We start from the raw sequence: 72,089 nt of genomic DNA, 5'->3' as shown, positions 1-72,089 counted from the left end.
TTTTATAATTTTCTTCCTCAAATTCAGGAAATTTAGTCTGTTCCGATTAAATTTCCGCCCTTAAGCTTTTCTAATTTTTCACTTAATTCTCTGTTATTTCAAAACCATTTTTTTGGGGCACTGCAAACAATTTCCTTATGCTTAGTTAAAAAAATTAAAAAAAAATTTTTTTTCAGTTCTTCTTTAGGTGATAAAGCATTTCACTCCATTCTCTGTTATGGAATGGAGTGAAATGCTTTATCACCTCATTTTCTCCATTCTCTGTAACTTTTCATAAACATTTTTTCTTATTGTATCCCACTAATAATTGAAATTTAAAAATTTCTATTCCCTAAAGTTAGTAATAAATTAAAGTTAGTTTCATGTGAACATACACACACGTGTAATTTTTATGTCTGTTCGTCAAAATCAAAAGATGAATAAATTAATTTCGAAAATCTCAATTCACTTGAGTGGTAATTCGAATGAAATATTTATGGAATAAAGAAGCTTTTCTCATTTGAGTATTGAGAAATTTTCCCATCAGAAGTCTTTAATGTTTTTAATTTTTATACAAGAATGTGTAAGTGTGTATGAGTATGTATATATAAAGAGTAAAATTACACAACTCCTAATCCTAAACATTTTTTTTTTATAAAATGGGTATTTTAACCTTTCATGTTTCAATGTATGTGTGTATAATAATTACCCTCTAAATAGGTAGTGGTGGTGCTGACTAATTATAAAATATTTTCACGTTTACTACCTTTTCTTTTTTTTCCTTTTTTATTTTAATTCTTATTTTTTTCTCGTTCATTCATATCATTTCAAGTGTGGTGTATTAACCCACAAATATAAAAAGGAAGGTAAACCAAAAAGGAAAAACTTAAAACAGAAGAGATGGGAAAATGAGAGAAGGAAAACTTTGGCTTTTAATTTCTTTTCAAGCTTATAAAATTTTCCACAATTTTTTTCATTTACTTTTCAACTTTCTATTCTTTTTTTTTACAGTGACCATATTTTTTTCTGTGTTAGTTTTGCTTTTTCTTTTTTGTTCTATTTTAAATCCATATTCATCCTTTCATTCCTTTATTAAATATAAAGTTACGTTTATTTATAAATAAAGTGCAATATTCAAAAACGTAGGGTATTTAAAAAAGAAGCAGGTTTTGTTGTTTTTGTATAAGGATTATTATATTATCCTTTAACCGCACCTTCATTTGTTTTAATTTATAAATGAATTTTTTTTTTACAATAATTAAAAAGGAAACTGTTGTCATTATTGTATATTTCAACTTCTTTATTTTCTTCTGCTGTTGCTGCTCCTGCTAATTCTTCCTTTAAGGGTTTCTTCTTTTATTTTATTATTTTTTTTTCGAAAAATTTAACCTCTTGAGAGGTTAAAGTTCAATGAAAGCTTAACTTTGTTTATAATAATAATAATCCTGTATAGTAGGTATAGTAATACTAAAAAGTAGAAAAGAAAGGATGTTTGTAGAAAAGGAGAAAATTTTAAAATGAGAAACGATATGTGTTTAATACTTGTGCATGGTAATTAAAAAGTTTCTAAACTAAAAAAATTTTTTTAACGTAAACTATCAGTAAACTACTCACTAAATGAGTTAACAAGATAGTTTTCGGTTAATTAGAAAAATTCAACAATTCATCTGCAATTCACTTGAATTTAAAATGAAATTCATGACTTTAAATAATTTTTAAATAAAATATTCTTAAATTCGTCATTCATCTAAATATTTAATCGAATAAAATTAAATAACGTTTTGAATATACGCCTAAAAATTTCTAATCAAAATAATTAAGATGAAGAATATTGTGGACATTGTGGAGCCATGATAAAATATTTCTTACGAATGACCTTTGCAAATTACAATAAAAATTACAAGGCTCTTGTTTACTATTTATTATTGTTTATTTTTGTTATTTAATATTAATTATTGTTAAAATGGTTGTATTCGGGGTATATCCCCTATTCCAATGAAATTTTATCTTCTCTTTTCATTCTAAAAGCAATTATATTAACTTAGTATTTTGAATTTCAACTATTGGGCTAATATTTATATTAAATTTTTAGGGTACTTTTATTTTAAAAATATATCCGATGGAACAAGTACTTATGTTTTGTAAGAAGAATTGAATTATAATAAGGCCTTATACATTTTGAGTAAAGAAAATTTGAATAATTTTGATATTTAAGTTTTGATCACTTTTAAAACTAATTTAGTTAGCATGGAATGAAATTGAATAGTTTGGTTCTCGCCTGTAATTTTATTCACTTTCATCAATAATTCTTTTTATCATAATGGAAATTGTTAATATAATTAAGACTGGCACAACCCCATTATTTTTGTTTCAAACCAAAATATTTATAAATATTGAATAAATGAAGGCTTGTATATATATTGTTAATATGGAACTTCGAAAATTTTTTTTAAAATCCAATACTTATCTTTTTAAAACCGAAAATTTAAAAATAATTTTAAGGTATTAAAATTTTAGGTGTTTTTTTTTATGTCTGAAATTATTGAATTTTTGATAATATCTTTGATAATTAAAATATTATCAAACCAAGTGATAAAAACTATTTATTCGTAAATAAAATTTATTGTTTTTAACCGCATGACTCAAGTTAATTTAGAAATAATTTTTTTTTTTTTGTTGATTTTATTTCATTTCTTGAAATAGTTGTATCATAATAATTGCTTTAATTATTAATTAAAAAACTTTCAAATAATTATTCATTTATTTTTTCTGCCATAAAAACAAAATTTTGTAATAATGATTGTAAAATAAATAAATGCTATTGTAGTGTCACATAAAAGAGAATGTCATTATTGCAATAAATGTCGAGACAGTATAAATGATAATGTAATGTTACTAGTTACTTGTTTGTGGACGTATTACTCGTGTATGAAAAATTTTGTGTCTATAGGTAAAAACTCAACATAAGGTATAAAAAATTTTTGAAATTGTTATAAATTTTAGTGAATATAGAACAAATGCTTCATTATTTGTATGGACAAAATAAAATAATATTTAAAAATTTTTATAAACTGAGCCGATTTTCATACAAAAATTTAAGTACGAAAATCTTAACATAGCTTCAATACTTTTTTACTACATCATATGTTAAGACTATTTTTTTAATGTATGAAAGTTTTTTAAATTATTTCATATAAATTGTTTATACGTTCATTGCAACTCTCAATAATAATGAACAGTGAACATGTTGACAAACACTGTTCTGCTACAAAAACAAAATTATTAAAGTTTTGTTTATTTATTTTTTATTTTTTGTTTGTTCAAATGATTCACAATATTTTAAGCTGCGCCCATATTTAATGGTACTTCTGTACATACATACATCGAGCATACTTGTTATTATTTTCACTTGAAATATACGTACATACATATATACATACCCACTATAATAATTGATTAGTTTTTCCTACCTACTTTTTAACCTACCCGTTTTGAATATTTGCATTTTTATCACTGTTCTGTCTATATTTTTTCGAGGTACTTAAAATTCTGAAATTAATTTTTTTCTTACAATTCTTACGCTCTTGTAAAATGGGAATTAAATATGTTTTTTATATTGTTTTGTTTTATCAATAACTTACAAGAATTTTGTTCCCAATTCGAAATTCTTATTAACTTATTAATTTTCATTGGAATGATAAATTGGAATGAATCTTAAAATAAAAAAGTTTTAACGTATTTCTGAATTCTAGTTAAGAATGCAAGAAAATTAAAGGTTGTCAGTACAATTGTTCTAATAAAACTGCAATTCAATTTTAAAGGGAAGAAATTGGAAACGTGAAAAATGGAAAAAAAGTTCAAGTAAAATTTAAATTAAAAAGTAAAAACGATATTCTTTAATCAAAAAAAAGAAAATTACGATATTGCGAATCCAATTTTAAAAATTTTTCTCGCTACATAATTTTTATGACAAATTAATAGACTCGTAGACTCGATTTTTTAAGTCTTTGTAGATTTGTTGATTTTTTATAACGGAGGCAACGCGCGGGTCACGATCTACAACACACGCTCTATACCCACCCTCTTGATGAACTCAAGCAACTTGTTAGGACCGGAAGACCGTAACTCCATTAGAGCAAAGCCCCCCAGCACCTCTCCCCTCCTATGAGCAAGAGCATCACACTCCTACAGAAGGTGCATCGAGATCTCCCCATCCGCCCACAGAATCTGTAAGTATCCTCACTTTCCAGACCTAGCTGACTGAGGTGCCCCCTAAGTCTGCCGTGACCCCCTAAGTCTTTTTAAGCCTTACTATTTGTTTTAAAAAATCGCAGAAAAGAAAAAACTTGAAATTAATAATTTTTTTTTTTGCAAAAATTTTCTGTTCTTTTTGTAACCTAGAGGAAATAAAAGTGTCAATTTTTGTAAATAATTTTAAAAATTAATAAAATTAAAAACATTTATTTTCTAGTTCTTTCCAAAACTAGGAAGGGGTTAAAAATTAATAAAACTTTTATAAATATTTGTTTAAATTATTCAATTCTTATACTTGTAGTAATTTCCATACAACACCAAAAATAGATTCATGATACTTTCGAAGCAGTTTGGGTCACAGTACAGATATTTTGAGGAAACAAATTTAGTAATATACTCTAAAAAATTGAGGCAAAACTCTTTCAGTTTTGTTATAATTGATCATACTTTCATTAGCAATTAAATAATGATTTAGAAAATGTCGAAGGAACAGAGTTCCAATTTAAAATGAACTATGTAAACAAGGTCTCTTCTTCGAAAAACTAGATTCATAAATTTATACTTAAACAAATTGGGGGAAAAGTGCCTTTCTAATATTTAATAATTCATTTGAATTTTATGAAAGTGTGTTGCCAATCTACCTTTATTTGTTTAAATTCTCTAACAAGGAAAACATAAATTTGAAAATTAAGGTTTAATAAACATGATTTTTTTAATTTTTTTGGTAATGTGATATTTTATAGTTCTTTCTAATTAAATCTTAAACTTTAAAAAAATTTTCACAACATTCACAAGTATAATGGCAATTTGGTTTTTTATTTGCCCATTGCGTTAACCGCTATTGCCTTAAGTACGCTCCAATCTGTTTAACCATTTTATTCTGCAATTCAGATTTTTTTTTATTATTCATTATTGAAGTTTGTTTCAAATTTACGTAAAAAAATGTTATTGGGAATATTAAAAAAAAAATATATTACCTCTTCTAAAACCAAATATGAACCATGTACGTGATTAATAAACAAAGGTCATTTGAAGGAATTTTTTTCAAAGAATTATTAACGCCACATAATGACATAAATTTTTTTTGTATTAATTTTCTTTGTGTTTTTAACCCTGAAATCTTATGTGCATAATCAAATGATAGCAAGTAATTAATTACAGGTGCACAACGTATTGCAATTGCCTATATATTAACAATAATTTACGAATTAAATTGTGGTTAAGGAAAAATTGCCCGAGATTAATATTAAAAACCACTAACATCAATATGAACAGGTGTCACCTTTGTCCATAAACGTTTATGTTAAGTTCATTATTTATCAATCACGATTCAAATACGAGTACTCAATATAGAAAATTGTCAAACTTTATTGTCAGGTTTTCTTTTATTATATTATAGTTATATTATATTTTATTATTTATTATATATATTATATTATTTTATTATAGTACCAAGAACTTTTAAAAGACGTAAGATTAATGCCACTCAGGTTTTACTTTGTAGAACGTATTCGGTTCCCGATTTCTCTTATCAACTTAATAAAACTGAGAAAAATTTCACTTAAATAATACAGGGCCCGACATACTGCTTGAACTTAAATTATAGAAAATTCTGAAATTTTAAATTTAATAACAATTTTGTTATCAATTAAATCGCCTCTAACATTTGCTTTAAGGTTCGTATGTTTTCTATATGTTCGTATGTATTTTGAAAAAATTTACGCTTTATTGTAGCACAGTAATCTTTTGAGTCACACCTTTTGTTATTTTAGTTCATTAATAACTATGATACGTGTAGTAAAATTTTTAAAATAAATATTCGCATGCACATGAAAATAAGTATGTATGTATGTACAATGCTTTTGCTTGTACACATTGCTCTTGCAAGTTATTCGAAATATGAAACTTTTATTCAATAAGATGAAAAATTCAATTTGATATTTATTCAAAATTTGAAATTTATGTTATGTTAATAAAAAAAAAATCTGATGTGGTCAGCACATAACCTACCGCATTGTATATTGTCTAGTTAAGTGAAAGTGTTACGGAATATTATAAAAATTGTCTGTTAAATACTTCTTCCAATTTTTTGGACATTAGTAAGCTTATAGTCAACACACCTAGAAAAATGTAAATTTGGCTCTTAGTAGAGTTTCGGTTTGTGCTACCCGAATTCCCAGAAATGCTCGCCAGTTAACCAGAACTCAAATATTAAATTTCAAGAAATTCTATCAATTCGTTCCGTAGATATGGTGAAAAATGTAAAATCGGCCCGCAAATCAGATTTCTAGCCCTGATCTTCCCAAAAAATTTACACGTTCATTGTTTTAATACGAGGAATTCAAATATTAAATTTCAATGAAATCGGCCAATTATTTCCCTTTATATACGCAAAAATGTATATTTGGCCCGTAATAAACGTCCAGTTGCTGATGCCTGATTTCTTTCAAAAGTTACAATTTTCGCGGACGGTCGAGAAAAGCTTATATATGAAATTTCAAGTAAATCGGTTGAATACTTTCATCAAAATGTTCAAAAATGTAAAACAGACCCGATAAAAAGTGCAGTTCCCTGCAGAAGTGCAGTACCTATTGTTTACACAATACGGTCGGTAATAAATTCACTTGTATTTCATTTACAACATGTACAGACGCTTATAATTCAAAAACGCATTTGTACATAGAAGTGCGGATTAAGAAAAATATAAACAAATGGAATAGAAAAATTTTTACATGATGACTGTGGAAATGAAATGGTAATAATTTCTTTTGTGCAAAGTTATAAGTTTATGTTTTGAAATTTTAATAAACATATATGTAGAAGTCGAACGTGTTCCTTTACTCAGTTGTTATTAAATTATACGTATGGAATAATGACAATAAAAAAAATTTAGAATATTACTGAGACCGACCAGCTGAAGAATAAATGCAAGTACCGGAGCATGACTTTAACGCGGTTATGAATATTCATTTATTTTACATATTTTTAATTCTTTTGCTATTCCTATGACAAATTATTTCACATGAGTTCATTTTACATTAAAACCATAGATTATAAATGTAGATAAAGAAATACTTATGTCTGTACAAATGTGTACTAGTATAGAAGTGTGCGTATTTAAAACGTTCATATAATATTATTATTAAATTATTAATTTTACTCTGTACAAGTATCATAAAATTTAATGAATTCATAATACTAAATACATAGTCGTATTGTTTAATTCAATATACGTTTGAAATATATTAAAAATTATAATTTTGGAATATTAATCCTTGTGTTCGGGTAAGCGCAATTAACGTCAATCGCGTGCTACTTAGCTAGAGCATCTGTTTAAAGTAATAGCAAAATAATATGGCCGGCGGTATTGTTCAAATTTTTAAGAAATTTCGTGCAAATGTGCAACATTTTCATTCATGTTTTTCATTTTTACGTGAATTGTACATAGAAATTAGCTTTATTTATTCGCTGATAGGCAATTAGTAATTTGATTTTCTAATACCTTTTAGTTTTTATCTCCTTTTAGTTATTTCCTTACAATGAAATAGTCAAAAGGTCGAAATATCAAGCACGCTATGCGGTTTAGTCAGACGCATAAATCAATTGATCAGAACTACATACAAAAAATTTACCATTTACCAGCACTGTTTAAATATGATCTGCGTATAAGGAAAAGCGCGCATATTAGGCCATCTTTTTGTAAATAAAGTAGTATTATTTGAAACTGAATTAGGGTTACTTAATTTTTCTTTTAAATCTATTCTTAAAACACTCTTTTATTACACTTGCATAAATACTTCTAAAAATTAGTTTAAGAGGAACAAATACTTAAATCTGAAATAAGTTGTTACTATCACAAAATTTTAATTCATCTATTTACATATATTGACAAAGTCTATAGCCCTAGTTATAAATTTTGCTCAAATTTCAAAAATTATAAATTTTGTTTATTTAAATAAAACTTACGAGTTGAATTTGAGTCTTGGTTTACGATTATTTAACCATCATAAAAGCACGTATTTAATTTTAGACTTTGTAGAAATTTTTCCTTTAATCTATTTTTATTTTTCTTAAATCACTTAAAGCAAAGTAAAAATAGTCTTTTTTTCTGTGCACATGGCATTATTATGAATTGTATGTGTTAATTTTAAATAAAAGAAGAAAATATTTACATATAGAATGCACAAATATAATAAAGAAAGCAAGTCATTAGTATAAACATAAGTTTGTGCTTTATTTAAGATTGCTTTCGAAAAAGAAGAATTATAACACTGAAGATGTGTTAAAAAAAACAAGTTGTAACCACAATTAATCAAGCAAAGAAAAATATGTTTCTAGTATTCTTTTTCTTATTTACAATATATGTGAACATGTACATGTATATGTGTATATAAGTATTGTATAAGACAATGTGCGGTTTGGGTAATAAATTTTTAACTCATTTGCAATGTTAATTTTTGAAAAAATTAAAAAAAAATTTAACAAAAAAAGAGAATGAAATTTACTCTAATTACTTTCGTAGTAAAAAAAAATCTAATTTTCAATTAGGAAAATCTATGTTAATATTTATTAGTAAATAGCGTTTTGAAAAAAAAAAAACAAGAATGATTACCTTTACAAATAACAATACTACAAACAAGTTTTAAATTAATCTTACGTTCTTACATTACACAAATTTCTAAATTTGATTTGTGCTTGTTTGAGAATTCTTGCAGTATGATCTTTCGATTTTTTCCTTACTTTTCCTATAATGTTATCATAGTGTTAGGAATTTTACTTGCTCAATAAAATTTAATTGATTTTAGATATGCATTTCCCTAGACGCTCCGAATATGCTTCCCTAGACCGTGTTTTTAACACTTAATTTCGAATTATACTTGAAAATCAGTTTATAATTAATGAAAATGTTTAAATATGTACAAATGAAAAAAATTACGTTAATTCTCAAAATTTTACCATTACTAAGTAATTGAACTCTTAGTTTTTATATTAATCTCTCAATTATAAAAATTTTGAATTACAATTCGATTTTGATTGAATTTGATTGTGCTTAAAACCAATAAATTCGAAATAAAGTAAGATATTATGAATGTTTCTCCGAAAATCCAAAATGTATAAGTATCAAAACTAAGATTCTCAATGTTTTTAATATTCTATTAAAAATTATACGTGAATAATTTTATTATACAATTGACGAAAGAATTCTTTCATTAAAAACCTGAAAATTAATTGAGTTGCTATCAAATATCTTATGTTTACCAAAATATAAAATTTTCTGAAAGTTTCATAATTTTACACTCACAATAATTAGGAACATTATAAATTTAAATAAGAAATTAAAAAAAAAATAAATTAAAAATTTAAAATTCCAACTAAGTATTCAACTAATTAAATTAAAAATACTTTAACCAATTGAAACTCAAATTTTGATGTAACAAGCCTATTAACAAGCATTTTAAAAATTCTTGCATGTTAAAATTTCGTGTAATGAACGACAAACAAAAACATTTCTATATTGTATATACAAACATACTTGAATATTTCACAAAAAAATTTTATATAGTTCTATGACCCAGATTAATGGCAATTATTCAATGGATTAGTAAAAAAAAAACACAGAAAAGAAAAAATTACAATTATGTAAATAAATTTATTAAAAATTAAAAATATTAAATAATAGTTACATACACACATTATATAAGCTGAAGCAAACAATCAATTAATTATTGACTTACATAATATAATGTAAGTAGTCCCAGAACACTGGTTATATGATAGTGATAATTAGTTTTAATTATTTGAACATTTAATAAAAATATTAAGTAATTTTAAATAGTAGTGTATATACATATATGTACATATATGTATATATACGAAATTTTAATAATTATAACTATGATCAAATTATTACAATACAATTAATTTTTTCTTCTTTTGCTCTGTGTAGCACAACTCTGATTGAAAATGATTGAAAAATACAACATTATAATTTTAAAAATTTCTGCTCTACTTAAAATGAATGCAAAAACACATTCATTTGATTCCATTGTACGGAAATAATTATCTTACAAAATTATATACAAAATTCGTTTATACTTGCAATTTAAAATATAAAAAGTTTATAATAGGAAATTTCGACAAGTTTTTCATATATGAAATGATAAAAACATAAAATACAATTACTTTTTGGCCAAACATCTCATTATTATTCTCTTGAAACCGTAATTAAGTATATAGACAGTAAACTATGTATATATGTAGTAAAATAATTGAAATTCTTTTATTACTACTATTGGAAATCATTGAATATTGGCACATTTAAGATTGGCATGTGCATTATATAATATCAATTGGTTAATTGAGATCATTAATGGCTTATTGGATATTTTGTAGGAAAATATTAAATTTTAAATGTACGATTTTGCATGTATCTTTATGCATTTAAACAATTTGAGTGGCAATAATTGGCTTTCAATTTTTATTTTTAAGAAAAGTTTTCATTTTAATTTGAATTTTTTTGAAAATTTTCAATTAATTTCATAAGTTGTTTTCAATTCGGTACATTCTGTTTTTAAATAAATTTTCATAAATGAAATGGAATTAATTTCGTGTTGGTAAGGAAGTTTGGAATTTATTTCCTGATAAATCTCATAATTTTATTAATGATATAAAATAGATTTGTCCATTTGTTGCAGATTTTTAAAAAAACATTGATTAAATTTTTTATTTTACTATTCAAAAAATAAAAATAAAATTAAATAGAGTGTAAGATAAGATTAAATAAAACCAGAAAATTTGACATTCTATACTCATGATTTCAGTTCTCTTCACTTTTGAATCTGGCAAAATTTAATATGAATCTGGTACTGTCTTATGCAAAGTAACAGATTCATATTAGCAACATTTATAATCGCTTGATTTTGATAGTATTTGGATGAAATTTAAATTTTACAAATCTCCTTTCTTTTTGATGTAAAATAGAATTTTCTGTATCCGTATAATTATGTGGTCAAGCAATACTTTTGGGGTACTTTTAAAGTAGTACTTCGCCTACCTAAGCGAGAATTCGTCAAATAGACACTGCATTATCCGATATTCAGTAGCTGGATATTTTGAAATTCGTTTTCCGTAAAATTTAATTTTTTGTTTCTTTGTGCAAGTATGCGTTGCGGTATAAGTACAACAACATTTTACTCTTTTCTTAGTTTTACGAATAAACAAAATTAAAGTATTAATTTTATTTTTGTATTTTATAATTTTAAAAATCAAGTTCTCTTAAACAAATTAGAAAAAGCCTCGTGAAAGAACTTCATTTCGAAAACAATCTAAAAATACTTGAATGTAATATTTAAAATTTCATATGAATTGATGACACAATAGTCGTAATATTTTTGCTCTTATAAATTTCCAATTTTTATTCATAATAATTATTTCAATTTGTATTCGATTAACCGTATACATTTATATATTTGTGTATTAATGGGCCAAAAATAAAATTGGTGGGTTTTCCCACGCTATCATACTTTTTTATTTGATTCTAAAAATAGTCAATCTAAACAAAATATTATGCGATGTGGTGGGAGGAATTTTTTAACATTTTTTTGATATTTTGTAAAACTTCTACATAATAGAAAAAAATATTGCATATTAAAGAATTTTCATTTTCTTCTTTTCTAAAACTAGTAAAATACATTCATTCTTCGGAAAAAATAAAAACGCTGCTGGTGTTTCAAAAATCAGTGCGAAATCGTGCATTTGCGCGGGTTACTTTGTTTAATTACTAGTTGCAGGGCTTTTTTTTTAGCAAGTATTGAGAATTATAAAAGAACGTTCAAATTAAATTGTCGAATGAGCTTTTAGTCACATCAAATTTGAACATCTTTTTTGCTTATGTCAACTTCCTTTTTGCAAACTTAAACAAACCAAATTTAAATTAAAAAGATTAAATGAAGCCGATTAATTTTTTGCAACTGCAAATTTATTTTGCTAATAATGAGTATTGCTTATTTGCAGGTCTAAATGGATTTTGGTTAATAACAAGCCCATTTACATTTTCTCATTCGACCTCTTCTGTAAATAAACTTTACCCACCAACACATAATTTTTTTATTGTAACAAATTATTGTAAAATTTGTAACAAAAACAGAAAAAAAATACAAAAAGTTCATCGATACTAAAACAGAAAGACGGCTATCATAATTAATTATTTATTGTGAAAATTAAAATTTTTTTAAAAAAAATTTAGGATAATTACGTAACTTAAAAATGTGAATAAAATTATGTCAAAAATTTTGTTATTTTGTTGTGATTAGCCATTCGTTAAACGAAAAAAGAAGAGTGGAAAACAAAAAATTTTTGTAACAAAAAAAATTTTGTTAATTTAAAAACCAAAGAAAAAATTTTTTTTTAAATAATTGGGAACAAAGAAGTTGTTGGCATGTGAAAGGTGCGATTTAAATTTTTTTTGTGGCTTGTTTCCACTGTCATTGGAAGAACTAAATGCAATGCTTTAGCAATATTGGTCTTACATATCCATTGTAATTTTGTTCGGGTATTGTTTTGGCATATCTTTAAAGCAAATATTTTATATTTGAAATAAATCTATAAATACAACAAGCTTAAATTTTGAAATTTGAATCGAATTTTGTACCAATAGTTCCATTTTTTAACTGAATTAACTTGCATTTGTATAAATCTATTAGATTATGGAACTTGTATGCAAAAAATTCAATGTAAATCTGAGTGTTTCATATAAAACTGCCTAAGCGATTTTAAAGCAAAATCACCATATTACAATGTTCGAATTTCCCATAGCCAAATATTTTAATCCAGTAATTATTGGCTCGATTCTAATGCGAAGCAACTCAGGAAGTTTGAACTAGTTTTACTAAATACAAGAGCTCTAAAAAAATATTTGTTTGTACAAAGTTTCAATACTGCAGGTTCTACAATTGTACCAGAACCACTTCTGCAATCACGTTCAATTTAAACAAACGAGTTCCGGCATTTACTAAAATAAATCATTTATGAAAATTTGGTGAGGTTAGCTCAATTAGTTTTCAAGTTATTGGTGGAACGGACGAACAAGCGGACAAACATGGGCAAATCGGCTGATCAAAACATAAACATATGTCTATATCTCAGACCATTATATCTTAGCGTTACAAATGGTAAAGCATTACGTACGTTCATGTGGGTAAAGGTATATTCTACCAATCCAATTTTAGATAGGCTTTATGAACTTCTCTAAAAAAAGCCTTAAAATTTCAAAACTATAAAATAAAAATTCATTTATTATGAAAATTTTTAATTAATTTCTTATACATATATCTTTAATACTAGATTTTGCGCCTTGAATAGCCAAAATGGAAAAAAATTCCACATCATTGTCTAGACTTAAATCCTTCCCCTTAAATACGGTATAGTTTTTCTTTTTTATGTGCCATCACATATATGGTATTCTTTTGAACAAAAACTTTTCGCCAAAAAAAAAGAGGAAAAGTTCATTAATCTTTGAAATTTTTTTTTTAAATCTAATGAAAAACGCTCATATATAAGAACGATACGTGTGTAATAAGGAAAAATATTTAGGATATTTTTTGTTTTATTATGTTTGAAATAATTTTATCCTCAATATGTCTTTAATGTTTTAATAGCGTGTTAATCAACAATGAAATTGAACCCTTAACTATATTATGTCCATCGTATATTTTTAAAAAATTTATTAATATTGGTAATTGACCCCAAAAAAGAAAATAATGAATTCTCATCCCTGCTGTAAAATTTTGACCATATATAATTTTTTTTTGTTGTTATTTTATACATAATGTGAAAATCCATAAGGACACCAACGAACTACACTATCTGTTTTTATATATTTACGCAAAGTAAGCATTAAAAACACAAAATTTTATTTTAATTTTACCGAACATCATTAAAAATAATATAAAAGTGGTAATGTTTTGATGGCAGGCGAGTCCTTAAAAATAATTTTTTTTTTATATTAATTTATTCCTTAAATCATAATACTGAGGAGTTGTATTGGAAAAATAAAAATTTTAATGTTTTTTTTCAGTACTTGTTTTTCGTACTTAAATTTTAATAAATCCGATAAAAAGAAATTTAATGTCCTTAAAGGAAATTGAAAAGAATATGCTCTATACATCGACTCTGTGTCCCAAATACGAGAGAGAGTTATCATAAAACTGTACTAAAATATTAAATTTAAAATTTTTATTTTAATTTTTTTTATTAAAATTTATGAAGGTTCAAAGGATTATTTCAGATTTTAGAGAAAATCAATTCAAGTTACCATAATTTTGAAGACTTAACAAATAGTTTGTGCTGTTATATGTCTTCAAAATTAAGTCGGTGACGTTCTTTAAAAAAAATTTCAATATGAACTTTCGAATTTGAAATTTGTATTTGTCTTAGCCTCACTAATGTCTGCAATTCCTATTCTGAAAAAATTTTATGTATGAACTAATGAACTAAATTAGAATGACAAGTGACATTTTTATAAAAATTTAAATTAATCTAACAGTTGGCTAATAGGTGTCTGAGTAAATAATGAAAGCAATCTTAGTTATGAAATTGAATTAATATAATGAAAGTAATTAATTTAGGATTCTAATCGGCTTAATATTTTAGTACTGTGCAAAAGAACCACGGAATAGATTTTAATTAATAATATTTATTATTGAATATTTTGTAAATTTTTCGAAATTTCTAATTGCATATTCATTTAAAAAATTGTACTGATGAACTCATATCACCCTTTTGTAAATAGAAAATTTGATATTTTGATCTTAAATTTTGTATTTGTAAATTTATTTCGAAATTGATTTTGAACCAAAATCAATATGATAACAAATCAGTAGCATAAAATGAACATATGCTAAATCTAATAATCTTTAATGATGTCACGTGTTTTATACCATTAAATTCTTTATTTAATTGTGGTCACAATTTATTTGACATAAAATTTATTACCAATAATTTGTAAAGAATTTATCCATGTTTTTAGAGAATTCCTTTTAAAAATATTTTGTGAGTGAAGAAAGCATTAAGCATTGCTCTTTCAAAACAATAAAAATAAAATGTGTTTTTTTTTTTTTTTTACAAAATAACAAGGGAACAATAAAAGATTGACCAGGAAAAAATAAAAATGAAATTTTATTGAAAAATTTTACAACATTTCAATAACTTTTGTTTAAAACACACAGAAATGAATTTTTTTTTATGTTCCCACTACAGGGAAATATTTGGAAATTTAGGCAATTCATGTCCGAGAAGGTACAAAATAAATTTTTATATAACAAACTAAAGTAAAAATTTTTAAATTTTTTTGTTAAAGAATTCTAAGTAAATCGGCCAACAAATATTTTCAAGGAATAATGAAAAATTTGACAAAAATTATTATTTAACACGATAATTCAAGCACCAATTTCGCCAATCAATTGTGCGTACTAAGGTTCGATTATAGTACTAAAATTCAATAAAATTTTCTCTACTACACGTTTTTTTACACAATTTTATTGCTGGTATCCGCAAAATACTGACAAAAGTGTTGAGATTTACACAACTGAATTGAAATGTTGAATTTTTTGCAATGGGGGACGCTTGTTATGTTGAAGAATAACCGCAATAACCTTTTGCCTCAAAATCTCTTCCCTCAGTGTACGTTCTAGCTTTAAAAAAATTTCAAATTTAAAAAGATTAAAAATACAAAATAAAAATTAAATTATTTTTAAATATTTTCTTTAGAAATTTTTGTTAGAAAATCAAACGCCTCTAGAAAATCATGAGTCGCTTTAATAGATCGGTTTTTCATCAAATTGTGTTGTCTTAAGTGGATTTTTACTATACATTCATTTATTATAAATTTTAAAATTAAAATACATTAAAAATCTTTAAATATAAAATTAATTTCGAAAATATTAAACGAAAATTCTATTTTTATCAAATGTTTTGTTTTGGTAAGAAAATATGCAATCATTTGTTCCGAAAATATGTATAGAAAACGTTGACACTCTCGATACTGAGGTACTCTTACGAACAGCTAATTTTAGAAAGTTTAGGAATGAATAAAATTGCTCATTCACATTCTGTTTCCATAAAATTCTAAAAATTGAAAGGAAAACTTGTAAGGTGTCAGCTAAAAATCTGACAGAAAACCTGATTATAATCGAATAGTTTCTATTTTTTCCGTCAGATTTAATTTGATGTTAGACTTAAGTTTTACATCAGATTTTCATCAGATTCAAAGATAATTCAATGTTTAATCTGATTTCGTGTAACAGGCACCCAAATATCTATTTATATTTCTCTCAAATTTACTAAAATTACTAATTTTGAACTACAATGTTTTTTGGTAAAATATTAATTCTGCATCAAATCTTTATCCTAATCAGCAGCAATTAAAATAATTAAAAAATTGTTTCCTAAAATTTGGAATTGCGTTTATATTTTTATATCTCATTCGTTTCAGTTTGTTTTACTCTTATAAAAGAATCCGAAAATTTATAACGACTACCAAAATGTGGTTCATATGCCAAGTACAAAAATTTGTTATTTATGTTTCGTAATAATTACTTTATTTTTTGATTTTATTTATAAATTATCAATTTTATGACAACTTTTTTCATATTTCCAAAAAAAAAAGGAATAGAAGAATTGTAAAGGGTGGAAAATGCATAAATAATTTTCTATATTATTATTAGAGTAAGTGCACATCAAATTCTATAAATAATTGCATAATATCTTATGAAATTGCTTTGACTAATTGCACTTTCATGGTTTGAATCAAAAAACCATTTGATTACTTGTCGTTATAATTAATTGCCAGCATCGATTTCAAGGGGTTATCGCTTCCTTATTTATAGTTTTATTGATTTTCTGTTTAAAATATAAAAAAACTGAATGATTTATTTGTAAAATATGGGAAAATAAATAAACATGAGGCGAAATTTATAGCTTTTTTTAATAGTTTTAATTGCAAGTGCTTTGTTTCTATGTAAAAAGTAATTTAAAGAGAACTATTTATTAAATTTTTAATATGACTAGCATAATATGTTTGGAACATCCAATTCCACGTAATGTTTGTGTAGACGAATTTTTGTAATTGAAGTTTGACTCTGTTCCCCATAATAAAGTTTAGATTTTGCTTACGAATTTTAGAAGACTACTAGCACTTGCAATCGCAGATTATGCTATTTCGTTCTTAGAATCTTGTAATTGATTAAAAAAATAAAAATTTAAAAAATAATTGTATGTTACCTTAAGAAAAGTTTTAATTTTGAAATTATAAAAGCAGAATTAATTTGAAATTATTTTTAAGTACTATTTTCAGTTATTAAAGCGTTCTTCATGCGTTTATTGCAATTAATTATAAAAGTTTTAAAAATATTTCCACCTATACCTTTGAATTATTTTCAATACTTATACAAATCGCAAAAAGTACTAATTAAATTGGAAAGTATTTCCTGCAATTATGCACAAAGTACTTAATAAATTTTATATTATAAGTGATTTATAAGTATATGTGAGAATTTCGAACAACTCAAATAATGATGTAGTGTAGTTTAGTTTAACGAAAGGGTAGAATTATTTTTAATTTGATTTACTGCAAAATTCTCTTCTTGTCATCAACACTTTTATATTATATTGAAAATGAAATCCCCAGTTTTTAATAAAATAAAAACTACATTTGAATTTAATTCACATGAATGATTTTCTACAACAATTTGGTTGTACCTCTGCTTTACCAAATATAAATTTCTTTTTTCTTGCATTAATAATAAGCATTGATGAATTTACTAAAAAGTCTAGACTCTAGATGATTTTCTATAAAATTATAAACGTTTGTCGTAAAGGAAAAAAAATAGTATCGTTCCGAAATAATCATCAAAAGCAATTTTAATTCTTTGCTTCTAGTTTGTATATATAAACCGTTTGAAGGACACAAAACTTATGTATGTTTTTTTCTTACCTAGTAGATAAATTGAATAAAGTTGCTTTAGTACTATCGGCAGTAAAATTTTTGTAATTTTTATTAGATTTTTTTTTTTATTAACATTTGCTGTGCGTGCAACATACAGGGAATTTTTTTTTGTGCTATGTTGTTCATTTTGAAGAAATATAAAAAAAAATATTCAGTAAACGTTTCAGTGTATCCTTAAAGGAAACATTATTATATATATATAAATTTTCTCTTTGTTTTTTGTATCATGAAATACTGCAGTATTCGAAATTTATAAAAATAATTTTGATTTATTTATAATTTGAAAGAGACGGTTTACCCGTTGGCTCTTTATTGTCTTTAAAAATTTTATTGAAATTCCAGTGAAAATTGAAATTATTTTTGCTATTGAATTTCGAGCGATATATGTACATGTATTATTGCATCATGCTTTTGACATTTGTTTAGTTTTATAGAATTGCAAATTCTTGAAAATTATGTTAAATTGAAGCTTAAATTGGTTATGAATTTCGCTATGGAATAAATATTACTTGAAATGTTTCCCAAATTTTCATCTTCGTGGTTTAAACCGTTTGTTAAAATTCTCGTACTTGTTATGTATTTTATTAAAATATGTTACGTAAGTGGAAGTAGGGCCCAGGGAATGATTTGCTTAATGCAATATGTAATCTCCAATTTCGAATATTATTCATGAATATTTTTGAGATTCTAGATTGCATGTATGTTCAGAAAGAGGCATTTAATTTTTAATTCACTTATTAATTAAAAGGTCGAAATAAAATCTGGTTTTTTGAACATCCACACAATCATATGGAAGTAAAAAATGATAGGCAAAGAGCAGTATAAACGCCTGTAGTTTAGTTGTCTGTATTTGTTAAAAATAAAATAATCATTTATATGTATATGAATTTTTCAAGGGGGAGAGGTACAACTGTATAAATTTTATCCTTTTCAATCTTATTAAAATTTAATTATTTTTTGTTCCTTTTTATTTTATATAACAATTATTCGAATGTTACGTATAGACCTTGTTGTCCTCGGTATTTGGAAAAAAATTTATTTGGTAATGTATTGGGTGAAAAAAGTCCATATGCAGTCAGGTATGTTTAGAAAAAAAAACGAAAATGAAAAATGCAATGCAAAATTAAATTTTTTTTTCCTTTAACTATTATAGGAATAATGAATTAATGCAGGATGTATGCATACATCCTATATAGGTTAAATAAAGTATTATGAGGGTTAAACATGGTGTGCAGTAGGAAAAATTGGTGTACAGTAGTAAATTAAAAATTCAAATAAAGTAAGGATAAATTGGGAAAATATTTACAAATATCCTGTAATCGGAAAAAAATAAAGCCAGATTAGTTTGCTCACAAATTATTCGAAAGTAAATGTTTCTAATGTATGACACTGAATGCAGTTGGCATTACTTTAGATTTCTTTTGACGGCATTCCTTGTAAAAGATCGCAATTTCTAAAATATTTTTGGATTGCATTCCTTTAAAATATCTTTTAATTTAACTTTTTAAGATTTTTTTTTAATTTTCGTTCGTGTGCAATCGGAGTTTTCACCATCTTGTTTACATCATTCTGTATAAAAAAAAAAAAACAAATTATTTATTTTTCATTTGTCTTTTATTTTACATTTTATTCGTATTTATAATTTCCTTTGAACTCGCAGTGAAAAAATTGGGGAGAAACTGATTTTATTAATACCCTATAATGCGATACACTCTGTATATGTGATTTTATTCTTAAACTGTGTTTGTATTGTATAATCATTAGAATTAAAATTTGTTGCTAATGATATTGAACGTCAACGAAAAATCACCCTTATGAAAAAGTTTTACTGTTCTTTATTCTTTTTTTATATGGAATGAAAGGATAATGAACGAAAAGAGAAAAAAAAAACAATTCTTTATTTTAATAAAACAGTGCCAAAGCAGCTGCTACTGCATTTTATTCCCACGAATAGCACACGCGTCCTTTTTGTTTCGTATACTTTTATATTTTATTTAGGATATTGTGTTTTTGCTTTTTATAAAAGGATTTTTTGTTTTTGTTGTAATACGAAATATCCTGATCCATAACATTGAATTTTATACATTTTATAAAATATCAAAAAAAAATTATTTGAATTTATTTTTTTTTCATTGTACTTTACACAATTCCAGTTTCAAAATAAGTTGGTCAACAAAGCATTTGAACGAAGGAAATTTTTATGTGAAACATTTTGTGAATTACAATTTTTTGTAAAATATTTTAAAAATTTTTGTACCATTCACTTGTGTAATGCCAGAAAATAATAAAGAAAAAGTAATTAAATAAATAAAGTAAAAAAAATGAATATTTCAAGTTTTTTTGTTGGTTTGAAACGGAATTCCTGCTGATTGTTTTTATTTTTTCGCTTTCAATTTCTAAGTATTTGAGTTTTAAATAATGAAAAGATTTGCTTAGAAAATTAGTTAGTTTAATTAAATAATGGTATGTTAACAATGTACTCCAAGAAATGTTATTGAATTCAATTCAGACTTAAGTATAACTAATTATAATATTGATCCTGAGTTGACAAAACAAATGTTAAAAGTAAAGGGAGAAAAATTGAGTTAAAATTTCCTGTGTTTATACAATATTTTTATACATCTATTTCTCAGAAAATTTTCGATTCAAAATTTTATTTTATTGTTAGTATTTTCCATGGTTATTTTAGCAATATTTTCGAGAACTATTTTTGAACAGAGTTGAAAATTTCATAAATACTTTTACAAAATGTTTTTAAATAAAAGCATCCGTGTAGCAAGTATTCGACTTGGAAAGTAATGCAATCATAATATAGAACTTATTAAGGCGCATGGTTTCTGAAATCAAATTTTATGTAAATTCATTAAATGAAAGGATTTCAGGATTAAAGATTAGGGTTTTAAAAAAGTTCAGTATTTTGAAACAACATAAATAGCCTCAGATATTTTTCTATATTCTTGTATTTGGGAGCAAACTTTTAAAAGGAAAAAAAAGGATGTGCCAAATACGTTTAGCGCCAATATTTTATTATTTTATTAATTTTTGGTATATTTTTCTTTGTTTTATAAATTTGCTCAATTTACTTTCTAAAACAAATCGATTTTTTTTTATAAATATTTGACATTTTTATATTTACATCTTACAATCTAATTCATAAAAATAAATTCAAATCTCAATGGTGTATAGTTCATTGACTATTGTCGGACCACTAAGAGAATACTGTTGATATTCTAAAAAAAAGAAGAATGCAAAATAGAGAAAAACAATAAAATTACATTTTTTTCAACTATTTTAAAATTTTCATTTGCAACTCAGTTCAATACTGAGTCGTTAGTAGCATTGGCAAATGAAATTTAACAATATTGAAAAATAACATGAAAATTTTTTTTTCAAAAAATAGGCATTTACCTTCATCATCCAACGAGTAAAAGGTTTCATCCTTCTTAATATCAGCAAGTTTTATTCTTGTAGTAGAATAACAATGTCCTTCATCTTTACCAGTAGTGGTGGTAGTAGCTATCTGGTTAACATCTGGTTGGGTATTAGAATTCGTATTTGTTGGAGCTGTTGTTGCACTTTTTACTTGCGGTTCGTTGTTGTTATTAATCATAGTAATAGAATTTGTTTTAGGATTATCGGTTTCTTTTGTTACCAAGTTTGAATTAATATCATTTCCAATTATTTCTGTTGTTGTTGTTTTTGTGGTTGATATTTCATTTCGTTCTTGTGTATAAAATGGTTTTTGGATTGTTGGCATCTGGTCTTTTTGCTGTTTGCTTTCTTCTAAATGTTGTTGTTCAAATAATTTTTGCTTCTGGTACTCTTGTTGTAATTGATGTTGTTGTTGATGTAAAAGTATTTTAGCTGTTGAAGATTTTCCTATAGAAATATCAGCATTTATATTACGTACACTGTCTGATAAGGATGACGTTATTATTTTCGATGATTCTGATAATGAATTTGAATTTTCATCTTCGGTTTTGTCAGCTTTTAATTTTGCTTCATATTGTTGTTTTGCCTGAATTGCTTTCAAAGTAGCCAGTGATGTTAAATGTACATCTGCACTTGGAATTGCTTCTTTTTTATTACTATTATTACTAAAACTATTAAAATCTTGAATTTTTTCATACACATCACCAACGGAAGCCTCAGAACCATCTTCAACTTCTAAGCTGGTAGTCTGTTTAGTAAGTTTTACCTTACGTGGAACTATAGGCGGTGGTATCGGTGATTCTTTTCGTGCTCTTAATGGTGGTGGAGGTGGCGGAGTTTCTGTTCTTATGGTTTGTTTTTCGGCATTTTTTGTTATAACAAAATCTTTTGACGTTACATTATCAACAACAAAGGTTTCAGATTCATTATCTTGTATCACAGTAGTTACCTGAATTATAAATTATATGAGAAAATATTATTCATTTAAGTATTTTTAATATTGGAATTTTGTTTTTGTAGGTTGGGAAGATTTTGGTGGGTTGCTAGATCATATGATCATTTTAAATTTCTATTCTACGGTAATTGTCGTTAAATTACTATTTATATTTGAAGAGCTCAGATTATAAGTAGTAGGAAGTATCATTAAACTATAAGTATCCTGTATAATATACCTGCACTTTTTCATATTTACGAAAACTCATTCTTTCAGGTGGTCTTGGTGGCAAATTTGAACCTTCAAATTTGGATCGTAACATATTTACATCAATATTTTTATTAAGATCTTCAGCATCTTTTTCATCAGAGAACTGTCGTCTTAACGAAGCCTGTTTAACAACAGGTCTTGTAGGTTTCGTCTTTTCTGAAATATGTGGTATACTTGTTGCTATTTTATTTTCCGTATTTAATAATTTGATATCATTCATATCGTCCTCATCATCAGAATCATCATTTTCTTGCTCATGCATTAGAAAATCAGAACTTTTTTCTAAACTTGGTGACATAGATTTGTATTCTCTAATAATATTGCTAGTGTTATTATTCTCGCATTTTTTCTTGATATTTGCACTAAATAGTGCTTGATCTTTTTCAATTACAATTGGGATAACTGGTACATTTTTCAACGCCTCATCAAAGTCATTAAATACTTCTTCGTTATTATTGAAAATGTCAACACTACTCCACTTTTTGACAATTTCCGATCCACTTTGTGATGTTTCCTCATTTTTGCCTCCAATTTTATTTATTCCAACTATAGGGCTTCTTGGAAGAATGTCTTTTGCGATTTCAGCGGTCTGTATTTGTGGTTTATCCATTGAAGGTTTTCGACTATGTCGTGGTCTTGGTATTGCACTTGCATTTGCTTCAATTTTATCGTTTTGTGAATGTATTTTGGCGGTCGGTGGAATCAAACTGGGAATCGATGTCTCCGCAGTTACTGTTTTTGGAGTTGGTGTAGTTCGTTTTAGTGCTGGCGGAGACTGTACCGGTGTTGAGTACGGCGGTGTAGATGAAGATTCTAATTGTAATTCTACCACATCCAAACTATTAGTAGCTGAGGATGGTGATTCTAAGATAACCTGCAATGCATCTGGTTTGAAATTGAATTTGTGTGGTATGTTCATTTCGGGGTTTAGCTCTATAGCATCTTCAAATTCCAGTGGTATATCTGGAAATATTTTTGTTGTCATGTCCAAAAGTGGAGGTGAGCAAGAAGGTAGTGGTGGTGGGGTTTCTTTTGGTGGTGCTATAGACGGTGATGGAGTTCTTCTCTGTGGCATTGATGGTGATAAAGAAAATGGTTGAGTATTTGACTGGTAATCTCGTCTACCCAAAATGGGTGATTCCATTGGGGAATTCAAAGACGCACTTGCTAAATCATGGAAACCAGCAGATTTTATTAAATTAGATCTCGGTGGAATCGGAGAATTATCTAAAATGTCATCCGTTTTAAAACGTATTGGAGATGATGATCTTGGTCTTTCAAAGTATTCTGGTACAGGCGTCTCTGTTCTTGATTGAGCAGGAGTAGGGATTCTCAGATTTTGAGTTGGATTTTTTAGAGTTTCAGTAGGAATTGGACTTCTTCTTGGTGCAATGTTTGGTGCTGATAACATTTCCATTTCCCTTGGAACTTGAAATGGACTGGGAGATCTAGGTCTCGTGTTACCAATAGTATTTTCTTCAATTTGCAATGTCATAAATGCTGGCATTGGACCACTTAAAATTATGACTGTTGGTTCGCTACTTACATAGGTTTCAGAATCTGGTGCATTGTCATGTGCCAAAAATCCTGGTGTTGTAATTGATTCTTCCGAGCCTGAAGAAAAGTCTGCTCCGGATATAGTTTTATTCGTTTGCCATGTAGCCGTAGGTGGTGGTGGATTAAAGTTAGTGCATTTTGAATTCTTCTCCATTTCTTCAATGGCTCGTTTTGTTTCTTCATCAACATCGTCTAACGCATTTAAAAATTCATTAGCCAAATTAGCTGGATTGATAAGTAATTTATCAGTCTTTCCAGGAAGTTTTTCCGGTTCATTCACATCAATTGAAGATTTTTTAGTTGACTTGAATTTTTCGACTTTACTCTTTGCTTTATTAAGTAGACTAACTTTCTTAGGAGATTCTTGTTTTGGTGCTTTATTATCATCCACATTATGAAGATTGTCTGATGATTTAGCTAATTCATCTACTTGAACTTTTCTTTTAATAGACTTTTTCCAGAATGGCGCTTTTTGCTCGTCGGTTTCTTCAGTATTATCTTCATTAGAAATTGAAGTTTGCTTAGAAATTTGCCTCTTAAATAGATTTCCAAAGCCTTTTTTAGCTCCCTGTTGCTGTTCAGTTTGTCGTGGTTCATCGTCTGTGGTGCTTTCAGCAGAAACTTCTCTATCTAATTGTCTTTTCTTTAGTACTTTTGAAAGAGATTTTTTTAATTCCGCAAGTTGTGATGCTTCCGCAGTTTCCTTTTCGCTTTCTGGATAAAATTTTTGTTAGTAATAAGCAATTATCATTTATAAATTTAAATTACCTTTAACAGCTTCACTATCATTATTTTCATTGTTATCTGCCTTGTTAATGGGGAATGGTTCATTTCGTCGTATTTCTCTACGACGACGAACTTTCCACATTTCAATATATTTCAGATTCTTCCTACCATAACCAAGTTTTTCTATTTCTTCTATAGATTTTACTTTCTCAGATATTTCATCTGCAAGATCTTCCGGCACGCAAGATGGTTGATTATTTTCGTTATCATTTTTGATGAAATTTTTCAGTTTGCCTGTGTTATCCATTATCTTATTAAATTGCTTTTTAAACACGCATCCTTCCCCATAATCTGGTAAAGGTTGAATCTTAGGCTCAGATTTTGTTCTATTTCCACCTAGCTTTTGTATTCTCTGTACCGCAGATGGTTTTGGTGCCACTGATTCATCGTTTTCATCAACAGAATTATTCGTTTGGAATTTTTTAAACATGCCTGTTAGAGTTTTACGAAAGTCTGGTGAACTATCTAAAGTGTTTGGATCGACAGGATTTTTAAAATCTTCTTCAGTTGCTTTAATACGAATAGGTCGTTTTAGTTCCCACATTCCTCGATTTTTTTTGTCCGATCCATTTCTAGAGCGAATTGAACCAGGATTACTTGTTATCGATTTTCTTGATTTTGTTGAAGACGGCCTTTCCTTCCGATATTTTCTGGTTGAATTTTTTTTGTTTTTATTTGTCGTCTCTTCGAAGTCGTTCATATTAACTGATTCGAAAGATTCTTGATTTTCTTGCACAAAAACTTTTCGTTTCGCCAGTGGAGCTGTTATTGGAATTTCTTCATGCTCTACACATTGCTGTTGTTTTTTCATTTCCTCAACAAAATTTTCTAGAAAGAATACATTTTCATTTAAATACAACAGATTTGATTTTTATTAAATTTACCTTTTTGAATTTGTTTTTCGTTTATAGGACTAACAATTTTCACTGTTCCTCTCTCTGGGGCTGGTGGAATTGGTGGCATTTTTAGTGCTGCTTTTGGTTTGGGTAATGGTGATGGATCAGATCCTGAAGGTAAACTATTAATACTGAGGTCGAAATTAGACACTTCTGATATTCTTCTCTTTCTATTGTATAAATCTTGACTTGCATCCATTCCACTACCAAATCCTGATTCATCATGATTGTATGTACGGTTGTCAAATCCATTATCTTGCTGATAGCCTTGTAAATACGTATTTACTTCAATTTCCGTTTTTCGGACAACAGTTTTCTTTGAAAACAAATTACTTAGTTTGAACTCAGACAATTCCTTGTATTGTCTCGTTAATTTTTCAGTAAAACGGGTTTTATTACCATTTTCATTAGGAGAATTTGGAGATGCCGGTTGGGAATGTTGTTGCTGCGATTGTTGATTATCATTTTTCATACCAATTTCACTAAGATTGTTATTAGAACTAGAATCACTGAAACGAATACGTCGTCGTCCTCCTATTGGTGAACGACCAATAAATTCTTCAGGTATATTGAAATTCGATTGTTGAGCACCATCAACTAATGAAGATATTGTACCAATATGAGTTGGTGTTAAATCTACGGCACCACTTGGTGATGGTAATTGTAATGTACAAGTTTTCGGTTGATGATTATCCTCTAATTGTGTTGATAAATTATCGCGAGAATTACTGAATATTTTGCGTGATTTTAGTTTCGATAATTTTGGCACATTTGATATCTGAGGTAGTTTACCTGTTAATAAACAATTGCAAATTTGAAATTGAAAAATTTTAAAATCGAAAGATAAAATTTTATTTAAAATTAAATTTTAGGAAAACTCGAAATAAAGAAAAATATAATTAAAGACATTGAAAAATATTTATTTAAGCAATGATTCCTTTTTTAAAAATATTCGAAATTCTATTAACACAATTCATACAATAACCAATATATTATTTATAATAATCAATTAATAATTGTTATCTTGCAAAATTTCTTAATAATATTAAAATTAAATTTTTAGCTTTCTTCGAAATAGCTAAACGTACTAGTGGCTCATTTGGGCAATTTTCGCAACATGCTTTTCTTAATTGTAACTATTTGGTAATTTTTTTATCAAAATTAATAATTTTATATTTCTGGGCAAGTAGTAAAATTTTTTCTTGATTTCTTTAGATAATTTTTAGTTTTAATTTCAACATTATAAAAGTTTATTATCTGGATTCATATCTGGAACTGAATTTGTAGTTGAGGCTTCTTATAAATAAATTATTTTAAAACATGAAAATCAATAACACCAAGAAATCGTATAAATTCACGCCTTTGTATTTTTGATATTTTCAAAAAATTTCCTTGTGCGTTAATTACATTATTAATTTACTCATTTTATATTTAATTACATTTTCTGGAAATTTTATTTCATTTTGTGTTTTAAATTGCATTCGTATAATATTTATTTTAAGTTTGTTTTAAATAAGAAAAAAAATAACAAAAAATTAATAATATTGTACTTGGTTTATTATTGTTATTATTGATTTTTATACTGCGAAATAGATTGACCTTCCGACAATATTAAACATTCTTTATAAACATTACACTATAAATTTGAATTTTGGCTTCATTGCGGACATTTCATTAATTATGTTACGATATCATTCACAAATTTTAACACGATTGACAAGGTTATCGAAACTAGAAAATTTTCACCTGTAATCATGTAATTTGTAACACGATAAATGTTGAAACATTATTAAATTTTGAACTAATTAAAAATTTTTTTAATATTTATTGAAATACTTCTTTTATTTATATTTTGTCTTGTAACACATTTAAATTATATCCTATGAGGACATTATTGAGTAATTTTTATTACCCTTTTTTATAAGTCCCTAAATTTATGCAATTTTTTACATTTATATCACAAAATTTTTATTTTAATTTTCTTTAATTTTTTTTGATTCTTAAGTCAAAGAGACGTTAAATTTTTAAAAAAATAATATATTGTAAAACCTTATTACTACCTTTTATGGTATCCATATTACGATGGAAAAAATCCATTTTTGGAGTTCGTTTATGGGACTTTTACAAAAAAAAATCTAAAATTAATCCAATTAGGTTTGATTTTTGTTTTTATTTTATTTGATATTAAATCTCATGTCATTAAAATTCAGTTAATTAATTAAAATCTGCAAAAACTTCTTTATTTCAACTTTCTTTACTTAATAATTTTTAAAAATTTTGAAATTCAGGTACATAACTCTCGTTGCGTATTCATAAAACCGCAGTTTTTATTTAAAAAAAAAAACAGAAAAAAAAGGATATTTAATGTTTTTGCCTTTTTTTGCCAACTTTTTGCTCCTATAACGTAAAATGGTTTTTCTAAAACTGAAAATTTTTATTGGAAAAAAATGCTGACCACTAATCAAATTAGTTGAAAAACAAGGTGTTTAATGACTATTTAACTATATATAGAAATATTTTTTATATACTTACACATATAAGCAAACAAATATATTTGTAGGCAATTTAAATCTAAATAATTGTTGTTTTTTCTTGTTTCTTTTTAAAATTTCTTTGTTCGTCAAAGGGGAGCTGATTTTGCCCTCCTCGTTGAAAAATGTATAAGGCATAAAATAAAATCTATAATACGATAACTGTTATTTTGCATTTATATTTCTCTATTTAAATTTCGTTACATATAAAACAATATTGTGTTTAAAAATGGAAAACTAAAATGTGCTAATTTTTACTTGATAATTCGCCTGTTTATAAAAATTATTCAGGGTGACATTGTTCACGGTAATTGTAAAATTATAACTGAAAACCAAATGTAATTCCGTTTAATTCTTATATGAAAAGAATATACTCGTTCTCACTTATGGCATCGTCATATTGGTTTCAAAGTCAGCATAGTGTCTTTATATAAAACCTACGAATGGTGGTTTTATTTTCATTAAGCAACAAAATTGTCAATTAAGCAATTATTCAATTCTATTGAAAATTTTAATAAAAATTTTCTTTAAAAATGTTAAAGCCTGCATTTTTATGACAAATGTAGTGCTTTGCACGTTGTTCTCTCCACATTTTTGATTGTGACTACTTGAGAATTGCAATAGTGTTCTATAATTCACAATTCGTAATGCGGTCAATTTTTTTTTTTTTTGTTTTTAGATTACAATCAAAGTATTTTCACATAGGGCTTTAAAGAAAACACAAAAAAAAAAGCAAAGCAATTTTTTTTCCATTTTCATTCTTAATTTTTGAATTCTTGTTATGCAACGTCCTCATAACAGTTTCTTTTTACTGTTGTCTCAGTAAAGCGTTTTAAAAGTATTACGGCGCATATTATAATTATACTAAGAGAAAAAGAATAGAAAAAATCAAATAAAGTTCAATTTTTAGAAATATACGTACATTTTATTCTTAAACCCACAACAAACGGCTTTATTAAAATGTTGCATTAAAGTTTGTATGTTTCTATAGGTATGTATTTTTAATTTAATGTTGTTTTCTATATAATAATTCTAACGAGGTAAAAAATATAAAAGTATATTTAGTATTAAAGTGTACGCAAATTGTTAAAAGAAAGAAGCTGAGAAGAATATAAGCTTTGCATATGTGGTGGCAGTGAAAGTATTGAACATTTTTCTCCATGATTAATTTAATGCAAAATACTAAAATAAGATTATTTTGAAATAGCAAGAAAATACGAAGACAAACATATTAAATGTCAATAAAATATTCATACGTACGTAGTATATTAAAATTAATCTAAAAATTTGGATTTCTTCGAACTCGAATCAAAGTTTTTAAGCATAAGAAATCAATCAAATTAATTTTCATAATGAGTCGTTTTACAGTTAAACGATTTTTTCTGTAACTCATATTTTTTTGAAACACAACTACTTCTGGAAAGAACTATTCTTATGTCACTATGTAATACACACTATTATAGAAGGAGCACTGACAAATTTTCTTGCAATTTTAATTAAATTCTTTAATTTACTAAATTACCGTAAAAGTTTTCGGTTTGTAAAGAAAATCAAGCATTTATACAAAAATAAAATTTATTTTTCAATAAAATAAAATAAATACTATTTTCCTAGTAGTAATAACGTGCAGATTCTGTATAATGCAGATCAGAATTTTAACTATATTACAAAATAAATGTCAACCAACATATTTGAGGTTTTAGTTCACAAGACTTTTTTTTTGAAATTTCGCTCTCATAACATGTATTGCTCGTTTTATTCGTTGGCAAAGTACTTAATGTTGATATTTTGTATTTTGTTTACTTTGCAAAATAATGTTTTTTTTTTCCTCTGTTTTCGATTTTCATGTTCTCTAATTGATGACAAATTAGAACTTATTTCCATAATGTGCAAAGGTATGGTTCGAGAAACATTTTAAGTTAAAAGAGAAGTGGTCTCTACATGAGTTGCAAATTAATGTTTTCATTCAGATTTGGAAAAATCAGAACAAACAAAAAAAAAATAAACCAATTTTTTTTGTAAAAGGAATTTTCTTTGTTTCACCCACTAACCTGGGTAGAGAAACAAGAATAAAAATTGAAAGTGATGAAAATATCAAACAAAAAATTTTAAGTTCTTTAGAATTTCATTTGTTTTTAAAAATTAATTTTTGGCAAAAGTTATCTTGCTCTTTTTCTCTTGATTCATCAATTGAATTTCATTATTTCTTTTTTTTATTATGATGTTGTAGAACCAAGGTTGCCACCTGTTAACAAAGAAAGAGATGCGCTTTTATTCTTTTACAATTTAAAATTAAAATCTCAAAATAATTTAAAACACCAAGCTTAGCATCGGCGTTAATCGCACAGTGACATACAGACATTATTTTCGAAACTTGCAGCAGTATTATGACGCAAATGTCAACATCGTAATCTATTAAGAATGACGTGTACAAATCCACAGCTAATAAATTTTAATCGTAAAAATTTGCATTTAGTGGAAAACGTGTCGGTTTTTGATGTTTTCCGACAATTACAAAAAAAAATTTCTTTTTATACCCTGCACTTCGTGAAGGGTATATTAACTTTGGTATGGAGTTTGTAACTACTTGAAGGAGTCATCTGCGGTATGGACATATATATATATTCTTGCTCAGCGTAAAATTCTGAGTCGATTTAGACATGTCCGTCTGTCCGTCCGTCCGTCCGTCCGTCCGTCCGTCCGTCCGTCCGTCCGTCCGATCGCACGATAACTCAAAAACGCATAATGCAATCGACACCAAACTTTCACAAGTTTTTTCTTTTGTACCAAGGACGAGCCCTATTGTTATTGGACTAATTCGGACAACGGGTTCGGGTAGCTGCCATACAACTCAAAGAGTTTATTTTAAATATTTCAAAAACTAATAAAGGTATAAATATAAAATTTTGTATACATGTGTCCAATTATATTCTACACATGCTCTAAAAATTATAATGGGGTAGCTGCACCTGTTCGGGTGGCTGCCATACAACTCCAACAGCAAATTTTTTATATTCGGCAAAATAATAAAGTCAGATCCATGAAACTTGGCAGTCATGTGTCCAATTATAGGTCAAATATATTTCTGAAGTTTTAGAGGAATCGCTTGACAGGTTCGGGTACCTGACATACAACTCCAGAAGCAAATTTTAAATATTTAGAAAAATAATAAAGTCAGATTCATGAAACTTGGCAATCATGTGTCCAATTATGGCTCAAATATATTTCTGAAGTTTTGGTGGAATTGCTCGACAGGTTCGAGTAGCTCCCATACAAGTCTAAAAGCTTATTTTAAATATTTGGAAAAATAATAAAGTCAAATTCATGAGACTTGGCAGTCGTGTGTCCAATTATAGGTCAGACATATTTCTAAAGTTTTGGTGCGATTGCTTGACAGGTTCGAGTAGCTCCCATGCAAGTCTAAAAGCTTAATCTTAATATTTGGAAAAATAATAAAGTCAGATTCATGAAACTTGGCAGTTGTGTGTCCGATTATAGATCAAATATATTTGTGAAGTTTTGATGGAATTGCTTGACAGGTTCGGGTACTTGCCATACAACTCCAAAAGCTTATTTTACATATTTGGAAAAATAATAAAGTCAGATTCATGAAACTTGGCAGTTGTATGTCGAGTTATAGGTCACATATATTTCTGAAGTTTTGGTGGAATTGCTTAACAGATTCGAGTAGATCCCATACAAGTTTAAAAGCTTATTCTTAATATTTGAAAAAATAATAAAGTCAGATTCATGAAACTTGGCAGTTGTGTGTCCGATTATAGATCTGATATATTTGTGAAGTTTTGGTGGAATTGCTTGGCAGGTTCAGGTACTTACCATACAACTCCAAAAGCTAATTTTAAATATTTGGAAAAATTATAAGGTCAGATTCATGAAACTCGGCAGTCGGATGTCCAATTATGGGTCAGACATGTCCGTGAAGTTTCTATAGAATGATTTTAAAGGTTCAAGTAATTGCTACACAATAACGAAAGGTGCAGGGTATAATTCAATCGGTTTATACCGACTGAAACGTTTTTACTTGTTTTTTATATATTTTGCACAAATTATCACGTTGTTGGTTTTCCTCTTTTTTTTTTTTGCTTAATCAAAAGAAAATTTCATTTGAATTAAAAATAAATTTTTTTTAAAATGTATTTTTGTATAAACAAACTATTTTATATTTTACAAGCATATATAGGATTAGTGATTTTATTTTAAATATTGGGAAAGTTTATTGAAAAATTCTAGTATATTTTTGGAAAATCTTCAATAATCATCATTATTAAGGCAACAATAGGACTTGAAAAATTGATTTTATTTTGCGAAAATAATATTTTTCATTTCCAAAATTGAATTGTATTATTTATTACGAAAAAATTCGAATTGGGACATTTAAATTCATAATATATAGGTACTGATGTAAGAAAAATTTCAGCAATTTTGGTATTTGTAAAATTTAGTGTTGCGGAATCAAACTGTTTAGAAAATTCGTATCATAACTTGTCGGTAACTTTTAAATTTTAGTAGAATTCTTGGGTGTTGGAGTTTTCGTAAGTATCCAGAAGTCGTAATTGCATTTTATACATCAGGCCTTTAAAGCTTTAATTTTATCATTAAGAACTGAATTAAAATTCATTTCATATAAAAACTATTTATTTCTAATTTAATGACGGGAATTGAAATTTAGGAAATTTTTTAAATTAATAAATCCTTGCTATGTTATACAAATTTACAATTTCACTTGTATATACTTAAATATTTAATCCTTTACTTATCATTGTATTAAAAATTAATTTCTTTTTATTTTTTTTTGTATTTTCAGGATTTTAAAGTAATTTAAGAGAAAAATTTTTGTGTATAGAAAATGGGGCGGCAAATTAAAAGTTTTGCCGTCGTTTTAGTGGCATTACTGGGGACCACAACAGCTCTAAGTAAGTAAAAAACAAAAGCAAAAAAAAAGCAAAATTTATTTTCCATATATTTCTTTGTTTCTTTACAGTTATTTTATTTTAATCCAATTTTATTATTCAATAAATTTTTTTTTCTTGTTATCCATATTAATTAAATTTAAACTTTTAGTTCAAGGTTGCAGAATGTACTTGGACAATATAAAATGTACTTTTTTTCTTATGTACTTAAGTTTTAGTTAATTAATTCCGCAAAAAAAGTTTTTCTACTATGAATGCGTATTAATCAAGTTAAGATCAATTATTTAAATGATCTCACTATACAAACTAAATTTCCAGCGGATACGACAATATAAATTAAAAAAAAAATTTCTAAAATGTAAAACTCATTTTATTTTTTCAAATTTACTCTCACTTTTTGTCAAAACATAATATGATTTGCGTGATCATAATAAGGTCAATATTGCTTTTGCATTCGGTTAAATTCAAGGGTCTACCTAAGATATTTTTTATTTTAATAAATAAATCGGATCTTGTGTGGAATCAGTCGGTAGTATCTGTTAAATTAATTTGAATTTAACTCCTGTGCACATCTTAAAATCAGAACTTTTGCTAGTTTTACTTTACTTAATGCTCATAAAACATTCCATGGATAAAATTATATAAATTTTAAGCAATTTTTTAAATTTTAAGGAATTTAAAATTTGCCAAATCGTCAGACAATTGAAAAATTTGGCTTTCAGGAATTGCACATGCGCATACTCGCATAAAACTTTTGTATAATAGAAGCAATTTTGTTATATACTCGTGTAATTTAATCCGAATTTATATGTATTTTTTTATTGGTAATGCTTCAACCTCATACAACAAATAAATTTTTTTAATATTTTAAGAAAATCAGTTTCCAACTCTCAACTTCACACTTAGAAATGAAATAAATTTCTTTTACGAATGTTTTTAAATTATTAAAAATAAAATTTAAATAAATACCATATAAATTCGGGTAAACTTATTAGGCCAAATCAATATCAATAATGGATAAGCTAATAATGGATGCCAACAAAAGTAGATGCCTCAGAATTTCTCTGATTCCTTTAAAATTTCTCAATTATGGTTAACATATGAACTTGCAAGTGAACTTTTATTATAAATTTTCGAAGACACGAAGGCAGTGGTATAAAAGTTCAGAATTTGTACATTCAAAACCAAAAATAAGAATTCTTAAAATTTCTTTTAATAAAATTTTTTTGATTTTCCTTCATACTCAAAAATAATTTTTTATTTGAACACAAATTTTCAGAGTTTGATGATGTCAAAATGTAAAAAAAATTTCAAAATTTCTTTTTATTATTTTTCGTTCATTGTACTTTTATTTGTGATGGCAATTACCATTGTTACAATAATTTCTTTCGCTATTTCATATTTGATAACCTAAAAATAGTTCAAACTTTTTTTTATTTCTCTAAAAGTAAAACACGTTTTCTTAAATATAAATTGTATTTTTTTTTTCTTAAATTTTTTTCAAAAATCCCAACTGCATCGCATACACTGTGAGCAGTAAAAGAAAAAAGAAAATCTGTCAAACTATGACTTATGATTTAAGTGTCAAAATGAAGGTACAAATAAATAAAAAGAAATTTTTATCTGTTTAAATCAAAAATATAACTAAGAATGTACATCATATAATTCTTTATAGTACATATTATCTACATATGTACATATATAAAATGGATACAAAGTAAAATGCATAAGTTACCGTAGAAATGTTCTTACAGCAATTTAACTGCTATTTTCCGATGAGAGATACCTTCATGCTGATGAATGCTGTGCCAAAGTTTTTTCTGAACATATTATTTCAAATGAAAAGTGATTTTTGTACAAAAAAAAGCATTGCCGTATTTTACCAAAATATTAATTATTAAAGATAAGTACGATTTCGTTAAGTTCGAGCGAACGTAATTAAACACATATTTAGTTTTCGGAATAACGTACTCGGGTGGTGCTTTTCTTATGTTTTACAACACAAATTTGTTGTAATAATTTTTCGTTAAAAATAACTTAAATATTTGTGATAGAAACACAGTTGCAAATAGAAATGTAGAATATGGCAAAGTTTACTACTTTTATAAAGTGCGAATCACTGCAACACATGGTACACGAAAAACAAATTTGTGATTTAAATCTTTTTAGTTTTGGTGTCAATTTATGTATCACAAAAATGTTAAATTTTAGATTGTAACAAAAATTTAGAGAGAGAGAAAAAAAAGGAAAAAGTACAAAAATAAGTTATAAAATTCAAAATCGTGACTTTCAAACATGTCATTATAAGTAAAAGAGAGAAAAAAAACAACGAGAACTACATTTATATTGGTAGAAAATAGTTAAGTAGCCTCAAGCGTTGCGCATACTTTATTTAGGACGCCAAGTTACATGATCAAGCAAAAAAAAAATTTTATATAAAATTCATCTTTGTAGTTTTTTGCTGCTTTGTCGATTTTGATTAATGTTATTACAAGTAGGAATTTATTTTTTTTTTCCAACTTTACAAATGAAAAGCGGTTAATTTTATAATTAATTACCCATATATAATAATTATTTCGACTATTAGAATTGTAAAGGCATGTAGGGTGCCTTTATTGTGAAATTCTAGAAATATTACCAATACGGCATCGATCCGGCAACCTCAATTTTTAATGACGGATGTTCAATGATTAATAATAATTTCTAAATTGCCGAAGTTTAAAGTTTTTGATTTTTCAATAATTTTCTTTATTAAATCTAGAATGTATTCAAGCCAGGAACTTCTTTTGATACAGTTTTCTTACTATTCACAAAATTTTAAGTCAAATCTACATTTCCTACATTTAAATAATTGCATTTTGACACGATAACAAAACTATTGAGGATTTTTTGCAGTAAATTGCCTCAGTATTTATTCATATTTTTCCAAATAATCTTTTGTCATTTTCAAAAAGTTCTGCGAATACAATTAATAGATTTATTGAAATTTTGTTTAGATCAAATTGAAATCTGTCAAATATTAGCTTATATTTCAATCCTCCATAAAATGAAACAGAAAAATTACAATTAAAATATGTTTAATGTTACTATATTAATATAATTTTTTAAATACCACATAAAAACAAATGACAGAAACCTTATAAAAATTATTTCGATTTAAAAAGAATATTAAAACACGCTAGAATTAAACGAAAAGAGGTTAAATAAATTACATCGAATGGCAGAGGAGTTAATTATTCTCTTAACATACTACATTTTTGGTATCTAATTTTTCCACTTGGTTGATATGGTTGACCACAAGGGCTAAAAAAATAAATAAAGCATATCATAATTTCAGTTTAAGAATTCATAATTTCTTATTTTATTAACATACTAAAGGTTAAAATATGTGCATGTGGTTTGCATTACAAATGTGTAAAGCAGACACGAGGTAATGAATTTTTCTTAAACATTATAAAATTTGCAAAATTATGAAGGTTAACTATTATTAAATATAGAAATAGAAGTAGAAACAAAACTGATTGCGACTAAATTTTATAAAATTTACTATAATGAAGGTTTTTCAGTAAAATCGTTGTTCTAAACAGCACCAATAGTTTTCAGTTGTTTTCGTTTTCGAAATTATACAGAAAAATTTTTGTCACACATAAGTTGAAAGATGAAAAATTCTGGTTGAAAATATGAAAGTAAATTTATGTACCAAGACTAAGTAGTCGTCAAATTAAAATATTAATTTTGGGAAGATTCCAATGTCAGTAAAATGAAATCACCTCCAAATCACCTATTAAACATTTTATATTATATAATAAGGAAAACGAAAAAGAGCAAGGTATCCGAATTTTTCTGAAAAAACATCAATACTTTTTCTAATTGCCTTGATCCGTATTCTGGCGTCATATATATTCTGGTGAGCTGAGAATTTGACAACTCTACTGTTCAAGAAATCAAGCACTGGCGTACAATGCAATATATATTATTTTTTTTACTGACACAAAGAGACTTATTCTTATTGTAAAAGTTATATTAGACGCATGATTTGTGAGTATAACCAAATTTTTCAACTTTTTATGGTAATAATATCACAACCATTAAGCGATTCTTTGAATATGCCTCTACAATCAGAAACAATACTACCAACAATTCTAATTACAATTACTGTTTTATTTAAAATCGGCTCAATTATTGTATACATATTGAAAATTATATTTTCCAAATCTATCAATTCGAATGAAAATTTTAAACAAATACACATACACACGTTAATTAATTGTGTTACACATTTCAATCAAAGTGTTTATATTTATTATAATTACATAGATACATACATAGATATTCATATGATATACTTATCATACTATACAATTTATAACTGGTATAACAATAAAAATAGAGTAAAAATAAAAAGAATTAGAAAATTTAATAATAGAGAAAAGCTTTTAACCGCTATTAAGTGTGTGTAAAATGACTCCAATCAGTTGCAGTCTCTTATGTCAGTTATAAACGTGCATTTATCAATTATAAATTGTTATAGATTCTACGATTGTACACATATACGAGTACATACATACATAGTATTTAGTTTATTTGTGAAAGGTTACTTGGTTACATTGTTGTATTCAGTATTTATTTTTCAAAAGTGTATAAAAAGTGGTGGGATTTATTTTAATTTTAACACTTTTCGAATTGTTATGTTAGATTTGAGAAAATATATTTGAAATTAAGGAAAAAACTTTTATGTATCTTGCGTTTTAAACTTCTCGAGCGTGATGATCTTAATTTTTTCTTTCGAGTTTTATGGCTAAAAGAAATTTTGAGCGCTTACATATCTAAGTTATTCAAAATTTCAGACCCTTTTGAGTCATTCGACTAAATCAGAATAGCCTGGAAGTTATAAAGTCGTTTAATTTGACAGACTGGTTATGTTAACAAAACATTCTTATTTAATTGTTCACTGGCCGAAAGGAACAATTTTAAATCTAAGTTTGAAGTAATTTTAACACATATTAATTATTTTTTCTCGAAACCTTAACTCGGACTAAATCAAAAGCAAACCTTTTGTCGAAATTCTAAATAATTTAATTTTATGTTTATATTATTTTCTTATATTTCAGAAACAGCCCCCTTAGTTTGTTACGCAACTACCCTCAAACTCTCCAGATGTTAATTATTTATTTATACAAACTTATACATGTAGCAATAAGCGGGTTAATGAACTCCTGAATTTACAATATACACTCAATGTACAATCGATTGTGGGTAATTTGAGATCGTTGTCGATTTTAAAAATTAGATAAGCAAAAAAGAAAAAAAAAAAAAGTTCAACAATAACAGTAACAAAAGTTCATCTCGTATACCTCACTCAATGTAACCATTATTTGGAATTGCGTTTTTCTTTGAACAAAATAACAAAAAAATTGTTATGAGAAATGAAAATTATGACATGATAATAGAAAGTTTCATTATTATGTATGCATATAGATGTGTATGTGTGGATATATTTTGTATCTACAAGGTTTTTATGAATACGATTTCATTAAAGTAGCTTTATTCTGTGTTTTTTTCCTCACTAAATTAGGTGTTTACTGCATTTTATAGTTGTAATTTTTGAAATGAATATAAAAAGAGTTTTCAAAACAATTCGATTATTTGTCTATTTTCTTGTTATTGTTGTATTTCGTCAGAAAAATTTGAAATTTCTGTTGGGGTCTCTGTTTTTTTTTTTTGAATGACAATTATAAAATTTAACATAAATGTGATCAAATTTATTTAATGTAGTTATTTTACTACTTTTTTTTAAGTCTAACGAAATATTAAGACTTATAAAAATTTTCAAATACACTGAGATAATAGAAATTCTTATTTGTGGTATATATGTATCTAACACGATTGGTATTTGAAAATAAATCGAGATACTAATAAAATCCAAATTCTAACAAGTTCCACATTCATAACATTAGACTTTTGTAATGCTGTTATCAGTACATCTTCTAATTTTCCTATGGTTCCGTATAAAATGAATATCGATTCCTATTGTATAATTTTTTAATTTATATGTAGAATTTGATTAAGTGACAAATGATTAAGTCACTTTTAGTTATTTTTTTATTTTGCTGTCCATTACATTGTTTTGTGCTTCGAATGTTTTTTAGTGAAGAATTAAGTTTGAAAGAGTTGAATAAAATTTACCTACATCAAATGCACATCCATTGTAAATTACAGTGAAATTTACTATATTTTATATAGTAAAAAAACGGTAACCCTTTATTAAACGAAGACATTAATAAGCAAAAAAATAAATCTATATTTAAATTCAAAATATTTTTTGTTTCAAGTTTTGATCTTGTATTCTTAATTTTGACATGTTGTTAAACTTTCATTGCTATTTACTTCTTTTGTTTTTTATCATTGCTTATGCATTATTTTTATTCGTTTTGATCTCTTGTATATGAATATGTAATTATCTTCTATGAATTCATGATATCTAAATGATTTCAAAATTATTTAAAGGTGGGCACTCGAGTGAGGGTTTAAAACAATAAAAAAAACTTATAATTTCTTATAATTTCTATATTTAGACAATTCAAATCGACTGCGGAAATGTTCACTTTTACAAAAGTACATTTTTTCATTACTTATAGAGAATTTTATGCATTTATTTCAAAATAATTTTTATATCAACTAACAATTTTAATACAGAATACATTCAAAATGCTCTTGATTACAGAAAATTTTATTCATTTAATGATAAAGGTGATATTAAAGTCATTAAAAATGAAACAACTACAGAATGAGAAATGAACAGAACGCGGTGTAATTTTCAATGATAATATCTTTAAAGATATTAAACAAGAGTTGCTAAGTAGTGTATAAATATTTTAGTGTATAAATATTTTAGATATCTTTAAGTTCGGGATCTAAGAAATAAATTGTCTTTCAGTATTTTCTTATTTATTACTTGCAATTCTGTACATTTAGCAACTAAATGCATAAGAACAAAAAATATATAATATTTATAAGAACATAGGAGGGAATTTAAATTAGACATTTTTTTTCGATTGTCATTATAGTAAAGCAAAAATTTTAGAGAGGGTGGTTAAGTGATACTCGCACGTTCAACTTCGCACGTTTCGCCTTTCGGATCCATGATAATTTCAATTTGTTTTTCTGTTTTATAATTGGTAAAGTTGTTTCATAAATTTTATTGTAATTAATATGAGAAACTTTAAGAGTATTGCGTTGAATTGACATCAGTAAGTTGAATTAGCGCTGTAAGATTTCTCAAAATCATTGCAATATGGAAAAATTTAATTAAAATATTAAATATTAAAAAATTATGGAAATAAAATTGAATTTTTCAAAAATTTGTTAAGATTAAACTCAGAACTTGTTAAATTCGCATTATTTTTTATATTTTTATAAAATGTTGTATACGACACCGACTTCAATTCTCTCGAACAATTAATATTTTTATAAATAATTGTGAGTTGTTATACAAATTTATTTCATTGTATTTATAAACATAAAAAAAAAATTTTTTTTTTTCAAAAAATTCTTAAACATTTTTTGTTTGAAATTGTTTGTAAGTGAAAATATATTTATAAATAAAGTAAAACACTTGTACAAATATAAAATTTTTACATAATTATAAAATTTCTTTACAATCTTTTATAAATTTCTTTCTTAACATCCAATAATCGGAAAATTTAAGACAAAAAAAAAACTTTGAAATTTAAATTTAACTTTCTGGCTATTTTTCTGTAAAAGACTTGAACTTTTTCTCTAATTTTCTTCTGAATTTATAAAAAAAAATTTCTCTTTAATATTTTTTTTTAATCTTTTATTGTATAAAATAAAATAATTAATTTTATAAATATTTTTAAAAATTTCATTTTGCAAGTTAAATTCAATTTTTAAAATGTTGTTTTTTTCTCTTTTCTCTTATTGTTTTGTTTTGCTTTCTTTTTTGTTTATATTTGGTTGTTTTATTTTTCGTTTTTGTTTGATTTTTTTATAATTCCAGATAGAGAAAAAAGATGGCCCAGTAGTTTGGACCTATTAGAGAATTTTCATTATCCCTTTTTAAGTATGAGAAAAATTTTTACAACTTTACAATGAAAAAAAAACATCAACACAAATCAGAAAAATTTTAATTGTGTACTCGTATAAGAAAACTTAAAAAAATTATTTTCTGTAAATATTTAAGAAAAAAAAGGATATTCTATAGTTTTGAATTGTGCATGAACAATAAAAATTTTAGAAGCATACCAAAAATTAAATAAATCACCTTGTGTAAAAATTTCAATTTCAAGTCCATTATCACTTTTAAGAATTTTTCACTTCCTCCCCCCAAACATTTTTTGAATTACACCAAAATCAATTAAAATCAAAATTCGCTTTTTATGTACAAAAATAAACATCCTCGTATGATGCTATGTATGTACATATGTACATATATACATATGTGCAATAAAAAAATAAAAAAATATAAGAGTATCGTTGCATACAATTGTAAATATTCAACTAGTGTAAATATTATAATTAAAATTTAAGTATGTACATGTACAGGATGTTTCAGATATTTAAATTTTATTTTTGAGTGAAACACATTGCCATTATTGCATTTAGAATAAAATTAAGAAACATTAAACCCTCTCTATATGCACCAAATTGCGTTACAAAAAAAAATAGTCAAATTGGTGGAAATGTAAATTTGGTAAGAATATTTTGGTGCGATCTTATCAATATTATTGCTGTTACGGTATTTTAATTTTAGTGGAATACCATTAAGGATGCATATTTATGTGGTTTACTAAAAGAATGGCATATTCAGAGTTTCCACAATTGTGATTTTTGATAGGTTTATTGTGCGCAAACCGAAAATAATTTGTTAATTCTGTAACCGCAGATGGATCACGACCCATTTTTTACATTGTTTAGAACTATAGACATACGCCATGTTATAACTTAGACATTCAAATTATCTATGTTATCTCGAACCGTTTTGTTGTTAATGCAAGAAGGAATTTATCCTTACAATTCGGGTAAATCTCAAATTCTAATAATTTATATTCATTTCTCTTAGAAGATTATAAAATTTCCTTGCCCCTTCCCTTATTTCATCGACATTACTTCTATAATTTTCACTCAACTTCTGTAATAGCGAGAATGTTAAAGTAATCGTACTCTTAGTGAAAACTAACTTCTTAACTAAATAAATTGGCAATCTCCCCTGAGAAATACTGTAAGATATCCTCTAAATTTATGCAAAATTATATGGTAATAAGAGAATTATTTCAATAGACTGTTTTTATTACTTAATGTTAATGTTATATAAAAACAAGCTCTAGATTTAAATTGTTAAAGAGAAATATGCAATCTTAAAAATCATGGGATTGATCGACTAAATGTTTTTAAGAAAGATAAAATTTTCCATAAATTTTATCTTTCTAAGAATATGTGTCTTAGAACTCTGGCAGACATGCACTTTTTAGTTTTGCAACTATTTGATGGCTTATTTGTATTCCATATGGGTTTATATTTAACCGCGCACAATCAAACAGTTTGTAATTTTTTCCAAACTAATCGTAATTTAGTGTGCGCTTAAATAATTTGTAATCAGACTGTAATTGCAATTCCATTTCGGCCGGAGCTCTTGTACGAACACAATTTATTTTGTCAACGACATCCTGTATATGTGAAGTATTATGCCAAAATGTAAATATATTTTTTCGCCTTTGGTACATTTTTTTTTTATTTTTCCCATTTTGCCAATTTTAATTGATAAGTTCTGTGTATATATATGTACATATGTATGTACGTATGAGTGTAAATAGAAACACATTATCTAATATATTTTTGTATATTATGTACAGATTTTCGTTTTCCCATGTCAAATTTTTGTTTTATGTTACATTTTGCAAAATAATGTAATTTCTATAATAGCACCTTAACAACATTTTATGTCTTTATTGTTATTATTGTATTTATTATGTTAATTGTGATGTCAAAATTTTTCTTACATATTTATCCTTTTAAATGTATATATGTATATGTATGTATGTATATGAATAAATGCACGAATATGAAGCAAATTTTTTCTCTACATGTACTAAATTTGTTGTATTTATTCTCTTTTTTTGTGATATCATCCATCCATAACACTTGAGACATTTTTGATGACACAATAATCCTTAAAAGGTTAATTTTTGTAATATAAATTTCTCACCCTCTTTTCAATTTTATATCCTTCAGTTGTTGTAAATATTGCTGCTGCACAACGTCATAACGTATATGAGAATAATTTGAAAAATAGAAAAGAAAAACAAAAACAAGAACAATTATTTTTAAACTAATCGGACTGAATGAACAAGTGAATGGATTGAATCAGTCAATGAATGTTGCAAAATTTTGTGTACAAACATACATATGTACGTATATATGTTTGTGAACATTATGTACTTCTTTATATCCATATGATACAACATATGTACAATGTATGTACTTTTGTTTTTATTGCATTCTTTATTCAAACATAAATGTCATCATGTTGTTATGAATAGTAACGATGATGATGATGATGACGACTCTGATGTAAAATACAAACATCATCATATATTTTTATATTCTCAAGATCACCTACTTGGCAAACGACGATATCACTATCACTACCTACTAAGAAACGAACCATTTCTTTTCAATATTTTCTCGTTTTCTTATTTTCATGTCTATTTAGAGTTCATTACGAGTAACAAGTAAAATAAAAAATTGGAAAGAAAATGAATTGAGTGGATTTTCTATTCCTTTCCACCCAACCTAGACATGTTTTTTTTTCTCTCATTTTGCACATCTTCATTATACAATTTGCCTCTTAACTTAAATTACATTTTATTGTACAATAATGTTTTTTATTCTACACACACAAACACACACATATGCATTCTTTTCATTATTTATCTATTCCCCGTTATCACTTCTTGCCATTACCCTCTCCTCCTTGAATTTTTTGTGTTCTATTTTTTTTGTTCATATTCTCCATCTGTACAAAAACAAACTATTTAAAAGCCATGATGCAATGCAAAAAAAAAGAAAAAACTCATTTCTCATATCTTAAATGTCAAATTTTATAAATATTCACTCTCTCACATATACATATGTATGCATTTATATATATATTCTAGTTATATACAGCTAAATTAAATAAAATTATTCTAATTAATGCTAATTTATATTTTTCTTTTATTTGTTTTTTTTTCTTCTCCTACTCGAACATATTACAATATAGTTAACTCGCCACCAAAAATTATAAAACAGCCTCCAACTGATGAACTCCTTTTTAAAGTAGCACAGCAATCAAAGGAAAGCGATAAACCATTTTTAATTGAATGCGAAGCTGAAGGAAATCCAGACCCACAGTAAGTTTTTCTCGTTTTTTATAATTTTTATATTTTTACTTAAATTTATCTCTAACCCTAGAATGCAGACACCCTAAGTTAAAATTTTGTTATTTAGAAAAAATCGTTAATTTTGTGTCATCTTTTTGTTTCTAAATGAATATTAAATTAAAAATCACATTGATTTTTAATTACAAAATTGAAATTACAAAAATCATATTTTTAAAGAAATCTTTGTGAGAGCAATACCTCTTTTGTAAAATTTGTGAATTCGATTCAATAAAACGCCTGGGGAATTAAGATTATAGAAGTTTCTTTCTTTTCATTATCACATTCTCTATGAAGCTAATGAGTATTAACGTAGCTCTAACTCGTTAATTTATCTTATTTCTCTTGTCGTTTGAGGCAATCAATGCGACTCTTCGGGTTACCAACGTATATCTATATGGGTAGCCTTAAACTTGCTATATTCGATCTATAATTTCGTATTTAATATGTTTTACCTGTCAAAGCAATTAAGTTATACCAAGATTTTGGAAAATATTGCAGTTGTTAGTGTAGAGGATGGGAGCTTTATGTTTTATTTGAATAGTTGGTGCTCTGGGGTTAATTGTGTACTTACATGAACAAATGAGCACATATATTTTTACTATATATGCGAATATATATGGTACATAATATACATTTTACATTTGTATTAAATGGTATGTAAATCTACAATACATTTGTTAAAGGAAAGAAATGTTTGAATAATTTAAGGGCAATTTTCTTGCCATTGGAAAAGTTACTCCGAGAGATTTTGCAGAAAAACTAAATTTCCTAAATTTTCATTTATTTGGAATTAATTGTTTATTAATTTCATATTTTCATTCATTGATTCCTTACCCAGCATTTACACGTACAAGTTACTTGCAAGAAAGTTGCAATACATACAAAAATTTTACTAACACATTGAAATATTTCTACTTGCTTGTTTACTTGCAGTTCAACTTGCAAGAAAATTTTGCTGCCAGTAATTTGAGCAAGTAATTTGACATATTGAGAAATTCACAAAAAAAAATTTGTTGTTTTGATTTTTTTTTTTTTTAATTTAAAATTTTTGAATTTTGTTTTGAAAAAATTAAACTTAGCAAACTTATGGTTTCTAAAATTTATAAACAATTATATATATTGCTAGTTGTTTTCTTCTCAAAGACATTTTCAAAAATTAACTTGCTAAACGCCTACGTCATAATAGCAAGTAATTTGACATTTCGAAAAACTAATTGACAATTAATATTATACAAACTTGCATGCAAGTAACTTGTATGTGTAAATGCTGGGTTAAATAGAAATTTAATAGATTTCAATTTCGATTTATTGTCAATTTTAAATTGCTTTACCAATTTTTGATAACTCTTTGAATATGAAAGAAAACTTTGTTTAAGCTTTGATGCAGTAGTGTTAAGTTTTGTTCATTAAATACGTAAACCATTCCTTCTCGGCATTTGTTGTTCTTCAATATAACAAATCATCTTTAAAATATAAATTATTATAAAAAGATTTTAAGCTTCGTAACATTTGAACTACACAAGCGCGATATTAACAGCATATCCATTCCTTTATCGTGTAGAAAATTTACTTATCGGACCACTACGAGATTACAACTATTTACTCTTGATTCGGCTTCCATTTTTAAACTGGTATTATAATGAAACACAGATTTATTATTTATAAGCCCTTCTCCTTCGTCTTTCTAACAAAATAAAAAAACTGAATAAATTGTTGGTACATTATGTAATTGTGGTTTACAAAATTTTTTAAAACAGCTTCCAGATGAAAATTTTTTTGTCAGTATCTCATGGTTATCCAAGAATTCATATTCTACTCACATCCATTATTATTATTTTTTTTTTTCGGTGATTATAACGTTCAGTGACCAAATGATTTAATGGGTGAATTTTTAAATATTTGACGCCAAAGAGAAAAATATGGTTTAAAATTTGAAAAAGTGCCAAAAAATACATACATATCTAAAGTAAGAAAGTTTGCACAGTTGTATTTAAGAAACTATACATCTTTATGTGTTTGTATGTTGAAACAAACATTGTAAGTATAAAAATTGTGGTAAACAGTCTTTGGCACTCTTCCATTGTACTTAATTGCTCCAGACACTGAAGATTATAGCCATATTATAGACTTGCCATTATTTAAATTTGTACGTATGTATGTATGAATTTTTTTGAGAAAATTTCTTCTTTATTTTGATGTCATCTACCCATTATTTTTTTTTTTTGTGATTTTAAAAACATTTCCAATTAATAAATTCTAAAAAGATTAGAAAGCTTTGAAAATTTGACACAATTTTTAATTTTTGAAAAATCTATAAAAAAAAATTATTGTATTTTTAAAAAATATTTTGAATGTTGATATGAAAAGTTCAATAATCCAGGATTGTATTGAATTTATAAAAAGATTTAATTAAAGAAGATATGAAAAATTCCAAACGACCAATTCATAAGAAAGAAAATATGTTAAAGAAGAAATTTTCGAAGATTTTTGTTGCTATAAGAAAGTTCTGGATCTGCCATCTGGAAAGATCTGGATTTTTTTCAGGAAATCTGGACCTAATAATGGACAATATTGTAAACATTAGAAGAATGAAAATCAAAAAAATTCGGACATAATTGGTGAGAATTTAAACTATAAAGGTATTTTGTTTTTTTAATATTTAAATATTGGTTCAAAGCCCCTTTTCTGAGTTACATCCGTCCGTCTGTCCGTCCGCCCCAGCGATAACTCAAAAATTCAGCTAAGGTCACCAAATTTTCACAAATGATTTATAATAGTAAATGCCAGAACCCTATTTACATAGGGTATGATCGAGGAACTTCGAGGATCGAGGAACAATTTCAAAATTTTTATCGCTATATCTCAGAAATTATAGAAGTCAAAATTGCTTGGCTCCTTCTGGTCGCAGCCATTGTGGTCACTGCGTGTCTTGTGATCTTAAAATCTGTTCAACCTACATACTATTTACATAAAATTCTACACTGCCTAAATAAAATTTTGTAAAAGCTAATATGGTAAAACGACAGCTTTATTCGTTAAAAGTGGTTGAGATTTTATTAGCACTTGTGATAGTTGACATATAAAAAGCAAGAGGTTGTTTGAAACTTTGTTAATTATTTCCGACATTTAAAACCGTTAATTCTTAAGGGTTTCACAGAGATCAACTGTATCTATCCTAACTTCAGTGCGGAATCGTTAAGATTTTTCAACTTAATTCTTTTGAGTTAGTCTTTTAATTCCTTGCGACTCATATACGAGTGTTATCATGAGCATAATTATTTATGTTATCATGAGCATAATTATTAATTATTGGCGTCAAAGGTAGTTTATGATAATTCCAGAAGCAAGTGGCGACATGACAATAAATTATCATAACCTTTTGTAGATCAGCTTATTTTTTAAATGTTTAATTTGTAATTTAATTAATACGTTGTCATAGATGTCTCAAAACTTGAGGAATTTTCAAAACTTAGAAAATAAAAGTGCAATAAATTAAGGCTTCTGTTTTAGTGTTTTTAAAAAATTATGCACTTTTATTTTACTTCACTTCTATTTACATGTATATTATGCAGAAATTGGCCTAAACATTTTTCATCGGAATATCTAAATCTAAACTATTACTCGTAATAAGAAAAAGAAAATTTCGTTTCATATAGAGTCATAAAGCAAAGTAGACTTGTACAAATTTAAATATTTTGAAAATTTCGAATTTTCATAGTTTTTGTTTTTATAATGAAATTTTCTTCGTGTATGCCCCATTAATTGTGATTCATTTGACAACTTTATAAAAAAGAAATAGTAAAAATATTTTTAATTTTTAGTTTTTTTTTTTATTTTGAATTCCTAAGAGAATTTAAAATAATTAAACTAGGTATATGAATTCATTTATGTTTATTAAATATTCTAAAAATAAAGGTGTGGAAGAATTTCAATGTTTTTGAAATTTCGCTTTTTATATTCTACAATATTTGTTATCTAGTTCATTAACATTTGATTCACAATAACATTATTTGTATTACGTATTTGTGCTCACTTATTGAATTATAGATATAAATTAGTGCAAATATTTTGACAATGCGGTTATTATTGAAGTTTTAAAACTAGAAGCGGTCACTTTTTTATGATTTCATTATTGAACTATTGAACATTTAAATTGAAAAAATTTTTGAATTTCGGAAAGGAAATTCCCGTACCGAAACAGTTAACAATTTGAAGTTAATTATTATGGAAACATTTTTTATATAAGACTTAGTAAATATTGTACCGTTATGTATTATGCAGAATATCGCATAGAATTTAACACAGGGGATATTCTGTGTTCAATTTTTATGATAATTTTTATGCAAGAATTGAAGCGTTATTTACAGGAGATAATTCGATTTTCGTATATGTAGAAATGGAAAGGTAGTATGTTACAAATTGATTGGTACTACCTTACCTCTTTTCCGAAAACGAAAATCGAATTACATAGTAAGGCCCTAGGCTTTGAGTATCAAACAGAAACTAAGCAATTTAAATGAATTATTTTTGTTAGATTAAGGAATTTTTATAAAATTGTGAAAAAATTTTTCCTAATTTTATAAAATCCTAGATTGCTCATTGTATCCGAATTACTACAAAGCTTTAAAATAGTTGAAATTCTTATGACTTGCTTAATTTATGTTGTAATCTGACAACCCAATTAATAAAAACGAAAATTACCGTTTTCTGTTAAAGTTTTATACGAATTCATAAAATAACATTAACCCCTAATTGTCCCCGTAATAGCTTGTTGCATGGATGTTAAACATTATGCTTTCTACATATATGTACATACATATTATGTATGCTGCATTGTAATAATAATTAACACTCGTACTTCCTACAACTGTGTTTGAGTAAATTGTTTTGTAATACATGGGACAAGTAGTTAACATCCTTTGTTAATTTTGTTAATTTTACAATTACTTACGTTAGTAACATTGTTGAACGGAAACCATTAAGTTTTAATTGATATTGGCTGCGTTGGCATAATTTTTATTTTGCTGTGGTAGACTCCTTGGGTAAATATTTTACGTTTCCAGTAAATCAATATTTACGCAAGTTTCGCTTTTATGAATAACAAAACGGTTCTTTTTTTATTTTGTTTTAATAATTTAAAATATTGCTGTTTACTCTATGTTTAAAAAAAAAAAATAATTTCTGGTCTAGTGACAAAGAGAATTTTCTTTTAATTTTTATTTTTCAGTATTGTAAAACAAATTTACATTATTTTTATTATTATTATTCATTACCGAGTGCATTGCATAAAATATGGGAAGTGTTGTGATGGTACCGAATTTCATATGTCGAGTTTTCGGGGGAAATACATCTTTCCACGATAGAAAAACAACTATCTTTCTATGGTAGTGTTTAACATTTTGGTTAATAAAATAATGAATTAATAAATTTGCTCTGAAATATCAAAGTTTGGAAAAAAAATTCATCAACAGAACTTCTTGAAATTAAAATTAGTTTATGAACATAAGATTAACCTACGGTAGATAAGATTACAGCTAGTAGCATGAAATTCTACTGGGAACCCAATTTACATTTTTCTAAGTATACTGAATAAAACGTTATTAGCTTTTGATTCATTACATTGATAAAAACTTCCACTAAACTATTAAAAACAGATTTATTGGAATTTATATCTTTTGAGAAAATACTCAATGCTGTCGATTATGTGCTTACCACATCAGGTTTCTTTTTTTTTTATTTTTATTACCATATTTGTTTTGGTCGAAAAAAATAAATTCCTTCCATTCGTTTTTAAGACAAAAATACTGCTTATTTCATTGATTTTAATTTTCCAATTTATGAGTCTATTTTAAATCGGAAAAATAAAAGATTATATAATTATAAAACGTAAATAAATAACAAAAATAATTATAGAGATTTGGAAAAATAGAAATAGTGAAACTAAATCCAATTTTCTTTATAAACAAATTGCCGAAGTCAGCATTTTTATTTTAAATTCGAATATTTTTAAGTTTCAATAAAATTAACTTTATTGAGAAAATTTCAAAAATAGTTTATTTATTTCGTTAAGTTTTATATTTTTATATTGCTTAGCAGGAATAAAGGAAAAGTATTAATTTTTAAAGAAATTCATAGAAAGTTGATTATTTCTATGAAAGACATCGTATTTTACTAAATTTTATGCAACAAACCATGGTTCTTAAAGCATACAAAAAAATTTAGTTTACTTATGATTTAGGTTCAAAAATAATTCCACTATTTTCAAGTTTCATTAGAATTTAACACACATGAATAATGTCATAGACATTAAAACTGCATTATTCCGTGAAACGTGATTCATTTAAAAAATTAATGAATCTTCGTGTACATTTTTTGACAAATTATTCAAATTAGTTCCACGTCATTAGAGCTAACTTTAATTTGCAAAATTTCCTGTTTTTTCTTTAGTATGCTACTATACATACCAATTCTGATAAATTATAATAAAATATTCTGTATTTAATTATCACAATTAATTAATAATTGCTTTTTTTACGATCTTCATTCTTATTCACGCAAGATACAAATTTATACATACGTACATGTTTACATATGAACTTTTCCTGTACATTTAAAATTGTAAAACGTTACTCATACTATTAATTTTAATAAGAGATTTTTCTTAAAGTATTTAAAATTTTTATATTCTCTATCTTCGTCGTATAATATGAATAAACATTTATAGGCAATAGTATCTCAATATGTGGGTTTGTATATAGAAAAATACTAATTGAATTTATAAACAAAAGTTCATGACATTTTATGACAACATTTTTATAATCAGTCATCAGCAATTACCATCATCAACGCCATCACAGTTATTCTGATCGAAAATTATTCATTATTGAAACTACATATCCACTTTTAAAATTATTCAAGACTGCTTATGAATTTGTTAGGAATTTCATATTCAAAATTCAAAATTTTAATAGTGCTTTGGCCTGGAAACTAATTTTGCTTTATGAAATATGTTCATAGGTATATGAATGTAATTATATTAAAAAAGTACAATACATACCAGCCGATATATTTTAAAATTATAATTTATGTTTTCGAAACCACAAAATTCTCGTATAATTTAAAAATTAATTTAAAAATAAAAAAAAACCAAAGCAAAAAGGCAATTTGTTTCCATATTCCAATTTAAATTTCTTTGGCTTTTTCTATAAATAATTAAATTATGCTTTAAAATTGTTGAATTTAAAAATTTAAGTAGTTTTCCCAACTGCATATTGATTTGATTAGTTTCAATTAAATTTTCAATTGAATTTAATTTTTTTTTCTTTTTCTATTTTATAGTTATGAATTTTTGATTCAAGTATGTGGTTTTCACATTTATTTATTTATGGCGCGTATATTCGATTTTGGTAGATTAGTTTACATATTATACATACTTAATTGCACATACATAAAATTAAAATTTCATTTGTAACAAAATTCATTATTAAAGGTTGATATTGATGTCAGAAAAATTAGCAAATTGGAATTATGATCAAACAATAGTTTTTCAATTGTTTTTGTTCCTTGAATTTTAGATAATCCATATGTACATGAATACATTCAATAACTTGGATAAATAATTTTGTTACGCTAAAGCCTCAACTGAGCTTCTGTAATATTAATGAAATAAATTACATATAACATTTAAATTCTTCGGTAACAAACTGTAACGATTGGGGATTATTAAAATTAATAGCTGCCAATTGTAGATGATCATAATAGAAGGCGCAATTGCAAGATCGCGCACTTAGTTTTTGAAAGTTTCGCAGCTCTTTAATATTTTTCATTTAATATAGGCTAGTTTTTCATCTTATTTTTTTCAAAAGTGACATCTAGATATGACAACAATTGAAATTTGATGAAAAATTTTCGCTTTCATGAAATTTCATTTAGCTTCAACGAAAACTAGCTTTCATTTATATGACCTTCTTGATAGTTACACTTTCTTGACATATTCGAAATCGAAAATCGAAAAATGGTAGTTAGAGTTTGGGTTTTGAAGTAAGTGTTTTGGGAATTGAATAGCCACTTCTTTAATTGTGTGAGACATAATATGTAAATTAGTATTTTGAAGAACTGTCAGCTGAAAGTTGAGAGAAAGAAAGACATTCTACAAGTCTCCAAGTATATAGTTCTCAGGCACCTATTTCTTGAAAAAATATTTAGTAAATGTGGGACACAAATCCATTTTTTCAATCACTCTTTTAAAATATTTTATGAATGAGGGTTTTTCAATTGCATATCCAATCAGTTAAAATGACTTACTATTTCGACTTGTCATGCAGCATTCCGAAAATATTTTGTAATATTTGTCAATACATTTTTGTGTACAATTTCTTTTACATATATTGGTCGAATTTTATTAACTATTAGTTTGAATTTATTGCATACCCCATTTTTAATGTTCCATCGCCGTCGTCGTAGAATTTATTTAAAATGTCTAGCGAAAATAATTATATCCATATAATTATTTATTCATATAAAAAAATTTATAGAAAAAATATATTATAACGTTTGTATGCATATGTATGAGTACAAGTTTATGTGCGTATGTAATGTTTAACATGCGCACTAATTTAATTTTCGTATATTTTATGATTCTGAACTTTATGATCTATTAAATATTTGACATGAACTCAGCATTCGAATATAGACGCATTCCATTTCCAAATTTTACTGTTCAGTATCGTGTATACGATGTTTCTTCTGCTGTCATTTAAATATTTAAAATTTTTATGCTTTATATTTGTTTGTTGCATAGCAAATTTAATTTTTTAGTTTCTTTTTTACTCTGTAATTTTTTCATTCAGCTTTTTATTTGGGTCATTTTCAAATAAAATAAGTTTTTGTTTTTTAAATCTTTTTTATTTAACTGTGTGTAGAGCATTTGTAATTTTTGTTATTCTTCTGTTTTTGTGTTTAAAAATAGAAAAAAACACCCTCAATACACGTTGATGTCATAATTCATTTTAATGTATTCCAAAAAGAGAATACAAAAATAATAAGAATAAAACAAAAAAATTAATGTGAATTAAATTCTTCTTATTTGTCACCTGTCATAATTTTTGATGCGTAATCGTTTTAAAAAACGACAGACCCGAAAAGATTAATTTTTATAAAAGTTATAAAAACATTGAAGCAAGGAAGAAAAAATACGAAGAAAATTTGCGTTAATTTCACATTTTGGCAATGACATTAAATAAAAAATTTCGTGTGATTAGCGGTAACACTACTACATTAGCAGTAATTACACATAAAGTTAATCAGATTTTCATTACAATTATTGGGTACTAGTTATAAATGCTTTGGATTACGTTAATTAATTGAAAATATACATTTTGACTAAAAAAGGGAGAAGTTTTTGTGATGAGAGAAAATGTGTTGCTTCCGAAACAAAATATTTTGTAAAATTGAGATACTTTATTTGTTTGAAGGGTTGTTAATTAAAATCATTTAATTAATTTGTATTGCATATGTTATAATATAGAGTTGCATTTTATGTCACGCAATATAAAGATCATAAAAACCTTAATTTCAAATTATTTTTTTTCCATCAATAAATTGAGTGATTTCAGCACCATAAATTCATTAAATGTGCTTGAAATTTGAGATTAGTTCATTAAAAATTTGTAAATCTTTAAAATTAGATATGAAATAGCAATATTTTTCCATTAAAAATCTCTCATTATCATCACATTTTTCATGTTCATTATTATTTTGCATAAATATCACATAGGTATATATGTACATACAATAAATATTAGGTATATATTTTATTTGTGCATGTTTGCTTCCACGAATCTACATATACACATACACATTTGTATACATGTATTTGCATACGCAAACTAAAATTACAATAATGGATGTACTCGTATCAGGTATCACAACATAATTAACATAAAATTTAAAATTATGTTTATAATAAAAGCCGTATGCATGTCTATATAATGAGATAAATACACACGTAGATATATTTTGCCAACATATTGAGACTATGTGTGTGAACTTCTATATTATGCTGAAAATACACTTTAATGATGACGCTGATGACTACGAATAATATCATAACATAATCATAACATAATGTAATCAAATATCTGCATGTAGTACCGTTAAAATTATATGTGCATATTATAAGTTAGAATGAAAATGCAGGAGAAAAATGGAAATTATGATAATAACAAAGGAAGGTTGTGTATATATTTTACAATAATCTAAACGAAAAACTCACTTTCTCATCATAAATAAATAAATAAATAAATAAATACACATTATGCATTTATACATTTAGACACACGTTCATACGTTCATACATTATATTAACTTTTTTACAAAGTGTCTGAGGTTAATGTAAAACCTAAATAAATTTGTATCAAACCAACCAGTTTGTAAGCGAGCGCAAATACCCGTTAATAATAAAAACAATTTTCTTTTAATTTTTTATTAAACTGTCGTTATTTTCTCTAAAAGAACTATTTGTAAATATGAAATGTAAATATGCAATATGTTGCATACTTTTAGGAAGGCAATAAATATGGAAAGAAGTACGTAATTAGTGGTTTAAAAAAGAAATTTATGACCAGAGATAACCTCAAAGACATAAAAAATTATTGTTTTATCGAAATTCATTTGTTAATGTGAAGAAATTGTAAATAATAAGTTCACGTGAGAATTGTGAAAGTCTAAGATTTTTTTTAAGTGATGATAAAATAAAGCAACGGATTTAGTTAATAATTATTGAGCGAGTATTATTAAACGAGAATTTCGTGATCTTTGTATTTTTTGTTCAAAATATCTACAAGCTATATGTACTTGTATACTTAAAATAGGGAGAATTATTTTTTAACTGCAAAAATTATATATTAAAAACACCATATAGGGCTTTTTGAAAACTCAGCTATTAAGTTAGAACTGCGAAGCTTTTAAATTTCGAAAATTTATTTGTGCATGCAGTTTTTGAGGATCTGTAGCCCTCCTTTTAAAAACGAAATTTAAAATGCTTAATAAAATAAAGTTTATAAATGAAATTTAAGAGCCATAATATTAAAAATGGTTTTGTTTTTGAATCGACAGAGTCTCACAAAATCCAATTTTGCTTTTTTTATTTACAAAAAATATTTCAATTTTATGAAGAATTACATGACAAATTTTATTTGTAAAATAAATTTACTTAATTTACATACGTCTTGCGAAAAGACTTTTCAAAGTGCTGCGAAACTTAAAACAATTTAATTCCAAAAAACTAAATTAATTTTATAAAATTTTGTATTAACTAGTTTTAGGTTTGGACACCTTGTGGGTGAATAAAACCTTTTTTAATGTCCATCCATGCTTACATGTTGTAAATATGTATATTAAAATTTTAAAGAATAGTCAAGTTTAGTGATTGATCTCTGCGCTCACACACAACATAATAGTATGTAACCACGTATGTACTATATGTACATAATGTAACTAATAATCTTTGTATAAATAATAATAATGTTTGAAATTTTAAAATTTCTATTTTGCTGTTGTGCCTGATGTTATAAATACAGATAAATGGAGTATGTGTGTACCTTTTACATACATACATATGAAAAAAACGTACGGTTCTTTTTCCACATATCTAGATAATTTTAATCTATCAAATAAATTACATTAAAATTAGATGCGGTATGATGACCACCAAATTTTTATAATTTTATAAATTTTATACGGTAACATTTCAATATATACATTCAAACTTACATGTGCACAACATAGTATACAACTATACATATGCCCAATATAAAACTAAACATAGTTCTTTTCTGAACAAAAATCATTCCAATATGAAAAATACAAGAAGCTTTTGTAGAGAAAAGTTTGAAAAAGTTAATATTGTTGTGGTTGATAATAAGTTTTGGGTTTGATAAAAATATCTAGAAGTCGCCCTTTGTATAATGTTATTTTTATTTTCTAGAGGGCATTTAACAAAAACCGTAACGTTAACTAACAATTTCCATCATAACTTTTAATGATATAGCATTACACATAAAAGTTATGATACAGTAAAAAAAGCCTCACACGAAACAAGAGATTTGATTAATGGTCATTTGCTATGGGGATTATTTTCCTCGGGAACACTATATGCAACTGGGATGAGCAAACCTCATGTTTAGGTTAATAATGAAGTCGTGGCTGCCAGGGTGGAAAGGCGTGCTTAGGAGCTGTGGCGCTCTCGTGCGGGACTGTCGCGGGTGTATAACTGAGTTATTTATGGGTATGTCATCTTTTCGTTCTGAACTTTTATAAAGAAAATTTGTTCATTTTTAAGAAAATTTTCAAAAACTTTCTTATCATTATTATAATATACTCGTAATATGTAAAAAAGTTTATAAAGCAAATAAGTAGTAAGATTTTTGAGTTCACGATAAATAATTAATTTAATTAAAAAATTTAATAATAACATAAAAATTTTTAATGGCCCCTGATGAAGTCTATAAATAAAATTCTTAATTTATATTCATTAAACCTTATCGTAAAATATTTTAATTACATATTGATTTATTTTAAAAATTTTCTTAAAAGATATCCACTTGCATGAATATTAAATTAATCTTAAAGATATTTTGGAATTTTTTTCACGCAATAGAAAGTTATGAAGGGAACATTCATTATAAATTTGTTTATAAATTCAATATTAGATTAGAGAATAATTTAGGAAATAAATTAAAATTAAATCTATTTTTAAATTATCTAAATTTCTTTGACAATATTTGTTGTGAGATTTTACTTAAATTAATTAACTATTCAGATGGCATATTAAATAAGTTTGCGTTTCTGAAAAGATTTCTTTACACAAAATTTTGCATAGAGATCTATTTATGTGGTTGTGTGTAGCCGACATATATGTATTTTTGTATAATGGTTTGATTCAATCATCAAGTTGTACATACTTCAGAAAAAATGTCAAACTAGAATTTCCGTATTCTAATTGTAGTATTATTAATAATTTATTAATATTTTAAAAATTTGTACATACATATGTACATAAATTAAATACTTACATATGTATGTTACAATCTTAAATATAAGTTGCAATAATTGAAGTTCTAGTGTAGTTTGCATACCAATTAATCCCCACAGCCAAAAAAATTTTCTTGAATATATTTTTCAAAAACTAATATTTGCTCGTTGATCATTTTAGATTTTAAAATACTTTTGCCTTTAGCATCATGTGCTTCGTTTGTCTTATCTTCCGTATTTTTTTTTTTACCTTTGGTCAATAAAAATGACAACAAATATGTACCCAATTTAAGAATAATTTCCAAATATATTTATATTAATGTGTGTACTTAATATTAACATAAGAAATAATATTCAAATGTAAATTAATCATAGTTCTTGTGTGTGTGTGGTTCAGTATAGAAACTGGAATTGCCTTAATAATGAACCAGTTTATAATAACATTCTTTAATTTAAATATCGTTTATTCATATAAGTAAATACATACATACATTTATATACGTACACATATACGTTAAGTATGTATATTATACATACAAAAAATTATTTGAAAGCGAAAAAAAGTCATAAAAATTATGGAAAATTAGCTCATATTTTATTCATTGGTGATTCTTTGAATTTCAAAAGGAAAAAAGTTTTTAAATATTTTTTTTTCAATATTAAATTAGAGACTAGGTCAGAAAAGTTGATTTCTTTTAAAAGTACCAAATATCAAAACTCAGGTAATTATAAAGTTTTCAGAATTTTGACGAATATTCGGAAATACATACATATGTATGTACATATTGGTATAATGAAGATCTTAAGTAATAATCTATAAATATAAACTTATTCTTTCTTTTTCATACTTAAGTTTCTTGCATGCCACTATACTCGTATAAGCTTAAGAAATGGCAGTCATGCCGAAATTTGTTTCAAAATCTTCTAAAATTTTCCAAAATTTGCAATGTAAGTTTGTCAAATATATAAACAAAATAATTAAAAATATTTGAAAACAAATACGTTTGGGAAAATATTTTTTCTATTTTGATTGATTTTCAACTAAATTTGGGAATTAATGAAATTACATATTATTAAGAAATTATACCGACGTCAGTAAATTAATTTGAAAGCATATATAAAGCCTTTGTTGTCAAATTCGAACATAAGTATGTAATTTGCAAATTAGTACATTCTCCTGTAGCAGTTCAAATTTAGAATTTACTTTTTTTTGAAGTAAAACAATTCTGTTACTGCCAGATAATATTGCATTTGTTTAGGCGGGAACTCAAAGTAATAATTTCAAAAACAGTTTAACTTGAATCAAATTGGATTGCTAATTTATATAATAATCTTATGTACTTGTTATATAAATTACTATAAGTCTTCTACTTACTATAAGTACTATAAGTTTTCTTTTTTCGATACTTAGAGCAGACTCAAATTTCCTTTTGTCGCAATATGTTGTCAAAATACATTTTCAAAAATAAATTAAATTTAAATTATTATGAAAAATAGTTTACAAAAGCTTTAAATTTGTTATGAATTACTTGAAAAATAGAGTTTTTGTTTTAATTATTTTATCCAAACATGAGCGTCTATTTGCTGAAAAATTGATTATTTGTTCATACTACCGAGTCTTGTAATATAAAATTGTAATAAAAAATTGTAATATCTAGCAGAAATTACTTACATACATATACACATACCTTGGTAATTTATTCGTAATTGAATAGATAAGTATTTAATAAGAAGTGTGGTTCTTTATAATTAGATGTCTTGATTATTATCTTGACTTAATCTAAAAACAATTCACACAATTAAATAATTAGCGCATTAGAACAAGTAATTCCAAATAAATTTTTCGGGTATAATGTATAAAAATAAGTAACAACCAATCTCTCACATAATTTAAGGTTTTGTGAAAATTAGATTCAGAGGACGCCAGTACTCGTATAAAAATAATTTTCTTGAATTGTATATTTTGTCTCAACTGCTTTTTTAATTTTAATTACCTAAGCTTACTAGTCTGTTGTCTATTATTTTAATTCCTAATTTAGTTTTAAGATACAAAAATAAGTTATTAACAAAAATCGAAGAAATTATAAAAGATTTGTTTTTAATATTTCAGTGAACTTTTCCTATAAAGACCTATTAAGTCACCATTGAGTTATTTTGTTTGATGAATAACGTTTATGTGCGGTTCTCATTTTAGTTTTCATTATAAATTTTTAATTTTTCGATTTCAGTTTCTCTTAGGACGGTTTCAACTATGCAAATAATTTTTTTTTTTCTTTTTGAGAAAAAACTTCAATAATGATTACCATGCCATTTGGCAATGTATATACACTTCTATATAACTATAAACTATATTATGAATACATAGTGGTATCTATAAAACAGAATCAATGATAGAAAAGCAAAGCAACATGTATTATACGAAGTCAATTATTGTATTAACCCTAGAACACAAACCTTATTTAAAATTTTTCATAAATATTTGGCTTCCAACATTTTTTGTTTACAATATTTCAAATCAACATCAGTTAGGATGAACTAAAATTACAAATAAGTATAAGTAACTGTTATAAAAAAATATTTATATATATAACAGTAAAGCTCTTGAATTAAATTTTAGGAAAATAAGTCTTTTTCAAGTAATACATTCGCCTTAAATGTCAAACCTACTCAGTTGGTCCGACACCCTAAAAACCCTTTCAAATCATTTGTATTTAGGAAATATAAATTGGAAATTTGTTTGATAATTAAATAATTTTTCACTTGTTTTTCGAGATCATGCGCTTTAAAGAATCTAGATTCGCTTTCAAATAGATAATAATTATAATTTAGTCGTTAAGATTAATCAGCATTTTCTTGGAATGTTCATTATTTTAAAAACCACTCATTATTATTAAACCCAAAGTTTTTATGAAATGGTGCAGAAAGTTTGTTTTTGAAAATTGTGGTTTGCATACCAAGGTTAAAATAAAAATGAACAATAAAAACTACAACAAAACTTAAATTCTGTCATTTTTATGTTGACACATATTTTTGTTTTTGTTATTTGATTGTCTGTTGATTATGTCATCTTTTTTAAAACATAAAAAATTAAAAATTAAAATATACAAACAAGAAAATAAAATATAAAACGAGAAAATAAATGTATAAGAGATGAATATGAAAGAAAGAAATAAAGATATTTTTTGTGTTTTATTTTAATTTCAATTTATCTCAAGAATATTTAAAGAGAAGGTCATTGTGTTTTGTAGAGTTAATAGACTTGACTTGTATGTATTCTATCAAATAAGCGGTAGCGGCGGTTTGATTTGATCATTTCTGAATTTCTCATATATTTTCAACCTATGTGTGCTGATGCAACGATTTGTTTTTAATGTATGTAAATATGTAGGCATACAGAATATGTACATATGTATATTATAGAAATAAGTATAGCTTTCATTTTCTAACTTCGAACATAATATATTTACTGAAACACATACTTATACGTATATGTATAGATATGTAACCATATGTATGCATATCTATTTATATACATATGTCCGCAGTAACATTTATTAAAGTTTAATTCAGAAAATCGTTTTTGCATATTTTATAAAGCGAAAAAAATAAAAGACTAGAAATAAAGATATGCCATACTACAATGATATAAAGACCGGTTTTTATACACATTTGTACATACCTACAATAATTAATTAAGTATGAATTTAATGACGTAATCAGTTCGCAAGTAGTTTTTATTTCATTCGAATAAACAAAAAATACAAAGGAATGTTTGCCTTTATTTATTCTTATGAATATATTCGTGATTATATGCTTATGACGGTCTCAAATACATATCCATATGAATACATAATACTAATTAGAAGAATTTTAGATCCAAATCTATTCAGATCTACTTTTTTTTTAATTGCAAGCATTCAAAAATTCAATATTGTTTCATTAATTAATTATTGAGAATCAGAGGCAATCTTGCATAAAGTTTTTAAAATATTTGTAAAGAATTTGTTTCCAAGTGGGAATGACTAAATATTCCCAATTGAACAATATTATGGAAATAAATTTTAATCAAAGACCAAAAAGGTACAACAATATATTATTATGAAAAATGTTGCATTTTATTTTCTTACAGTTCGTTTTCTCCCAAAAGTATGCAATTATAAAGTACTAAAAGTGTAATTTAAGTAGAACATTGCCTAAGTTCAAATAAAAGAAACAAATTCCTAATACCTAAGAATATGGATTAAATATTTTTTCTGACAATTCTGTCATGATTTTGTTTTTCTTTTTACAACCGTGAATGAGAAACATTTAAATTTATTTTAGCACTTTTGAAATCCTAAATCATCACAATTTAAATGAAAGTGCTTACTAATTTTACAATGTTTCGTATTGTCTCTAGAAATTTTAACTCATATAGGAACAGGGACTAATGTATTTCAAATGAAAATTGCAAAAATGATAAGTCATCACTTGCTAAATTACTAAAGCCATAGCAATATAATCAATTACTAAATTATGATCTACATTTATTTTGAATAAATTGTTGAGTTGACCAGATAATATTCGTGTTAATTTAAAATATTAATTACTATTATAAGAACGTAAGCTTTTACAAAAGATTTTTAACATTAATTGAGGAAATTAATTACAAAATGAGAGATAAATTGAAACCAATATGTTTTATGATTGAGATATTAAAAAAAAGTTGAGTGAAATTAATATCAAATTTGAGTTGTAATATTACCAAATACAAGGTTATGTATTACATTTTTGACATTGAGTAATAAAAAATATAAACTCGTTATAAACTCACACAATAATAATTGAATAATTGAATTCTATGTGTTTAAAAAAATTATGTTGATGTGAGATGATTTGTAAATTGTTGAAGAAAACGTACAATTTTCAAAAATTTAGTTGCAATTGCTTGTAAAGGAAACTAATATTTTGTCATTATTTTATCTTTTAAGGAATTGTGCTTATATAGTTTAAATTGTTAAGTTATTTTTTGAATTTTTTGTTTTTTTTGCTGAATAAGCCAAATAATAGTGCAATGACTACTCAATAACATTTAAAATATAATTATATACTGGCTATAATCTTTCATGTATAAAAATTGTATGTATAACAAATAACCAATAGCCGATTTGCTATATAAATCATACATTTATATTAAGGATGAGTTAGAAATTTTGTTTGGTAACGATAATAAAATAAAATTTATGGTCAAACTTACATAACTGGCTTTTTGACTGACTCTCTTATTTTTCATAAAATTTTTAAGATTTCTTATTTACCATTGTTTTATAAATATTCTCTGATTTTTAATTATTACAAAACTATACTAATTATTAATAATCTTTTTCTTTTCAGGTAAGTTATAAACTAATACATACAAATTGATTGTAAATACTAAATTGTAAGTATATACATGCATAAAATTATTAATGAATTTCTGAATAACCGACTCTGATAGTAAAAAAACCTTAGTACATCAAATTAAAAGCATGCAAACTCTGTTCTGTTCAATTGAAATCAACTGAAATGTTTTGAATTAAAATATTTAATTTGAAATTCTAAAATTGAAATTTCAAATAAACGTTGACTTTAGCAATGGTTTAGATTAGACAATTTCTAACAAGATCTGAAAGTAATATTTGCTTGAGTTTAAATTGATTTTTTTTTAAAAAGAAGTTCTCTGTCAGGATTCATGAGCTTCAAATGTTCAATTTTTAATTGCAAATTAACTGAAATTTATTTCCAAGTATATTTTTAGTTAACCTTTAATTTATAGTCACTCCAATTTTTGATATTCAATTAATTTTTAATATATTTCACAAAAGATCATATTCTAAGTAAATCCCTTCAAAAAAATGTTATCTTTATTGTTTATCTTAGATGAAAGCAAAATGAAAAAGTTCCGGCTGCAGTGTAAATTTCTTAAAAATTTCCAAATACGAGTACTTGCTTAAAACTGTGCATTTTTCATTGATTAGTGATTATCAAATGCAATTTGTTCAAAATGTAAAAATTGTACCCGCAACACAGTTTTGAAATGCTTAAATGAACAATTTTAAATTGATTACACTTTCGTATTCCAAGTTGCATATAGGATTTCGTTTGTGCAATTTAATAATTCTAAACAAATAGTAATATCTTTTTAGATTCTGAGTTACATTTTCAACTTAAATTATTTATTAATATATTATTAAAATCAAATTATTACAATAAATAAAAATATTTTATTCTATACTTAAAATGATTCAAAATAATAATGACTATCAAAATATTCAAAAACAAGAACTAAGAATTTCTCACAATACATGTTAATCATTTAAGAGATTCTCTTAAAATTATATTTGAATAAAGTGTTTGTATAATTGTTCATTCTTATAATATAAAAATATTTAGCAATTTTCTTTGTTCTAAAAAAACGAACAATAATGTTAAATTAATTTAATACATTTATACACAACTTCTATCTGATGACTCATTTGATATTGATTTTCTGGAGAAAAGAGCTGTCGTCAGCTTCCCTGAACAGAATTTAATATTTTGACTGTCATCCAAATATTTCTGTAATTTATTACGCATATTATGTATAATTAACGTTACATCATGTGCATTCAGTTCTTTCGCTAACAGATTAATTGTTTTAATTGATGTATAATCTAACTGACTGATTTTATCACAATCTACTACAACTGGATAACGATATTTTGAGGCAAGGCATGCTTTATTTACTTTTAATCTTAAATAATCTATTGCTGTGTAGAAAATTTCTGATGAAGGACGAATATGAATATACTCGACTTTATCAATCTAAAACAAAAAAATGGGATATCAAATAAAAGTTTTGAATTTAAATTTTTTAAATTTACCTCTTTTATATGTATAACAATTTTTGGTCTTGCCAATTTCATTAATAAGAAAATTATTGATATTACAATACCACTTAACAAACCAATTTCAACACCAAATGCCAAACTTATAACAAAACAGCATAACCATCCAATAAAATCTTTTTTACTCTTTTTATATAAACGCAGCGCTATTTTTAAATCCATCTGTAATGAAATATTATGAGTAATATACAAAATTCGCAACTGAAACTTTTATAATCGAAAATAATTCTTACCATAAATACAACCGCACATATCAAGACTGCTGCTAATGTTGTCTTTGGTATATATTTGAAGAATGGTGTAAATAAGCTTAATGCTAATAAAACTAATACACCTGAATAAATTCCTGCCATTGGTGTTCTAACCCCACTTGCATTACTAACAGCCGATCTAGTAAATGCTCCACAAGTTGGTATTCCTCTAAAGAATGATCCGGCAATATTGCATAGGCCTAATGCAAACATTTCTTGTGATGCATCCAAATTTCCGTCGGCCGCTGTAATTTATATATCAAATTTTTGAAATTTCATTTTGAATAAGTTTAAGAAAACCAAATTTATACCGAAAGCTTTAGCAATTGCAACATTTGCCAACATTCCTACTAATGGTACGATTATTATTCCAGAACCAAGTTCTCTTAATATATCTAAGAAATTGTATGTGACACCATCATGTTCAATTGTATATGGTGGTAAAGAAAAACTTGGAACACCAGATTCAACATTTCCAGACAATTTTATGGGTAAATTTTCGTTCTCATAAATCTGAGTCAAGTAAAACGCAACACCAGAAGCCGCAACAACACAAATAGCATTTCTCGATATGCTAATGTACCATAAGAACTTCTTTAGCACACGTCGAGATTTATTGATATTCAAAAGATTCAATTGCTGTGAATAATTTGAATTAAATTATAAAAATTTTGTATTCATAATTCTTCTTTTGTTTTAAATACTTACTCGAAGACTTAATAAGAACACAATGCAAGCTAATCCCAACAAACTGTCCCCTAATCGGGTCTCTTGAATTTGTGCAAATAATTGTATAATAGTATCTGCAATATCTTTTGCTGGTATCCTGATACCCAATAAATTTTTAGCCTGAGAAACAATAACGATAAGAGCAGTTGCTGATGTAAATGCACTCGTTACTGGATCCGAAATAAAATCCACAATGAAACCTGAAATTATAATTGAAATAAAGGTCATTATAATCATGAACTCAAATTATATAGCATTTTTTCGTTGTGGTTAATAAACCCAATTTTTAATTGAAGTTTTTAATGATCAAATACTCTGAATTTGGAAGGATGAAATCATTCGATACTGAATTAAAATTCATATCATATTATGGTTTCTAAATTCTCCAAAATGATTATTAATTTAATTTATGCGAGAAAATTATTATTTTTCATATTCTTACCAATATTCAATAGACCCATTACTAATTCAACAATTCCAGATAAAAATGCTAAAATAACAGCAAATTGTGGTGGTTTATTGTATGTGTATTGTAATGTTAATAATGCCATTAAACTTGTTGGTCCAATTGAGACTTCTTTTACAGTTCCAACAATAACATAAACAAATGCACCCATAAAAGCTGCATAAAGTCCATATTGAGATGGTAAACCAGCTAATGACGCATATCTATTCAATAAAATAATTTAGAATGTGTTCAACGAAATTTATTCTAAACTTACGCTATACTTTGCGGAATTATAGTTAAACCCAATGTTAAACCTGCAATCAAGTCCGAAATTGCAATATTTTTGTCATATTTTCCAATCCAATTTAAAATATTAATACGTCTCTTAAAGACACTCTTTTTTGGTGGTTTTTCTAGTATTCTTGATTCACCACTATCACTAGAATCACCGGCATTACAATTTACACCAAGTCCAATTATGTGGGGTGATTTTTTTTTATTCGGTGTTAATTCTTCACAATCTGACACTAAAATTTAAACAATTTTGTATAATCGTTATTATTAAATCTTCTAACATTAGGGGCAGGTACAGTACAATTAATTTTTGATAATTAATTACTTTTTTGATTAAATTATTCTTAAATAATTTCATATTCTCTACATTGATTCATATTCTCTACATTTATCTACATTGATAAGCACAATCTCCTTGATTTAAGAGATTCATTTTTATTTCTCTCAAATTTACACGCATAACTCCTGTTAACTAAATGTAACTAAAACATTATTTGGGATTAAAATTTTTCAATTTAACAGTTTTTCTGAAACACTCACTTGTGGGTGTTCAAAAAAAATTTTTCTTTTATTTTTTGTTTAATTTTTCATATTTCGGCTTCGCAGTTCCCGATAAAGCGATTGGAATGAAAATTTACTTCGGAGTTCGCAATGTGGATGCAATAACTCCGAGAAAGTGTACTATTAGAAGGGATTAAATTTTATATAGGAAGTTTTGACTTTAACAATTAAATTTCTACTATATTTTAAAAATTTTTATATCAGCTCTCACCCGAGTAGATTTACCTATAGCACATGAGTAAATTCGTATGTGCATGTTCTCATTAAATTCGTTTCTAAAATGGATTTATATTTACTTGTACTTCAATAAAAATTCATTAAAATCATTTCATATCTTGCAAAAATTTTTCTACTATTAAATTTTAATATTTCTAAATAAATTTTAGAAATAAATTTTAGAAAATTATTATCACGTCACTTCAAGTGATGCTTTTTGGGAAATATTGATTTTAATAATTTTTTTCGACCGACAGATGGTCGAAACCGATACGACATGAAATGTTATTTGTTAACAAATTATTTTGCAAAATTTTTTCTTTGACTTTGAACTTCATTTTGCAATCTTACTTCCAGATAATTGTTGGAAATTTGCGATTCATAAAATTTTACCACGTGAAATTTTTTATTGACGTACGTGTAATAATGGAAAAATTTAAAAAAAATTTTTTAAAAATAGAAATTTTTTTCTTATTTATTTGTAATTTTAATTCAAATATAAAATATTTATTTAGTATTCAACTTGGATGAAAGTTCGTAACATTTGTCAACATTTTTCCATTATTTAATTTAATTTATTTAATTTGTATAAAAGCATGTATTTATAAACATACATTACACACAAACGTACATCCAAATAATTACCGTACACAATTGATTTATAACAATAAAGCTTCGTATTAAGCTTCTATTTCTCTCACACTTAAGTGAGCTTTTCTCTGAATTTCGCACGAAAAATTACTGCTTTTGTTTTATTTTTTTTTTTTCAAATTATATGTCTTAACAATGGATTAATTTTATGACAGTTAATATGTGTGTACATATAAATGTATGCACATAAATCTATTTTGACACTATCAGAAAATTTTAATTTGAACAGATTTTTTTTCTGTATTCGTACTTAATTTTCTTAGCATTATTTAAGGCTGCCACATTTTGGCACACCCCCTCACAAATAAGAGTAATTAATTTTTACACAACTCAGTCAGTTGCTTCACCGAATTGTCAATGTTTACTCAGCTATTTATAAACCTGTTATAACTGCTTGTTTGAAGAAAGCCACACTTTTTGAATGCTGTTGTCCGTAAAGAGGAATTTGATGCGCACTTGAAACGTATGATTTTATTTTTTGATCATATTGACGCTTTATATATGTAAGAATATTAAAAAATCTTTAAACTCATATAATTTCTTATTTATGTATATTTAAGCCCTGCTTCTTGCATAATAATTATATTTAATTCTTAGGTAATAGCAATATGTACCTATAGAACATTCAAAGTTTATTGTTTATTTAAAAATGTGAAGTTTTTCATAAAATTTTTCCTAGTTCAAAAAATGAAAAATTCAAGAAACTTTGGAATTTTCTAGTACAGAACTCTTACTCCTCTTTGTCTTAATATAGCGTTTAAAATAGCTTTTGTAATGTATGTAAGTATTTTGTTTGCGAACCTCAGTCGATTTTTAGATTTATTATATTTGCCAAATTAAACTATAGTCCAAATGATTAAAATCAAAAATTTCCGAAGATTTTTTAATTGTTATTTTATGCTTGTAGCAACTCGTTTTGTTTTACTTTGTTTAAAGTTCGAATTATATTTGGATTTTGTATGATTAAAAATAACAAACCAAATTCAATAAAAACGAAAAGTGTAAACTTACAACCAATCTCATTTCTTCACTTCAAGTAATGCTTTTTCGAGAATATTATTGATTGGGAACCGAAAAGAACAAAAAAAAGAGAATGTGAAACATGTAGTGTAGTACATATTACCACAATTTCAGAATTGTTTGAATTTTAACATTTATTGATATAAAGACTCTTGATTTTGGTTCTCTTGAACTCTTTATATTCAAACCATCTCTTTTGCAGAAATGTTTCATAATTTTATAATTTTATTTTTAGTATTGTGAGTTTTAGTCCAAAATTACTGCACCCTTTTAATATATTCAAAACTAAGAAGAAATTAAAATCAATTTATGTAAGTACAAAAAGCATTGGTTCATAACTTGTTTTGCTAGAGGAAATTTAGTACGAACAACACATTTACAACAAATACAAATTAGTTTCAATTAAACGGTAACACTATCAGCATGTGGCAAATTATCAGAAAACGATGTTTTAGCTTTAAATAATTTATTTTTCAAAGTATAAATTCAAATTTTGAAATTCAGAGTATAAAGTAGGAATGTATTTACAATAGGTCCCTTGTAAACCGAAATCGTTTGAAATCAAAAATTAATATTCTAACTGTTATAAGTGTACGCTCTACAAGTCTATACTAATATGATATTGTAACTTCAGCTCATTATAAAATTATTGATCGTTTGGTCATAAATTTGATGTGAATTGACTTAAGAAAAATTTAAACTTAAGAGTTAACTGATTTGTGTATGAGAAAAAAAGGGTTTAAATCGATTTTTTTAGATCAAATTAGATCGAGTACATTGCAACCTACATTGTACTATGGTACGGTACCATTCCTTAGTATCATCGGACTTTTGTAAAAACTAGCGCGAAAAAAATAATTTTAAAATATGATAAATTTAATAACTCATATATTTATTAATTAAAAAGTTCAAATACCGATATTGATATCAAATACTTTGTATGAACAACTAAGTCACAAAATAATGAAGTTGAAATACTCTTATGTTTTAAAATTTCCATAACATTTCATATACAAACGTAATATGAAATAAGTGTGTCTGTCACGCGTTTAAATTTATAAAAAATTTGATATTTCAATAAATTTTAATCTTATGAATGCTATTGATAATTTAAGGGTACTCATGGGTATTCTGAATTTATATAAAAAATATTTATGAATTTCACTGTACTCACTTTTTGTATTAAATTAAAAAAAAATTTTTTTGAATGGTTATTTTTCACTTATTTTTTATCTAATAATTTTATTTAAAAATACTTGTTTTAAATAATTTTGTAATTTAAATAATCACAAGTTGACAGATTTTCGTTAACTAATACTATTTAGTTTTTGATTATAAATTAAAAATTTTTATTGTAAAAAAAAATTTTTAATTTTCTTTCGATTAAGTATAAAAGCGTAATGAAAATCTTTGAACTAGTGGGAACTTTTAAATATTAAAATTAGCCAGAAGCTCTTGATAGCATATGTAAACATAATATCATTAGTCTACAATGATAACCAGATAAAAGATTATTATTTTTCCTTATCTCATAACTGTTATGTATATTAAATATACATAGTAGATTAATTCTTTCTTAACGAGCCCATTATTCTTACGTATGTTCTTTTCATAATATCGAATGACTTTTAACTACGCTTCTAAATTTAATTTCCTTCATCTTTTCCCTCTCATAACGTTATGATTTCTATGTGTTATTTTTAGTATTTAGTCTTGTTATATCTGGCTGCTAGGAGATTATATCAGATACTCTTAAAGGGTATGAAATATATTTGCGTTTTATTTATGTGCTTATAAAAAGTTTATGCAAAATATTTATTATTCACTTTGATATTGTATAAGGTTAAATTGACCTTTAAAAATTGAATTTACCCTCCATAAAGAAAGTTACAATAAAAAATTAAAAACAATTTAAATAAAATAAGTTTATAAAAAAGTTTTTAATAGTAAAATAAAAAAAAACGTCCGCGTCATTTTACCAAGAATATCTTTTTCAACCAATTGAATTTTCGCCCAGCCTTTTCATTCAATTATTCTAATGTTACACAACATTGTAACATTATGCTCTATACAATATTTTGGTATTATGATGACACTATATTGCACAACTGACGAATGTAGTTTTGTAGTTCAACACAGCACGCAATTTCTAATATTCCTTTTTAAATTTTACAAACTTTCATTAATAATGTGAAAATTGAGAAGTGTACCTAAAAAAGAGTACCAAATTTTTTACAAAAAATTCTTCTTATTTTAAAGAACAAATATACCACGTGAGAACAGAAGTGAGAACGATTAGTTTAAAAGCAAAATTTTCAATATCAATGAATCAACCATCTCAATTTCATATAAGAATTTTGCTCTCTTAAAATTAGAGTTAATCAAAACTCTTCAAATTGTTATACACAATTATTTATTTACAAATAATAATTGATATCGTATTCTCAATAACAAATACACTTAATTACATAATTTTGGAATTATTAAAAGCACTTAATGAAAATTAGTAATTAATTGAGAAAAAAACAATTCAATTTTGGAAATAGGTTATTAAAAAAATTATCATATTATTTCCCTTGTCTCAATCAATACCTAATTGTAACTGTCTACTAAAGATAATTGTTTGTATATGAAAAGGCCGGACGAAAATTCAATTGATTCAAAAAGATATTAAATTTTGATTTTGAAAGTCATATGATCAGACAAAATATTTGTACAATTTAAAAAATTTATTAAAATTTGGCTTATCTAATGAAATATTGTGTTTTTTTTTTTGGTTTGAAATTTATTTAGTATTTATACTTTAATTTATAACAATTTTTATACTACTTCAAATTATTTATTAATAATGCTTAGTTACTGTTCATTTGAAGTTCAATGACTTGTTTTTTTTTTATTAAATTAAACTCGAATGATTCTCTTATCATACAAAACACTTTATAATTTGTATTATTTTACCAAAAACAAAA

General features: G+C 25.6%; 3 protein-coding genes across 4 annotated transcripts in view; 1 reads left to right on the top strand and 2 right to left on the bottom strand.

Moving 5' to 3' along the window:
* Nucleotides 1–21,240: 21,240 nt before the first annotated feature.
* LOC129618728 (uncharacterized) lies at nucleotides 21,241–28,374 on the bottom strand. Its single transcript, XM_055533678.1, has 6 exons — nucleotides 28,171–28,374; nucleotides 26,099–26,902; nucleotides 25,197–26,042; nucleotides 22,840–25,142; nucleotides 21,644–22,616; nucleotides 21,241–21,465 (listed from the first exon to the last, which is right to left on the bottom strand). The coding sequence occupies exons 1-6, from the start codon at nucleotides 28,205–28,207 to the stop codon at nucleotides 21,401–21,403; spliced, it is 5,028 nt and encodes a 1,675-aa protein (XP_055389653.1). The 5' UTR covers nucleotides 28,208–28,374; the 3' UTR covers nucleotides 21,241–21,400.
* Nucleotides 28,375–33,066: 4,692 nt separating this feature from the next.
* Nucleotides 33,067–45,060, top strand: LOC129618949 (neuroglian-like). Its single transcript, XM_055533984.1, has 5 exons — nucleotides 33,067–33,194; nucleotides 33,467–33,575; nucleotides 41,593–41,655; nucleotides 44,854–44,983; nucleotides 45,045–45,060. Exons 2-5 carry the CDS (start codon nucleotides 33,509–33,511, stop codon nucleotides 45,058–45,060), a joined length of 276 nt encoding a protein of 91 aa, XP_055389959.1. The 5' UTR covers nucleotides 33,067–33,194; nucleotides 33,467–33,508.
* Nucleotides 45,061–64,365: 19,305 nt separating this feature from the next.
* Nucleotides 64,366–72,089, bottom strand: part of LOC129619072 (sodium-independent sulfate anion transporter) — a 7,869-nt gene continuing 145 nt past the window's right edge. The window contains exons 1-8 of one of the 2 annotated variants that reach the window (XM_055534155.1): nucleotides 70,295–70,403; nucleotides 66,653–66,905; nucleotides 66,373–66,599; nucleotides 65,910–66,130; nucleotides 65,513–65,840; nucleotides 65,184–65,446; nucleotides 64,927–65,112; nucleotides 64,366–64,867 (exon numbers count right to left, since the gene is read on the bottom strand). In XM_055534155.1, coding sequence (XP_055390130.1) covers nucleotides 64,511–64,867; nucleotides 64,927–65,112; nucleotides 65,184–65,446; nucleotides 65,513–65,840; nucleotides 65,910–66,130; nucleotides 66,373–66,599; nucleotides 66,653–66,905; nucleotide 70,295 — 1,836 coding nt within the window. In that variant the 5' untranslated portion in view covers nucleotides 70,296–70,403 and the 3' untranslated portion in view covers nucleotides 64,366–64,510. Of the gene's footprint in view, nucleotides 64,868–64,926; nucleotides 65,113–65,183; nucleotides 65,447–65,512; nucleotides 65,841–65,909; nucleotides 66,131–66,372; nucleotides 66,600–66,652; nucleotides 66,906–70,294; nucleotides 70,404–72,089 lie in introns of those variants that run through there. The other variant, XM_055534154.1, reaches the window with a different exon arrangement.

This window comes from Condylostylus longicornis, unplaced genomic scaffold, assembly GCF_029603195.1.
Source record: "Condylostylus longicornis isolate FDR11 unplaced genomic scaffold, ASM2960319v2 ptg000010l, whole genome shotgun sequence".
NCBI lineage: Eukaryota > Metazoa > Arthropoda > Insecta > Diptera > Dolichopodidae > Condylostylus > Condylostylus longicornis.
The sequence above is the reverse complement of the archived record's forward strand: the minus strand, read 5'-3'. Positions and strand labels throughout refer to the sequence as shown.

Excerpts from the sequence above, each read along its gene's own strand:
- LOC129618728 (XM_055533678.1), bottom strand. The coding sequence starts at position 28,207 with ATGGATTTTTTCCATCGTAATATGGATACCATAAAAG. Across the intron at positions 26,043-26,098 it reads CGAAAAACAAATTCAAAAAG|AAAATTTTGTTGAGGAAATG; the intron begins GTAAATTTAATA and ends TATTCTTTCTAG. Across the intron at positions 25,143-25,196 it reads TGATAGTGAAGCTGTTAAAG|AAAGCGAAAAGGAAACTGCG; the intron begins GTAATTTAAATT and ends AATTTTATCCAG.
- LOC129618949 (XM_055533984.1), top strand. The coding sequence starts at position 33,509 with ATGGGGCGGCAAATTAAAAGTTTTGCCGTCGTTTTAGTGGCATTACTG. Across the intron at positions 33,576-41,592 it reads GGGGACCACAACAGCTCTAA|ATAGAGAAAAAAGATGGCCC; the intron begins GTAAGTAAAAAA and ends TTATAATTCCAG. Across the intron at positions 41,656-44,853 it reads TTTTCATTATCCCTTTTTAA|TTAACTCGCCACCAAAAATT; the intron begins GTATGAGAAAAA and ends ATTACAATATAG.